The following is a 62,862-nucleotide window of genomic DNA, read 5'->3' as shown; positions in this document are numbered from 1 at the left end:
CGGAATCAAAGGTGCAAATCCTAGCTGAGGGGCAGGCAGAGTAAAAGGTGTCCAGCGCACAAGGGAGAAGCTAGAAGAAACTGGGATTCAGATTAAACTCAGCATGTGGCTAGACAGCAAGGGGGGCTTTATTTGGAAGAAACCAAATCTGAATTAAGGACTAAGAAAATAGTAGTTTTATTGGAATAAGATTAACCAGTGATAAGCAATAGAGAAGAAAGGGGGAAAGGGTGAAGTTGCAGTGGCACCCCTCAAAAATCAAGGATGGAGAACCTCTAGTGTGTCTGCTCATAAGATGACAGAATGGGAAGGGAAGCATGTAGAAGTCATTGAACCAAGCAAAGACAGGATGTCAAGAAGAGTATTGTTGAAAGTGGTTGACAGATTACGCGGGATTTGATTTAGGTAGGAGGAATTCTTCAGGCACTTCAATGACAGTGGTGACAACTGAGCACAAAGATCTGCAAGCATGCTGCAGACCATGTAACAGAGGAGCCCCAGACTTGAGTTAATGGAATCTGTATAAGAAAGAGAAAGAATGTGGGACAATAATCTGAAACAAATTGGATCAATAAGTGGGTCCTTCCTTCTCCAGATGAAAGAGATTAGAGAATTATTGTACTGCAAGAACAATAACTAGATTAAAAGGTTAAAGAGAAGGTGGTTGTTATTTACTACATAAAATACACAGTAAGTTACACCTGAAAATTTGTAGAGGTAATATATTCTATCCATACCGTGTTAAAAATGGAAAATGCATAAATCTTCAACTCATATATAGATATACTGCCTCAAAGAGAAAATTTGCAAATGCCTGTCAAGGCAGCCATATGGAGAGGCTGGCAGAAGGGCAGCTAGTGAACCAGTTATACGTGCCAAGTTCAATTTGTCACACTTTACGGTACTGAGAAGTATTTTGTTCTCGTTTTGAGAAGGAAAACTCTCATTAGTACAGAGTCAACAATATACTCCTCAAAATGCATCTTTACAAAGAAAATATCCAGCATGTCTGCCCTTACATATATACAGCTGGTGCATAATACATCTACAAGGGTATGTAGTAAATACAGAGTACTGATATAATTAAACACTAAACAGAGGGACCCTCATTTAAACTTAAAACATGCCTTGGCCATCAGTCCTTGGGGCTGAACGACTAAGAGCTTTCAATGCAAAAGCATATTGAAATTAGGGGTGCAGTTATTACCCTTGGGCCACAGCCCCTGTGTCTGCAAGGGGCAGTGGCAAGCGTGACAGTGGTGCAGGCAAGTGCTGGTATCACCTCTTCTCCTCAGGTCTAACACTGAGGGTTTTTTTTCTGATTACTTTGAGTGAGTTTGGCATCAAAATTCCTCATCCCTGTTCAGTCGCCAAGCCTTTGGTACTTTAAGGCTTCTCAACAGCCTGGCTTGGTTGTGGAAGTCATCGTGCCCAGGCAAAGATCAGCTTTTCATAGCTCTGGTGAAATCCAGGACTTCCCTGAACCAGGGGGATGCCCTGCTGGCCACACTTAATCATAGACTCCTAGAATGGTTTGGGTTGGAAGGGACATTCAAAGGTCATCTAGTCCAACTCCCAAGCAATGAGCAGGGACATCTTCAGCTAGATCAGACTGCCCAGAACAACATCCAGCCTGGCCTTGAGTGTCTTCAGGGATGGTGCATCCACCACCTCTCTGCACAACCTGTGCCAGTGTTTTACCACCCTCACTGTAAAGAATTTCTTCCTCACATCAAGCCTTAATCTCCCCTCTTAGTTTAAAACCATTACAGAATCAGAGAACAGTTAGGGTTGGAAAGGACCTTAAGATCATCTCGTTCCAGCCCCCCTGCCATGGGCAGGGACACCTCACATTAAACCATGTCACCCAAGGCTCTGTCCAACCTGGACTTGAACACCACCAGGGATGGAGCATTCACAGCTGCCCCGGGCAACCCATTCCAGTGCCTCACCACCCTTACAGTAAAGAACTTCCTCCTGTATCCAATCTAAACTTCCCCTATTTAAGTTTTAACCCATTACCCCTTGTCCTATCACTACAGTCCCTAATGAAGAGTCCCTCCCCAGCATCCTTACAGGTCCCCTTCAGATACTGGAAGGCTGCTATGAGGTCTCCACGCAGCCTTCTCTTCTCCAGGCTGAACAGCCCCAACTTTTTCAGCCTGTCTTCATACGGGAGGTGCTCCAGCCCCCTGATGATCCTCGTGGCCCTCCTCTGGACTTGTTCCAACAGTCCCATGTCCTTTGTATGTTGGGTACACCAGAACTGTACACAATACTCCAAGTGAGGTCTCACAAGAGCAGAGTAGAGGGGCAGGATCACCTCCTTCAACCTGCTGGTCATGCTCCTTTAGATGCAGCCCAGGATACGGTTGGCTTTCTAGGCTGCAAGCACACACTGCAGCTGGCTCATGTTCATTTTCTCATCAACCAACACCCCCAAGTCTTTCTCCACAGGGCTGCTCTGAATCTCTTCTCTGCCCAACCTTTAGCTGTGCCTGAGATTGCTTCCACCCAGGTGTAGGACCTTGCACTTGTCATGGTTAAACTTCATGAGGTTGGCATCAGCCCACCTTACAAGCGTGTCAAGATCCCTCTGGATGGCATTCCTTCCCTCCAGCCTATCAACCGAACCACACAGCTCGGTGTCATCAGCAAACTTGCTGAGGGCGCACTCAATCCCACTGTCCATGTCACCGACAAAAATGTTGAACAAGATCGGTCCCAACACCGATCCCTGAGGGACACCACTTGTTACTGGTCTCCAGCTGGACATTGAGACATTGACCACAACTCTTTGTGTGAGGCCATCCAGCCAGTTCTTTATCCACCGAGTGGTCCACCTATCAAATTGATGTCTCTCCAATTTAGAGACAAGGATGTTGTGTGGGACTGTGTTGAAAGCTTTGCACAAGTCCAGGCAGATGACATCAACTGCTCTACCCCTGTCCATCAGTTCTGTAGTCCCATCATAGAAGGCCACCAAATTGGTCAGGCAGGATTTCCCCTTAGTGAAGCCATGCTGGCTGTCATCAAGCACCTTGTTGCTTTTCATGTGCCTTAGCATGCCTTCCAGGAGAATCTGCTCCAAGATTTTGCCAGGCACGGAGGTGAGACTGACTGGTCTGTAATTCCCCGGGTCATCCATTTTCCCCTTCTTGAAAATGGGGGTTATATTTCCCTTTTCCCAGTTGTCGGGAAGTTCACCTGACTGCCATGATTTTTCAAATATGATGGATGGTGGCTTAGTAACTTCATTCACCAGCTCCTTCAGGACCCACGGCTGGATTTCATCAGGTCCCATGGACTTGTGTACGTTCAGGTTCTTAAGATGGTCTCGAACCAGATCCTCTCTAGCCCTTCCCTGTTGGTGAGCACAAGGTCAAGCATGGCACCTCTCCCTGTCGGCTCCTCTATTACTTGCAGAAGGAAGTTGTCTTCCACACCCTCATCCCATCACAACTGGCCCTGCTAAAGTCTCTCCCCCTCCTTTTTACAGGCCTCTTTAATTACTTGAAAGACGCAGTCTTCTCCATGCTGAACAAGCCCAGCTCTCTAAACCATTCCTCATAGGTGAGGTACTCCCTTCCTGTCACCATTTTTGTGGCCCTCCTCAGGACCAACTGATCCATGTCTTTCCTGTACTGAGGACTCTAGAGCTGCATGGGTAATGACCAAAGCAGATTTGCCCTCTACGGGGCAGGATCACCTCCTCTGGCCATGCTGGTTTGGATGTAGCCCAGCACGACTGGCGATTGTATGCCAAGGTGTAAATTTATCAGATGCGAGCATGCAATTATTTTATCAACTGCGAGTCATAAATTGTCATAAATCTGAGAGATCCACAAGAAGAAGGAAAAAGGAAAAAAAGGAAAGAAGGGGAAAAGGGAAAAAAAAACCCCACAAAAAAAAACCACGCCAAACTAGCTGGTTTTAGCTCCCGAACGTCCCAGCGTCGGAAGGTCTCCGAGTCCCCGCCTCTGAGGTGAAGGCGGTGCCGCCTGGTTGGCCGTCTCCTCCCCGCTGGCGGGGCGGCCCAGCGGCCGCCATGTTGGGAGGCGGGCAGATGGGGCTGAGGGGTTGGTGGGGGGCAGCGCGGGGCGTACGAGCGGCGAGCAGTGGCTGGTGGCCGGTGGCAGCGCTCGGTGAGGCAGGGAGCGGAGCGGTGGCTGGTCCTCTCCCGAGGCGGCCGGCTGGGGAGCCCCTTGTAAAGATGTTAAACACACGGGGCGATGGGCTTCCTTCCTCGAGAGCCCGGGGGAGCGGGCGCCTGCGGTGGTCTGACGGGCTGCGCTTCTCCACCAGGTCCCGGGGCGGCGGGTGCCACCAGCCGTAGGCTCTGCGCCGGAGGAGCGCCGAGCCTGTCCTACCAACAGCTCAAGGACTTGAAGAAGACCAGCGTTCTCCACATAGACGTGCGGGAGAGATGGGAGATCGATAGATCTGGGAAAATCCCGGCGTCTATCAACATACCGCGTGAGTTACTAGCACTGCTACATGGAGACATTGGGTGTTGTCAACGTACGGTGTAAGTTACTGACATTGCTGTGGGGATGTTGGGTGTTCCCCTTTGCTTGTTGATCAAGGTGGTGGTGACTGAGCAAAGGGGAGCTATGCTAGACAGTTGCTAGTATGTTGTGAGGCTAAATTTTTCCTCCAGAGGAATTAGAACCTTACAGTGTAAGCTTGCCCGTGGATGGAGAATAAAGGAGGCTTTTCTTTCCTGTGTTTCCCAGTGGGTGAATTAGTGGAAGCTCTACAAATGGACCCAACGGAGTTCAAGGAGCGGTACAATCAAAAGATGCCATCCAAGTCGGACCCTGTGGTTTTCTCCTGTTTGGCAGGAACCAGAAGTAAACAAGCACTTGGGTTTGCCATGTCTTTGGGTTTCAGCAGGTATGGCTTCTGTAAGGATGGGATTAGCGTGGCCTTCCCCCATCAAGCAGAATGTTTACCCTTGCCCACTCAGCTTCTTGTGGGCAAGGGTAAAACTTTAAATGGGGAGTATAAACAAAACTACTGATGTTTGAGTTAGACACAGCCTCTTGCTTCTGCTTGAAAGACACTGTTGGGCATTCCAGGAAAGTGAAGTGTGTCACCTTGTGAAACCCCCTTGGCATGTGCCACGGGTGGTGCAGTCTCCTGCAAGACCATGCTGCCAGTGACGACTCTCTCACTAAGATGATTTGTTATACAGCTTCATAAGCACTAGCCTTGAGGTGCAGGATGATTGGAAAGGTGGAGAATTGCTCGGTTTGATAGAAGTATGATCTAAATTTCTGAAACCACACCATTTGGTAAATTGCAGTTTTACCTGTAGAGTTCACTGTTGACAGAGTACATGTTCACTTTCAATAAAGCATGGGATTGTTTGCCAGGATACATTGCCATGAAGGCAATGGCTAAAAAGAGAATGAGATTGATAGGGAGTGAAAGCAAAAACAATGTTTGGTTGGCAGAACTGTTAAGCCTGTGCCAGAAGGTGGCTCGCTGAAGACTTCAGATAAAATTTTAAAAACTGTTGGTTTGCTCATGTTTTCACTGTGCTGCAGTTTATGAACTGGAATATCCTTGCTAAGGCTAGTAAAAAATACATAACCATGTTCTTATTTTGTAGATACATTGTTCATTGTTTTAGTAAGTGCAGATATCCTGCATTACCTGTTTTTCATGCTGCCTAATTGGAAGAGTTGGTTTTGTGCAGACACTTCTGTTGGATCTGTAGATCATGTAGGTTTGCAAGGAAGTAAAGATCAGTGTTCTGTGTTTGATGACATCTGAAGTATTCAACATAGCAGCGTGTAAATCTCCCACTGCATTGAGCCTGTTCTTTTTAAAAAATGAAGTGGCAAGCTGTTCCATTGACCTGTCTGCTGCTGCTTGCTTGATGTTTGATGTCTAGCATTGTGCCAACTGGAAAAAAAGCATTACAGAACACACTGCATGGCAGCAGGCAGCATTAGAGTATAAGGAATGTTGATCTGTCTCATTGGAGCTAGGTACCAGTGTATTTGATTGCAGAGAATTTCTGTCAGGTTTGGTTTTGTTTTGTTTTTTTCTCTGATTAGTTTTGGTTTGGGGTTGGATTTTTTTTTGCCATGTCCTCTTAGATACTTTTCTCAAGAAGACTCCTTAACATTGTATCTTTTGTATATTTTCAGAGTTCAGCAATATGCGGGTGGCTTTGAGGACTGGATAAAACATGAACCTCCAGAGACAAAATGAAGGTAACTCGCCCAGCCCTTACTTCATCAAGGCTTCAGGATGGTTTGTAGGTTTTGGCATTCAAGCTACGTGTATTCCACTCCCAGAATACAGCACACTCTTCTTTTCTTGTGTAAATGGACACTCAACTTCAGATAGCCATGCATGTTGGTTGCTTGGTTTAAATTATATTTAAAGACTGTGACATGAACAAAGAACATTGAATTTGTTCAACCTTTACTTTGAGCTATGTTTTTTGGTGAACGTATGTAAAGAAAACTTAAGAACTTTACTAAGATTTTTGTATGATGTAGTTTATGGCTGTTTAAACTAATGATGATAGAATAAATAAATTTAGCCTTCCCCAAGTAACTCTGTTTGGTGGTTTGTTTAGAGTAGCTAAACTGCAGATATTCTCATGGAATTGGGGTAACTTTCCTAAGCATGGATTTATTATACTTCATGTGTAGCTGGAGTTCTAAAATAGTTGTTATCAAGGAGTACATAAAGAGTACAAATGTTTAGGTTTATATTTACACAATTGTAAGGCCAAAACAGCACTACTGATCAGAAAACACAAACGGAAACTGACCTGATGCTAGAATATTTGCTGTTCAAAATGTTGATTCCTTATTTAGAAGTGTATTAATTTTTATATGCAGATCTGTTTCTGAGCACAAAATGCTGTAGTGTTCAGTCGACAGCTTCTCTCAGCAGCTCAGTATCAAGTGAGAACTTGACTGTACTTGAAGTTATTATTAAAGAGAAGTAATAATTTTAGGCTGGAAAATGTAAGGAATCCAAGGAAGTTACTAAACCCCCTTTCTTCTTTTATGTACGTTAATTTGCATGTCTTCAACTTTGAAAAACAAACCAACCCGGTGCATCCCCACCTGTAAATACGCATAGTCATCATTGTAAGGATTTTTTTGTTTGCTTGGTTGTTATTTTCAATTCTGTTAGCATTTCAGGAGAACTAGCAAAGGTGAGTTGCTTTGAGCTCTAGAAAATTGAAGTCCTAGCACAGAAATTCAGGACTCTGCAGGACGTCTGGAAGAAGGAATTCAAATTTCTGGTCCTGCTCTAACCAGTATTGCAGGCACAGTGCACTTATCCTATGGCTCTTCCATTCTGACAGTGCAGTCTGCATGGTGAGAAGAGGACCTAAAAAATAAACCTTCTCAAGTTTAGAGAACAGAGAAGAAAAAGTAACTAATCTTAATAGAATTTTATTTCTAGTAGATCCAGCAGTCTCTGCAGTCATTTGTTTCTAGACAACTGTAGCTGGCCCAGCCAGCTGTGTTAGCTGTGTTGCTGGACAATGTATCTTACAGGGATTTCTGTTCTCTCCAGTAATAATTAAAAACCATGTAATGTAGCTGTCGTAATAATGAGTGCATTTTTTTTCAAAATACCATTGTCTTTTTAGTGGTCTTATTGCTACACTTTATTTTCAATCCATTAAAAAAAAACCAAACAACTTAAGAACCAGAATTTAGACCAATTTCCAAAATAAATGCTTTAGTTTAACTGATAAATTAATAGGAGTAAGATGAAATTAAAATGCCAGGATGAGTAAGGATGTTACCTTGTGGTCAGTTACTCTGCACTATCTTACTCTGGAAAGGTCTTTTTCAGACTGCATCAGGAGTAACAGATGCCAACAGTTTTGTTGGATTTAGCTAAATCCTATGATTTTGCCTGTTTACCATGACTTAGACTGTCAGTTCCACCAGTGCTGTGGGCACATAGTCAAAGGGACAGCCAAAGCTCACTGTTGGCTGTGTTGTGCCAGGACTCACCAGGACTAATGATGCCTTTTGCTCTAGATCACTAAGGTCACACGGAAAATGTTTATCTAAATGTGTAATTAAGCATGCCTAGCTATATTGATTGAGACACCTGACTTCAGTGTGCAAATGAACAAAGCAAGGAGATCTCATCAACTACACTTGGTCAGAATTTAATCTAAGTGGCCAATGCTTCTTTTTGTAGTTTATGTTAAAATTTGTTGGGAATACTTAGCACTACATAACCTCAAAGAATGAACAACAGTTATATTGGGTCACACCAAGATCTGTATAGCCCATTATTTTCTGTTTGGCAGCAACCAGTGCTAAATATCTAAGGAAAACATAAAACAGGGTAAGTGTGCAGTGATACAATCCCCAGATTATTCTCATTTACTACTTCTAGTGCTCTGATACTTCCTTCAGGCTTTGCATGTCCTGGTATATTTGGGTATTTGTAAATTATCAATACAAACGCCTGGCATTCACAGCAGGTGGCACTGGGTGTAACAAGGTGCTGTGAAAAGTTTCCCTTTGTTGCTTCTCAGCTTGTCACATATTGTTTTCATTGCATGCTCCCATTTCTTCTGTCAGAAGTGATGAACAGTTGTCATCAGTCTTATCTAAAGATTTTTCTAGAGCTCAGCTATCTCTTCTGAGCTGAAGAGTTGTGGATTTTTTAATAGGAAAGCCACTCTGTATCACTTATTTTCATAATTTTTATTAGTTGTGTTAGATATAGTTTTTATTAATCTTGGTAGTTTTTTGCAACGCGTTTCTCAAATTACTTGTATCTTGTCAAAGTCAATGATCCTTTCTGTCTATGTATCTTCCTTATATGGATATACAGATATATTTAACTTGCTTTTCAAACTATGGTTTTTGAGTTAACTTGTCTGATCCAGTTCAGTTTGCTTCCATTTAGATTTTTCCTCAGGTCTTTGGCACAGATGGCCTGTGTTTGCTTTGAGACTCCACTATCACCTGTAACCATGTATCTCAGATTTTCAGCTACTTCTCTTTTAAAGATACACCTTATTTTTACACATTTCCCTCCTCTGAATGAAGCATGGTAAAGGTAGGGTTTTTTTCTGTCCGGTTGGTAGCAAAGCTGCTGAATTCACATCATCTCCAATCTCCTGTTGTTCCAATTTACATAATTATCCATCATCGCTGGTAGTTCTTTTGACTGCACTTCATATCCCTTCACTGTTTACACTGGAATCACAGCTGGTAAAACTATCCTAACCTCCCCAGTAGAGAAATTACTTCTATTTATCATCACGAAGTGGCTGAACTTTCAGCTCTGAGGTTTAGGTCACACAGCTAATTAAGGTGTGAACTTATGTCCACAAAGGTTCCTGAGCAGCAAGAAAACTTTTAGTCACTCCAGACATAATTCTTAATTAATGGTGTGAAATCCCTGATTTCAAAACATTTGCTCTCAGCAGATTATGTGGTACTGTGAGAAGACTGATGTTTACCTAAAGAACAGTTCCTGTTAAAGAACTCCACACAGCAGTCAAGTTGCATTGATTTATTTCTACTCCCCCAGTCCACATTACAAATAGCACATTTTAGACTTCAAGAAACAGAGGCAAATAGCCAAATTCCACTTCATCAATCAAGTGTCTATAAAAGATACGGATCAAATGACAACAAAAGTAGCAAAGACCAAGATGTTTGGGCTTGTTTGCCTAATGTTTTACAAAAATGACCTGAACAGAAATGAATGCTAGTAGCCAAAGGAGCTACATACAACCACACTTCAGTTATATTTCGCTGAATGACCAGCCAATTACAAAGACAGACAGTTACTCACAAAAACTGTTGAGGTTTTTTTCAGGGGATGGTTTGTGGAACCAAGATGCATCACAGAGCAAGAGTTTTTAAGAATTTCCCTCCAGGATTTCAGACCACTGATATGTGTTGTTTCAGGGAAAAAAAAAATAAATAAAAAAGGAGAACCACGTGACTGCACTCTATCATTCAGTTTTGATATTTTTGGTATTATTACTCAAAATGAAGTTGTACAGAACTCAATTAGAAACAAGGTTACCCAAAAATCAAGAAATTTGATTTAGGCCAATTCCTGACTTCAGTGGGATAACTGCCTGAGTAAGGAACACAGGATACGGCCTTCTGCTTGAAGGAATCTTGTTTTCTCCAGCACATAGTTAACCAAGGAATCCCATTTCAGTTATTCTAAAAAGTTGCTCCTAACATCACAATTAGCCAGTACGAAGCTCACCGAAAGCCTGAACTTCTTAAATAAACTCTACTGAACCACACAAATTCACACTAACAGTGAAGGCAGACTAACAGTGTTTATCTCTTGTACAAAACAAAATCCATAAAAAATGGTAATCATATCCAGATTGGTACTTGATTGTGAACTATTCCAATTGTACTACACAGAACACTTACTTGCAGAAAAGAAGAAGTCATAGTATGTTGGGTTTTTTAATTTGTAACACTTGAAATGTTTAAGAAAACTGCAGAATCACTATATATATTGCACTTCTCTGGTCAGCTGGGCTACTGTGCTTCATGGCAAAAACACCCTCCAAGTACATCTACTGAGTAAAACAGCTTTCTGCTAATAGAAAAAAAAGGAACTGAATTTCCTTCCTGCAGCTTTCATTAAAACTGTAACAATATTCTTTGCTGGCTTTGTTTCTGAAGGATAGCTGTGTTGTTACTAAATCCACATTTATTGTTTTAAAAAAACAGCAGAACTCAGGGTAATGAATAAATTTAACATACAGGGCACTATCTTCCTTCAGTCACAAACAAAACGAAGACAACACAAGTCATTACACAGTTACACTTAGGCTTCATGTTACTGTCGCTTTAAAAATAGTTCCCTTCCACGGCAAGTTACAATTTCCTCAAAGCAAACAAACCAAATAAGGACCTACTTGTTTTGAGTGGATGGTGTTAACCTTTTGCAGCTTGGTTTAATGTTTGATTCCTTACACTGAAAAATCTTAGTACATCTGCTCCAGCGTCAGAGAAAATGATGCAGTTTTAGAGAAAAAGCTTTCAAAATGCTTGACACAAACAAGCTATTTATTCTTCAAGTTCTTTGTCAAAGATGTTACTAAAACCTTCTGTCCATTTCATGAACACAGGAAAGATCCCAGGGTGTCTTGAGTCAAAGTGGTCCATAAAGAAATTCTTTGGAATGTCTTAAGATTGGCTATAGCTAGAGTTCTGGCTACCATTTGGACCCTGTTCTCCTTCACTGTTTGGAAGAAAAAAAAAACAAAAACATGTTTTCAAAAAGATGTATCATATTACATTTTTGGTTTGGTTTTTTTTTTCTAAGTATTTTGAAAGTAGTAAAAACCTTTTGAAGGAAAATACTTCCAACATATACACACATAGATTAAGATATTCAGCTCAGTTTCATTAAAAATGCAAAGGTTATTCTCCACATGCATAAATAACTTCAGTCTATTTATTTGAAGAATAACATCAATATATCCCCATGCAGCTGCCTGCTGAATCCAGTTCTGAAGTCAGCATGTCAAAGTTCACATTACACAAGCATGTGCACAGGAATCGGCATGTACGGATATTTAAGCAGTGATATTTAATCACAGTAATTAAATACGACATCAAGCAGGCCTAGTTCCAACAGATCTGGCCCAGCATGGAGCCTCACACTGCCATTCTTTACATTCCTAAGCTGTATTGATTATATTCTAATCACATTAATGCTCTCCATAAAACAATGTATTCTGCTTCTCACTATTTCCTGAACAATTAGACTGGCAGTTTATAATACAAAGGTCTGCACCATAAAAACATAACACTATACCTCAAATTAAATATAAACTCATTCTGAATATTCCAGTTTTTCCATGTGAAAGGCATATTAAGGAAGTACAGTACCTGTTTGGAGGTGGTTTTGGTTTAGGCATTTTACTAAGAATAGTAGCCATCTCTTTCCTCTCATCAAAGTTCTTCCACTGCTCATACAGCTTCAAAATAACCCTGATTATTTCTAAAATCTGATTAGAAAGAAAAGAGATCCTAAGGTCAGACACAATAATGATTTTATCTTTGCCATAGTCAGTTTAAGTGTGCAATTAATTAAACATGCCCTGAACTGAAATAAAGCAGCACGATTTTCATATTATAAACAGAGATGTCTCATTTAATCTGGGCTCGCAATCAACCATTTTTATAATTAGGTTTTGATTTAATTTTGAAAGGAAGCCTGAACACAATACTTTCCCTCCCATTCAACTGTATATACCACTTCTCCCCTGCAAGCTAAACAGCTTTTTACTTATTTGCAACTACTGCCACAGCTTACAACTGTGCTACAGGGAAAATGCAGACACCTGGCAGCATGACTGCAGCTAGATGACAATGGATTACTAATATAATAACTGATGGCTAGAAATGTTCTATACACATCACAGGCACAGCACATGAAAAATAAAAAGCCCAAAACCGCAAGACATTGGTCTTAATTCTGTCCTTCCAAGAAATAAAGAGTCCAGGAGTGTCTGAATTCTTCTTATTCTTAGAATATTCTTATTATTTTACACTTATATACATATAATAAGAATAGTTGGAATTTCATATTCCATTTCTGGAACTGTAAGCATTCTCTACCAGTTTGGACATTTTCTATCTACTGAACCTCAACTGCCTTTATTTCCTATTAAATTTCTAATGCAATATTTTATATAAAAGCTGGACAATGTTCAGTTTGTAATTTGATGAATTATTCCCTAATTCAATAAAGTTGACTTCTTTCATAGAATCGTAGAATAGTTAGGGTTGGAAAGGACCTTAAGATCATCTCGTTTCAACCCCCCTGCCATGGGCAGGGACACCTCACACTAAACCATGCCACCCAAGGCTCTGTCCAACCTGGACTTGAACACCGCCAGGGATGGAGCATTCACAACTTCCCTGGGCAACCCATTCCAGTGCCTCACCACCCTAACAGGAAAGAATTTCCTACTTATATCCAATCTAAACTTCTCCTGTTTAAGTTTTAACCCATTACCCCTTGTCCTGTCACTACAGTCTCCTCCCCAGCATCCCTATAGGCCCCCTTCAGACACTGGAAGGCTGCTATGAGGTCTCCACGCAGCCTTCTCTCCTCCAGGCTGAACAGCGCCAACTTTCTCAGCCTGTCTTCATATGGGAGGTGCTCCAGTCCCCTGATCATCCTCGTGGCCCTCCTCTGGACTTGTTCCAACAGTTCCATGTCCTTTTTATGTTGAGGACACCAGAACTGCACACAATACTCCAAGTGAGTTCTCACGAGAGCAGAGGGGCAGGATCACCTCCTTCAATGTGCTGGTCACACTCCTTTTGATGCAGCCCAGGATACGGTTGGCTTTCTGGGCTGCAAGCGCACACTGAAGCTGGGTCATGTTACGTTTCTCATTAAAAAAATCTTCTTTTTAATACATGGACTTAGATTATATATCCTTGACACAAAAGTCACAGTTGACTAAAAGGTCCATGGTGTTAATGTTAAAAAAATCATCCTTAGATTGTATCACTGGCAACCATGACATGTAAACATTCAAACATGTTCAGTACCAAGCTTATGGTAACCTTATCTGTCAAATGTAGGCTGGTTCTCCTCTGCTGCCAGTTTATTGTCACCCTGCTTTTACATGCATGACAGCATAATTCATAGAGTGCCTGATGCAGCTCAGCATCCACACTGTGCTTAAATTTGAAGACAAATCCTGGAATAAAAATACAATGCCAGGATACCATCAGTGGGCTAAAGGGCAATACTGAGGGCACAGAGGGCAATGGTGTGTTTCATCCATAATACCCTATTTAATTCCAGACAGTTTCAAAAAAGGAAGACTGAAAAATACGTGCCAAGTGAAACAGCGTGATATGAAGCATGAGTGCTAAGCAAGCTCCAGCTTGCTTGCTGGAGCTAAACAAAGATTAAATAAATCAACCTAAAAACTGAAAGGAACTAGTGAAGATGAACAACATTACTGGTATGAGAACAACTGTGCCTTGGAACCTGATAAATTTAAGAAGGGGATTATTTGACACAGATTTTGCAATAGCAGGAACTCAACTGAATAATCTTGGCATTCCTCTATTTAACACTGACTGACGTCATGGTCCTGGTCATCCTGAAAGTGTTAAGCACGTTTTACGCTGCTATTCTAGGCACAGTTATAGGGAGAAAATCAGAACAGTATGCAGGCACAATGCTGAAAGGTGAATCAGAAAATCACATGCACTAGAATTTAAATGTCAAACTCATGCTGGCAATCTTGGATGATGAAAAACACAGGGAATTCATTTTTCTGGAAAAAAAAATGCAAAGGATATGGGGTTTATATTTCCATCTGAAAAATGGCAACACTTACAACAGTTCTGTCCTGACTTTCAGAGCAGGCTGATAACCAAATGATCTGACATTGTCTCTCCCTCTCAGATACACCTAATTTCAACAGTACCTAACATATGATCACTGAATGAAGTTCAAAATCAGTACCGCAGACATGTAAGACAGTAGTTTTATAACCATGACTACCATTTCTGGTCAGTCCACAACAGGTGGCACGAATTACCTTTTCCATATCAACAGACAGCTCAGCAAACCATTGCCTTGCATCCTTCTGCTGGACAACACAGGCCACATGTAGGCAAGCTGCAAAGATCAGGTGACACGGATACTGAATAAAGATCCACTCTTTATACAGTTAAAAACATTCTATGTTTCATAAACAGCACATGGAATATATCCATTTAAACACGGCAAGAGACATTACTTCTGTTACTTACCTAGAGCTATCATGAAAGGAGGGTACAGCAGACAAAGATCAGTTCTATATGTGTCATTCACTATCCTCCTGTGCAAGAAAGAACTCGTAAGTATTGTCCTATTCACCTTTAGACTATATGATTTCAAAAACTGCTGTCAGTTTATACATATTTTGCCAGTTCCTCAAATGGTAGAAGCTGTGAGGCTGAAGGGCAAAACAGCAAGGGAAGAGACCTCTTCCCTTGTAAAAAATCTAAAGCCTTTCACTTTCTTCCTTGTAGTCACAGCAGAAGTCTATTCGGAAGTACCATAAATGTCTTTCTGCAGAGCGTGCTGACATTCACTGTAAAATAATTATCCATGTTTTACAAATAAATGAGAGCAAGCGTAAAAGTGGTACTTTCTTTCTGTACTTGAGAAATAGTTCAAGACTGAGAGTTCTGCTAACACAGCTGAAAACCCCTATATACTGCTTCTACCTTCTATTACAAGATACAGCAGAAAGCCCACTTTGATAGAAAAAGATTACCTCTACTCATAGTCACCATTCTGTAGTGTAAAAAACTGCTATTAGATCTAGTCTAAAAAAAAAAATTAGACCACAGTGACATAAAATCATTTCAGAGCTAAAGACAGAATAAGCTAAGTCAGGGACATATCCTGCACAGGTTAACTAGGGCACCCTTCATATTCAAATATGGCTAAGCCTGCTTTTGCTTAACCACCTTTGAAATATAACTGTTAAATACTTGCTTTCTTGCTGCAAGGAAGCACTATTGTTAATCACTCTCTTCATTACCATGCAAGAGGTAGCAGCATGTCTTCTTGGCCCATATCTTGTACATATTGGAGCAAAGGTCTATAAGGATGATATACTATCAAACAGCAGTCCTAGGAAAAATGTCAACGGGATGAAAAGTTAGGTTACAATGCAGAACATGTTGTCAGTTCATATTAAAACCATCTAGTTTACAAGTCAATTACTGATTATTTTTTTTAAGTAGCATTCTGACACCTAACCCTGCTCTAATGAGGGCAGAGCTCTCTCTAGAATACCATTACATAGCATGGTTGCCAGTCCATCAACATCTTTCCCCTAAGAGACAGAGAAAGCCACATCTGCAGCACACTGAAACCTCATTTGCTTACAAACCCGTAATTCCCACTTGGAAATACAAAACACTGCCAGAAAACAGTCTGTCACTAAATACCATACATGGAAAGCATGCCAAAATAATTGACACTGGTTTGGAAAGAAAGAAAGGAAAGAAAAAAAAAATCCACTGCTCTCAAATCCCTTCTTTTCGGGCCCAGGTTGATGTAAACAAGAAAGAATAACCCTCTTGCAGAAAGCAGCCAACTATATACTGAAGGAGTACTATAGGGAAAAGCCACGTTAAGTTACATGTGCTGAACACTGAAGTGAAACAGTTATTACACATACTATATATTAGATAGCATACTGAAAAACTAAGCTAATTCCCAAAATCCTACTTCTTGTAAACACAGTTATTTGTATAAAACTCATGTATTCAAAACTCAAGAGTTACTGCCATACTGCAGAGGTATCTAGCACTAAATCTAAAGGTTATCTATAAAGGGGTTATAACAACTCTAGGCACAAACAAAAACTTTTGATACAGCTTCCTCTGTGTCCTGTTCCCAAAACATACCCTTTCCTGGTTGCTGCCTTTCTTGCTAGACTCCTCCCTGGCTTCTCTCTCCTCTTCTCTGCACTTGCACTTGAGCAGAATTACTCTAGTAGAGCAAGCTTGGTGCCTATAGGCAGAAACTGAGCACCACTTTACCGAAGCCCCCTAAGAAGCCTGGGCTGCATGCTTTCAGCTGCCCTAGAAAACGCAGAAAACATAGCTCCGGGTTCTTCCAGGCAAGAAGAAAAAGGCATAGAAAGAATACAATTCTTCATGCTCTTGACAGTCCATTCATCTGGGGAATTAAGGACACTGACATCCTTGTCTCTGCAGCAGGACTTATATACAATTACCTTTCTTTTAAAAAAAGAAACAGTTCTGGAAACAGAACTTTGATTTTACCCATCACAACAGTGCCCTAACCACTGGGATGCAAAGCCAAAGGTGATCCTCCTGGCCCCACTCTCCTGCAATATGCCCTCTTTAAGTCCAGCTTCAACACAAGGAAGTGAGAATGCCCTCACTCAGCTTAGACGACAGCACAGTAATTATGATATTCTGCTGAAAATGTAAATGCTAGACCTGCATGGACATCATTCTAAAACTGGAGGGGGGCGTGGAAGAAGACAGCATAATGCATATTTCATAGCAACACAAAATTCAAAATATTCATCAGTAAAAAGTAAACCAAGGCAACAGTAAAAAAAACAAAAAACAAAAAACACCACTTACCATTAATTCTAAGAGATAGAATTCACATTCTAGTATCTGCAAAGAAGTAAAATCACAGTTAAACAGCAGCATGTTTCAGAGAGTAGAAAGAATTAACTACCACAGAATTTCAACACACATTTCCAGCAATTCTGAATGCATTTCATCTGAAGCTACAAAACCAAATAAAAATCAAATTACCATTAGCAATTTCCTTACCACCATTGTAACTTAACTCCAGTCCTAATAACAATGCATTTAAGCATTCTGGATCAACTTTACTAGGAGAGACTACCTAATTCGCAGTACCTGTCTAATTTGTTCCAACACTTGGCAGCAACGAATTGTTCCCAGTGTATTAACAATTAACAAGCAATAGAGAAATCCTTTTGTAGAATTAAAGCCTCTTCACCAGACCACTAACATGCCAAATGGCCTTTTAAAGTATTTTCAGATTTAATTTCACATTAAATGTTCAGTCCAATTGTAGTAATTAAATCAGCTCTTATTTTCCATAGAGACAGTGACGTATTAGTAGTACCAAAGAAAAGACTGCTTTGGCTATAGGAAAGCGATACTCCCAAATATATTTCCATATGCCTTTATCTCCAAAATAGCAGCGCAGTTTTACTGCGAAGACTTAGATATTTTATATTCTTGATGTATCATTTGGCTTTCTAGACTGGGTGAAAAGCCAACCAACAGAAAAGCAGTATTTGTCACAGTTGATCTAAACATAATTAGGCCTGGTTTAACCTTCACGATACTCCAGCACAGGTCAAAACTGGTTTCAAGAAAAATGATGAAAATTCTTAACATTGTGGCCAAGAATGCCTTGAAAACCACTGATAAACCTAAATTTTAAGTCATAAATAAATTTATTTTTCAAAAGCCATTACATTTTACAGGCAAAACCAAAACTGTTTTCTGTAAGCCAATTCCTCCTTTGTCCAAGCTTGGAAGCATGCCAGGTGCAAGGGCTATTTACTTTCCCTGCAGCAATGTATTTGTAAACAAGAACATTCAAAAAAGAGCTCAAAAAAATCCCTCTTATCATCATACTGCATTACTATTTCAGTAATATATATATATTATAGCATTCCTGTAAACAATTTAAGGAAAGGTTATATGAGATTTATTACTTTTAAAGGCAACTTCGGCAAAAGTCTATCCGAAACTCATTACGAGCAACCTGACATATGAGTACGAAAATATTTCTTTCTCAGAATTTAAAAGATAAGATTTCCTGCTGCAATTATCTGTCTTTTAATTTATTTGATCAAACTGTGTTTTGAACAAAATACTTACATGGTTCATCCTATAAGGAAACTCCTTCGGAAAGGCATACGAAAACCTAGTTTTCACTACAGTAAAGAAAAATCAGTATGTTAAATATTATGTAATTAACCCTTTTATTTGTTTTCCTTTCTGTTAGTTCATGTGTATATAGCCCTTCACATCCATTTGGCAGCACAACTACTTGCAATACAAAAGGTTTTTATTTGAAGGAGAAAAGTTAAGTTATAAGATTCAAGATCCTCAAACGGAAAGAGAAATACACCTGAAACCTAAATTTGCACAGGTACTCAGCCACTTGTCTGCTGCTTTGGGCATTATTAAATGATCTGGTCAACCAACAACAACTAGCTTATGGACACTTAACTTTCCATGAGTTATCATTCACAGAGCTATTGACCTACTGATGTCACTCCAAATCTGGTGATCCCATCAGGATCTCGGTTCCAACACTAAATCCAAATGAGATTTTCACATGGTGTTTTTTTTACACAGGCTTGATCCTCCAGCATGCAAGATTTTAAATGACATCATGGTCTCCACTTCCATGAAATAGAGCATTTCAGGGCAGGCAGAAGTTCTAGGTCTGAAGGAATAACGGGGGGGAAAATCTGCCATGGGATTCTGACACTTAGGATTTTCAGAAACAGCACAGCTCAGGACCAGATGTCCAAGTAAAATCAGCTACTGCATATTTACCAAAATCCGTCTTTCTCATTGATTCATCAAAACTGCCACATAGATCTGTGCTTTGAATTGCTACTGATGTAAAAAACAGCAACTCTTACTGCTAAATCCAGTACTGGTCTTGGTTATGCTGGCACTGAAGATGCGTTTCAATCCCTGGTGGTGCAACTGTCGTATGGCCAGCCCCATGGACTGATATACTTACTACATGTGGAGGCTACAGATATAGCCAGTCACCTGTCCCCTCAATGGCTAAGAGGGATTTCAAAGTCACTGACCTACATTTTGAAGAGCACAGCCAGAAATCGTCTACTGAGAGCAGCTGGACCTTCTGGGTCAAATTATAATATTCTGTTAAGGAAGCCATCATTTTAAGACCTTGATGGATAAGATGCAAGTTACAGGAACTGGGAAATACAAGGCGAGTGGGAAAGACAGAGAATTAACTACTGTGTGATTTTATTGCATTTAATTTGTGAATATATAGGTTGTAAAATGTACTTTTATAAATACCATGTGCAAAGACTAACTTTATAATGAGGGGTGCTGGGAAAAAGGATTCAAAAAAACCAAGGAGGTACACAGCCTTCCAATAATTCTGAAAAGAGGTACTTCCATGAAGCCATATCTTTAATAAGACAAATAAAGCCCTAAGTTTCCAATTCTACCTTTTGAGTAGTTCAGAATTCAGTTTACTATTTGAGACTGTTTATAAACCTCAGTAGTTTAATTTTATTACTTTGGTTTTATTTATGTTTGGCATAAGTTCCAATCAGAATCAAACTAACACAGAAAGGACCTGTCTGATCTATATTTAGAAACAGAAGTTATTTATTCTAAATGGCTTTAACTGGATCCTAGAAGTCAACACACAAGCCCCACCATGACATGGTAAGACACCTTTTAACAGCAAGCAAACATAAAAACCCACAAAGAAAATGTCAGATCTCCCTACAGACGTACCTAACCACAGTGTAATGGAAATCACTGATACTTACATACAGAAGTAGCAGCAGAAATCAACCTTGTATTTGAAACAACACCAAATTCCTGAAGAAAAAGAATGATAAATGACGTGAACCACCTGAAACACTATATACTCACACTGTTATCAAATTAAAATAATAGCTTCTTACTAAACTGGGCTTCTATTATGCAGTTAATTCCCCCCACACACCCCTTTTTCTTTTTAAGGTGAAGAGGGTAAACTCTTAGGTAAAGAGATTTTTTCATCAGTTAGTTACTTTGTTGTTTGAGTTGTGAGGAATAGTAAATATTTATGAAAGGAACTAAAGCCACAAAAGCTCAGGTTGCTAACACTCCACATATAAAATAGACAAGAGGGCTTCAAGAAAGTATATTGGTTTTCCTTACCCCACTTGGGAGGAAAAACTACCTTTAGGAACCTATCTTTAACTACCTTCCCTATTATGTTTCCATGAAGCCTTAGCTCCTCTGCTGAGACAGTCAGCAAGCTGAAAATTTTCTGTATATGCTGTTCTTCCAGAGAAGTGTATAGCTGAAACATTACTACTGAAGCTGCCCTCTAAAGCTGCAGAAACTTTAGCATAGGGAGGGCTGCACAGACTTCTAGTATTTGTTCTAAAATATAAGGTACATGTATATGTATACACTCTATGTCTGCACCTTCTTAAAGGCTTAAAATACTCTCTCCAATACACTTTCTCTTCCAAACACTGAAAGGTATAACAGTATTTGTACAGACAACAGCACCACATGCAGACACTGGCTTAGCAGGACTGCTTCTACCATCACTAGGTATTTCAGTTCCTCCTGTAAAATTCATTTGCATTGACATATCACAGATTGGCCACTGTGGTTTTTATTTTTTTTTTCCCATTAAGTAGACACTTCTCAAACAGCTGAAAAATTTCCTGCATTACAAAGGATTAAGAGCAGTGCCCAGCTGATGCTAACTCTTGGCCACATTCAAATTGGACTTCTAATGGTAGAGGCATGGAGCCTTCTCAACACTAATGGATCAGTTCCTTACAATAGTTTCTCAAAGATGACATATGAGCTACAATACACTTTTAATTCAAGTAATGAAAGTGTGGTAAACTCTGAGAATCCCTGACTATATGTAGGGAAAATATATGAAAGGGAAAAGGGTCATCAGGAAAAAATTTCAAATTAGGTTTTAAAGTCCGAGTAAACATAAATAAGGAAAAACACACCAGAAAGGAGACACTTCACAATTTGAGATATTTGAGTATGTAAATATGTAAACACTGTATCACAGTGAAACAGCCATTTAAAATACTCCTTCCAATTTTCAGAGGTCCTTCAGGGTTAGTAGTTCAGACAAAACTGAAAGATCAAATATTAAATAACATGTTTGAAGACCTTCTCCATCTCCTTTTCTCAAATGCTATAGAAATCTATACAAAAAAAAGAGAGAAGGTTTCAAACCCCAAAGCATGAAGAAAAATTTACAAGTTCTAAACGTTTTCTCTCTCTCATACATCACATAATTTACATTAAAAAATCGTAATACTTCATACCTCTACTTTGGATGCCAAAAACACACACGTAGGAGCCATTAATACTGGATCTATACTTTTTAGGGAATATCTGAAATGTTATAACAAAATTATAATATGTTGTTTCATACACGTAGAACGATTAATCTATTAAGAGCACCACACTTCCTTTTGAAAAAGCAAAGCTTAAGTTAACTTTATTAGCATAAAAGTTTTATACCATCCAGAAAACAAAAGTGGCACTGGTTTTAATACAGAACTGCATATTAAAAGGGCTACCAAAATGTGCCTAGCAAATGTTTTATTCTTGTACCATCATAGTAAACAGTCCTACCTGGCATAGAATCTCTTGAAGTAGACTGTAGCAGTGGCAATAACTTGTTGTCTTAATTTAAGATGTTCACCTAAAGCCTGGATAACTTAAAAAAAAAAAAAATGAACAGAAGCTTGAGTTGAGTTTTTACAACAACTTGACACCAAATAGCACAGGATCCAACATATGACTAGCTCTGGGGATGCTAAGGAGCAGCTGCAGTCTTCTCCCCCAGTACAGATACGTAGTTCTGGTGAAATAACGCGTTCCTGCAAACCTACAGACCTGCAGCTGAAGAAGCAGCACTGCATCCTGAAGCTTGTGGACACCTTTGAAAAGGGAAAAGTAACTTCATTGTGTACAAAGTGGGTATGATCTTTAAGAAGATGACAACACAAATCTCAGAGGGGTAAAGCTTGAGTATTCTATTTTAGAGCAAAACAAGATCAAACACTTAAAATATAAGTCTATGGCTTTTCAGTGCTGTGCAAAATGATGTTTTGGGTTCTATTTTGGGCTTTTTTTCAAACAACTAAAGCTGCCAACACAAACATGGTCATTAAATTTGGCAGAGACAGCAGGTGTTAAAAAAATGACATATTTAGTCCAGGGAGAGGGGGTGGGAGACCAGAGGAAGCAGTCAGCTGCTCCATCACAGTGGTCCTCTGCCAGTTGGCCGAGAAACAACCCTGGTGTCATCTGTGCAGGTAGCTCTTGTTTGGCCTCCCAGGCAAAGGAAAAGTGCCAAGCAAATTAGATGCATCAAACTGAGATTAAGTGCAGTGGTTGGATATAGAGAATGGCACAGTGAAACACAAGGTTATTACCTGTTATTTTTCCCATACTTTTTTGCGGCCATTATTCTGCGCAAGGCTTGGCTATGTTTCTCAGTCACTACTTAAGCACCCAAGTCCAGATTTTTTTTCCCTATGCTCTTATCCCATATCCCTTGGGAACAGTCAGGCTACACCCTACTCTCACTTCTAATGAGCATCACAGCATTTTAAAACACGCAAATATCAAAGGCATTGTTGGCTAGAAAAGGGTGGAAGGTAGGAGATAAAGGAGAAAACCACCCTGAACAGCATGGATGACTTTTTCCCCCACCACAGGAAAAGGTAAGTAATTTGATACCCACTACAATTACCCAAAGCAACATTAAGTCCCTGTCCGTGTCACATCACTGCTTTCCTAAACAGAAGAATGCCAAATTGAGCCTAGCTGGCCAGGGACAGTAGGACAAGCAATACTGCCAGAAAGGAGCTTAAGCCTGGTATGCAGTATCTCTACAAATATTAAAATATTTATCCGCATACCTTGGGAGGTTTGAAAGGATTTTTTCCTTTGATTAAACCATGGGGCTACAAAGCTGCCCTGCTACTAGAGCATCAGGAAAAAAATCAAATATGCAGATAAACAGAATTCTCCAAATATGTTTCTTACTCCCATGGGATTTTCAGGAACAGTTAAGCCATCTGCTGTCAGAGAAAAATCAAGTCTGGTTTAGGGAAAAAAATGGACAAGAGCCTAGAGAGACTTAATGAAATGGAAGCTTGTATATGCTGGGAAAAAGTCCAATACTTGTAATTAATTTTTAAATTATTTTAAAAGAAACTACTGGATTACTTATTCCCTTCTGTTTACAATATAAGTGGTTTCAGTGGGGGGTTAATAAAAATTATTTAAAATCTGAGTATCTTGAGAAGGCTGTAACACAACCATTACAGCTTCTGCCCTAAATCAGTAAGGGAAGTCAATTAATGTGCTTTTCAACCAAAAACTCTACTAAGACTTGGTGATCCAAAGAAAGACATCAACGTCAGTTTCCCTTTTTGAACGATTTCAGAATATGACAGTTTTCTTTCGAGTATTAACATTCTGAATAGTTGTGCATGGCCATACAATCAGTTGGTGATCTACTGTACTTGTTTTCCAAAGAGAAGGAACAGGAAATTGCCTCTCTCCATGCAATTTTTTGGTTGCTTTAGGGAACAACCATGTCTTGGGCAGACACACTCTGAATGTGACAAGCCATGCCCAAGACTCATATCCTTACTTAGGTAATGCAAAAAGTAGGAGAGAAGAGGGGGAGGCTCTATGAACCCAAAGCAGGGTCCTGTTCAGAGGCAGGTGTTGATAATACAACGCATATCAAGGGCATGAAGAAGGCAAGCTCTGGCTGAGGTGTCACCAGTGCACAGCAGCCCCTGTCCATCCTCCCTGTGACAGTGGCTCACTTGGCTACCGAAGGGGTAAAAGCCTAGCACAACTCTCCTCCATGGCAGGTTGTGTTCATACACACACAAAGGAGATGCTGGCAGAGCTGTTCTCCAGCTGCTGCAGGTCGCACACTGTACCTTCAGGGGAGGCAAGGAGTGCCAAGAAAAAGAAGCCTCAGAACCGCAAACTGAAACCAACTTGTCTACCTTATAAAATTCTGCTTACTCAAGAAAAATACTGAAGTGAAACATTTTTAAAAGCCTATTTTGTAATTCAAATTGTTAGTGAAAATTAGCACAGAAATACAGTTTTAGAAATACCAGTACTCCATCTTCTCTTTTTGCATTATGAAGCTATGACACTTTGTTTTAAACTCAAGGAATTTCAGGAATTAATCGAATAGGTAAATCATTACTAGCTTGATTTCCTGGTGCTGTGTAAGTGATAACACAGATGTATCCACAGGAATCAGATTTGTATCATACACAATTATTACAAAAATAGCTATGCTAAGAGAGAAGCTGGGACAAGTATCTTTCATAGATACCATTCCAGCACTGACATAACATCTTTCAGCAGCCTTGGGAAAGTCACTTCTCTGTCTCCAGTCCAGCTAGATAGCATTCTCTACTTTAAAAGACTGCTGTGAAAAAAACATTTAAACAGCTGTCTATAAATAAACTGCTCCTTTGCAATATCCTTGCTTAGGGAGTGGTTTGGTTTTTTTTTAACACTGAACTATTGCACAGAAAAGAGTTTAATTGCCTCTGTAATCTGAAATGCTCTAGCACGATGGTTCATATGGTTAAATACTTTGCAGGACCAAGTTAAGACTTAGATAACTTCATAGGCAAGCCCCAGACACTGTGGGAGAACAGGCTGCCTGCCAACAGCTCTTGGAAACTTATAGACAACATGAGAGCCGCTCGGTGCTAGGGAATGAATGAGTCACAAGGCAAGACACAGGCTGTGGTGCAGGTTTCAAAGAACATAACTGAGCACTAGCAACAAGTTTCAAAGCTTTGCTCTTCAACAGGACTGCGCAGATGGGACAAAACACCACATCTTAATGGCCCACCAAAAGCCCAGTCTGAGTATTACGCCCTTCCTATACTAGCTTAGCAGGTTCTCCTTGCTTCTCCTCTTTGGTTAAGAACCTCTTGAAAATAAGAAAATGTACTAAGTGTACAAATTGGATTTGTCCTGTGACACATTAAAACATTATATGTGCAGCTAGCTTGCCTGTAGGTTTTCCTGAATTGTGTTAATACCACAAACAAATGCCAATGTTACTGATATTCTAGTTTTTTGTCAAAACAGGTTGTGAAAGCATATATAGCATCACAATGAAAACATTACATTCTCTAGGCAATTCAAACTTGCATTTAGATGTGGCAGACAACACATTTTATAGCAGAAATAAAACAGTTTTACCATTAGTAAAAAATATCTGTAGCTTCCAATATTCTTCTTCAGTCAGAAATTTCAAGTCTTTCTGGCGTTCCTTCAATAGGTCTTGTTTATCCAAAATCCATTGCAAACTAAAGGGAGGTAAAATAATGTCAGCAACTCTTTGTCAAGATTACACCTTTTACTGTATAAACAGACTACAGACTGAGGCTCAGGTTTGAAGGGCTAGTGACCTTTAACATACAATCCTCTCACGCCACCATTCTCTACAGGTTTTTACAGACACGAAAAAGCACTGTCTAGCAAGGACCAGGATTATTAGCCTTTACCTACAGCAAACTAAACTGGCTTTATAGACCTTACACTGACGCTCACCAGCAAGCTTTACGTTATATTTAGTACTTCACAGGCACCCATTTAAACCTCAACGCGCTCACCACGAGGCGGTTTAACGCAGACCGGCCTGGGTGTCCCGCCACCGAGAGAAAATATACCCCACCGCAGGGGCCGCGGCTGCCTGCCTCGGCCGCCCGAGACCCGGGCACGGCCCGGGAGAGCCCCGACTTTGAAGCCGCAACCACTGCAGCCGGGCTGCCGGCAGGGCTCCGCGCCGAGCAGGCCCCGCCGCCGCCGGGACCCGCGGCCCACTGCTGCGCCGCGCCCCTCACCCCCGCTGGGCCTCCGGCAGCGTCCTGCCCCGCGCCCCCGGCCCGGCAATGAATGGACAAAGCGTGGCGGCGGCCCGCAGCCCCCCCGCCCGCCCCCGCGGCCGCGGCACCCACTAGTGCGAGCTCTGCCAGAAGTTCCCGGCCATGGGGAGCGGAGCTCAGGAGCGGGAGGAGGCGCCCGGGCCCGCGATGCCCCGGCCCCGCCGCGCCAGCGCCGCCGCCCCCGCGCCGGCAGCAGGAAGGAGGCGGCCGCCGCCACCGCCCCGCGCCCGCCGCCGCCGGCCGGCAACACGCGGCACGGGGAACCGTTCCCCTGCGCGCGGGTTCCGCCTGCCCCGGCAGGCCCCGCTGAGGCGGTCGGGTCCCCGGAGCGCTGCCCCCCGCTGCGGTGGTGGGAGCGAGGGCACCACGCACACAGGGTGCACACACCGGAGCGCCGCGCGGCCTGCCAGGGCTTTCCCGCGCCATGCCCGCTTCATACAGACTCGAGCCGTTTCGGGACCTTCCTGTTCCAACCCCCTGCCACGGGCTGGGACACCTTCCACTACACCAGGTTGCTCAAAGGCCTGCCCGACCTGGCCTTGGACACTGCTGGGGATGGGACAGCCACAGCTTCTTCGGGCAGCCTGTGCCAGTTTCTCACCACCTGCATAGTGAAGAACTGCTTCCTTATGTTCAGTCTCAAACTGCCCTCTGCCAGTGGAAAACCGCTGCTGTCTAAATTCAGTACCAGTCCACTCCCACCAAGGTCCCAATTGGGACTGCAGACAAGGCCGCTCACTTGTCTTCCACTGTATCTACCTCACTTAAATTGGTCTTACCCACCCCGAAGGTTCCAGGGCTCAGCTTGCTCGATGATGGAGTTTTCAATGGAGATAGTCTCTGGAGGTAATTTTATTTAACATCTAACGGGAAGAACCCAGACCTGAACCCTTTGCAAATTTATTTTCATGCTCTTCCTTGTGGCAGCATACAGAACACTCACAGCTGTCAACTTCTGATGGGATCTGAGATGCATATACTGCCAGGAAAGGTGCGTCAGGGCAGGAGCCGTGGGTCTGCACTGCCGCCAGGATGCAGCGCTGCCAGCAGGATGAGCATGGAGGGAGGAGGGTATGCATGGTGCCTTCATTTCTTCAAGCAGAACTGTTGCTAGGGGAAGTACACCCGAGTTTTGCAGCAAGATCAGTAAAAAAGGATATGTTTTAAAAGTCTGAAGGAGTCTAGCTGAATACTATCCATCATCTCCCAGGTCAGCAGGTCTACCTGGTATTTGGCAGCTGGGAGTGCTCAGCCGCCAAGGGACCCTGAAAGGTTGCTAGGACTGATGTGTTTAGGGGCCAAGTATCCACACTCCTATCACATGCTGGCTAAACCCCACTCCGTATTTGCGGAGAGGGCTCATTAATGCAGTTTGGCAGCATGTAGCAGTGTCTGACAGCCTTGGAGAGCTGAGATGGGGTCCTGGGCCATGGAAAGGGTAAGGTGAGCCCCAGGGGATGGGCAGGGATGGCCAGGGCTGTGGGTGTCCTTGGAGCCCTGGCACATGGTGCTGGTGTGTGGTGTGCCAGCATGGATGCAGTAAAAGGGACGTCTTTGTTTCATGAGATGTAATATTTCACCCAAGCGTGTTTGCATTAAGGCTTCTCTCTAAATCATTAAGTTTTGCACTTTATTCCCTCAGCTTTCCAGAATAGTTTCCTAGTTTAGAATCAATCACAGAATCAACTAGGTTGGGAAAGATCCTTAAGATCATCAAGTCCAACCGTTAAATTGGATTAATTAACCATTAATTTGCTAATTAACCAAGAATATTAAAAAGGTGAATTCTTGGGGTCTTGAAGGCAAGCTTGAGCTACAGGTACTGGAGCCAGAAGTTACATTCATCCATTCCTCTCCCCTGTCCCCTACATGCACCGTATATGAAATCAGTGGATTGAGTAAGTCAGTCCACTGGGTATATTTCCCATTTCCACACCTTCTACTGCAAAATCAACAGGCTGAGCTGTTTACGCCTAATGAGGACCATGCTGTGGCATAACCAAGATTGGGGGGGGTTATTTCCTTTCACACCCAGAGACATACATGTGTGGTCTCACCCAAATAAATGCATATGCATCCCTCCTGCAAGCCCAGTTTTCAGGGCTGAATGTGGGCAGGAAAAGGAAGGCTGCCTGGACACAAGACAGGAAGACAGACAGGCAACAGCTGGCAGCAGCTATGGGAAGCTGCAGCCCTCATGGCCTTCCCGTTCCACCATGAACCCAGGCTGGGGCTCAGACCCACCCCTGCACCTACACAAGTCAGCAGAATTCCTGTCAGAAATCATGGTGATAGCAAGAAGCACTCCAACAGGGTATATTCTTGGCAAGATGAAATAACTTCTGGTATATCCTGCTGGGAAGGTTGTGCTTGGTGCTAATGGATCTCAAAACCTGTGGGCACGTGAGGACTATTTTTTGCATGGTCTGACAAAAGCTATTTGTTCTGGAATTTAAGTATGTCTCTCCCATCTGAAAACAGTGCATTGTTCAAAAAGCAGCCTGCTTGCTTCCTAGGGGTTCCCCTCACAGTGGGCAAACTCCCTCCATTGCTGTCCCTCACTTCAAATATCTCTCTCAGCTTCATTGGTCTGAACTGAGGGGCTGTCCACAGAGCCAGAAGTAAATATCCTGTAAGGCAGCCAACCCCACCATCACCAATAAGAAAGGAAATAGCTTTATTCAGCAAAATTTAACATAGGAACTTTCTACATACTTGAAGAGATGAGAGAGAAGAGAGGGAAGAGAATTATTACTACCCATGGATCCAGTGACATCTCATTGATCCTATTCACCCAGGGTATCATCGATATCATCAGAGGGAGCTCTCCCTCTGACCGGAGACCTGCCCTTTTATGTTCATGTTCTTTGGGGTGTTATCCATCGTTTGCATGCGAAGCGTGAAGAGGTGTTAATATGATAATGATGGGTGTAGATTAGTGAACACATGCAGTGTCCCTCATATGGTGGTGTCAGCTATTTGACTCCCTCCACTTGAGTGTCCTTTGAGTTAAGCATTTTTCACATTCCTGTGGAGGCTTGTCAGCTTTGAACCATGGGTTCAGAACAGTCCTATCTACTCAGTATGGAGAGCCAACATCCTTGTTATTTGCTTCTTTAAACTCAAGGCCTCGCATGGTCAAATGCAAATGGCGCCTGAAACAAGCTCAGTTTCCTGTCTCTGACTCTCGCTATGGAATGTGAGTGGTGTTTGAGACAAGCTTAATGTCCAGGCTCTCACAGAAGCTCAAGGGAGACGTTACTGCTCTCTACAGCTACCTGAAAGGAGGTTGTAGTTAGTTGGGATTGGTCTCTTCTCCCAAGTAGCAAGTGACAGAATAAGAGGAAGTGGCTTCAGGTTGCATCAAGAGGTTTAGATTGGATATTTGGAAAAATACCTTCACCAAAAGGGTTGTCAAGCATTGGAAGAGGCTTCTGGAGTCACCATCCCTAGAGGTATTTAAAAGATGTGTAGATGTGTAGCTTAGTGACATGGTTTAGTGGTGAACTTGGCAGTGACGGGTTAATGGTTGGACTCAACGATCTGAAAGGTATTTTCCAACCAAAACAATTCTGAGATGCTGTGCTACAGTGTGGCACAAAATATTTAGTAAGGACCGAGCAGGAGACTTGACACAGCTATGATAAATACCACTGCTTCACTGCACACTGGGCACAGGGGACAGCTCTGCTTGCCCTGCACCTGGCAACGTAGGGGCTGTCTAATGCTGCTGGAACAGGAGCACTTGGCATCACAGGGTCTTGCCAGCCCTGCTCCCAGACTGTCCTTTTCCCAACAGGACAGGCCTCGCATTGCATGACCCCGTTTCACAGCACTGCAGCAGGTCACACTAGTACCAGAGTTATGGAGGAAGAAACACTCCCTGCCCCACACAGACAGAAGCAAAAGCCTCTGGGATATACATTGCCCTACTCAGCCACCCTCCTGGTGCCCTGCAAAGGGACATCCTGCCATGCTGGAGATCCTTCCTGTGCCACAGCACCCAGGAAGCTCCCAGTGCTTTGAGGGGTCCTTCCAGCCCAGCAGCATCCCTTGAGCAAAAGGGCAAAGGCTCGTCTTGACTGCAGCATGCTGAGGATGCCCATTGCCAGGCCAGAAGTCCTGCGGCTGGTGTGGAGCTGTGGGACCATGTGCTTTCCCATGTTTCTTGGAGGATGTGGATACTGCTGTGGCTCCATCTCCCTGGAGGCCCAGCTGGAAGGTGGTTTCCTGGACAAGGGCATGGCGGGGAGCAGACTCCAGAGCTTTTTCCCATTGACATTGCTTTACAGCCTTTCTTTTCCAGAAGCAGTGCTGAGGATTGCTTTATTTACCATGTCCTCTCTGTGTGCTTTTGTCAAAACAGGCAAATAAAGATTTCATGAAGCAGATGTGCAGTGCTGCTGTGTGCGCCGATGTCTCCTCCCAGCATTGGACCTGGCTGCTGCTCTGAGGGACGTCCAGATATGGGATGAAAAAATCGCATCCAAGAACCTGCAGGTAAAATTATACTTCGTTGTATTTGTGAGATGAAATTATCTGTCAGCTCTCACTGATCTCTTCCCCCACTACCCCCCTGATAAAACCTGTCACAAACATTGAATATACTTAGTAGTGCATCGCTACATATAAACTTACACAGGATACTTTGATAGATTCTTCTTTTCTTACAAAAATGCTTCTTCCAATCCACATGTCATAAATAGAATTTAAAATTATGGAAGGGTGATGCGTATTCCTTCTCATGGGTCCTCCACCACTCTTTCAAATACAACATTTCCTTTAGCCCCTTCCCTTAGCTGCACACAAAAAAATTAGTCTCTGCTAATACTCTCAGTTTTTTACACGTTTACATATTCATCTAATAACTGAAAACAGTACATATCTTCTCACAGACCTGACAATAGGCATTCCTGTTTGCCTTCTTCTGTTTAATATCCCCTCAGGAAATGAACGAGTGGTACAAAACCAGATTTCCTGACTTTAATCAAGCTTTCACAAAACATGCCAAGAATGTGAGATGTTTCAGGGAAGGAACGGGGAAAAGAAATCTAAGTGGAATTGAAAACCCCTTCCAGCTTATGTTATGTCACTTCTAATGGAAGCCTTTGTTATGATTTCACTAAGTTAGGTAATGTGACAGTTGTCTGATATTCTTCTCAATAATGGTGGTCTTTTAGGCTATATTTTGCAATGAGGGAGGTGGATTGGAGGAGTGGTGACTCTGGATGTGACCGCATGTCAAACCAGTAGGGAGTATCCACAAATAATGTTTATACATATGAAATAAAAATTCAGCTGCTCAGTCATGCACATATCTGAACATAAGGATCCTGTTGTTTTTGAGTGACAATTTCAGGGGCAATGGATTTATACTGGAGAATTTTTTATTTGAAGCACCCTCCCCCCAGTGCACACACAAAAGACTCTCGCAAAGGCAACCATTTAATATTCTATGTAGAAGACATTCAGGGTAATTTCATTAGATGAGGGAACGACTTTCAAATAATGAGAGTCCAGTTTATGACATGAGGATAAATGAGAAGAGAATGAGGTGTTATTAAAAGCATCAGCTCTGTTGTGAGAACTCCTTGGTGAGGGTAGCTGGTCCAGAAAGATGCTCTCAGCCACCTCCTACCAACCTGCACAATTCTAAAAATCGCCAGCATTCCCATACAGTAGGATGCTATCTCAAAGGGTTTCCTTTCTGGGTCACAGACACTCTGGCATTTAACCCCACCTCCTCTCAGTAAAACAACAGGAACATATGCAGGATATAGTATCAAATCAGTGTTGGATTGATTTTTTATTATATTTTCTTGTCTGGTCAGCTGTTGGTGCAGCCCCCGTCCCCACAAGGCTCAGGGGTTCCGTGCCTTTTCAGGGGGTGGCCTGGGGTAAAGCCGTATCCTGAGCAACATACTCAGACTGAGATGGGGATTAAAGTGTCCTTCAAGCCGTGTAGATCAACCTGCAGCCCAGACATCGGGTGGCGCTTCTCTGGCAAGTGGCCCATCAGGGAGGGCTTTCCTTTCTGGAAAGACCATGTTCACAGGATGAAATGCAGGCCCCCGAAAAGGTATTTGGGGATTACCCCATTTCCCTCTCCACAGCCCAGCGCTGAACAGGGTCCTGGCTTCTCCTTCCTCTGTGTTGGTGCTGCAAGGGGCAGGGTGACTGCTCTGGGCACAGAAGGAGAGGACCGGAGGTCTCTAAAATAGCCTGCACCTCGCAGGGAGTTTTACCTTCCTCAAACCTTCAGTTAAACATTAAGCCGTTGTGGGCGGTGAAAGGCGTCCTGAGAAGTTAGGAGGCTGACCAAGGCTGCTTCCCAGCCCAGGGCTGCCTGACCATCACCTCCGGGTGCCTCGGGGAACCCCTCCGCATCCTAAACGCCTTCTGGAGAAAGCGAGTCTGCCCCGAGGGTGTCGGGGTTTGTACTGAGCTCTTGGCCCCTCCGAAACAACGGAAAGGATGCTGCAGTAAAACGGAACCGGCTTGCTGTCCCCCCGCAGCACCACGGGGATGTCCCGGTACTACCCCAGGCTTGCAAGAGTCTTTCCCCACCTGCCCGGGACTTCTTCCTTTCTTGCTATTCCTCCAGGTTTTCATTCAGAAATCTGCGTTTGACCCCCGGGAGAGGAGCTCTTCCGCCTCTAGCCCGAGCCGCCCGCGAATGCAATCCTGTTGTGCCGCTTTTCCTAGCTCAAATAAAATAAGGAACACGTATTTTCTTGTTTGACTCGGTAGCGTGGGACCTCGGGAGCCGGGGATTCTGCTCGGCTTCACGAAGGTACCGGGTAACCTTGAAGCAAGCCGGGAGGCGTCCGGGAGGTTGCTGCTCCTGGCCCTAGGAGAAACCCCGCTTCTCCTCAAGCCCTGATACTACCGGAGAAAAAATGAGCGGAAAACGGAGAAGCGGGTTAATTAGTTGCATCTTTGGTGGATCACGCTTGAGAGGCTTTTCCGGCAGGAGGCTTTGCTGCCTCGCTCGATCTGGCAGCAAACTGTTTCTCCCCAGCCCGTAAGCTGAGGAGGTGTTTGTGTCTGAAACTAGCTAAGCGAGGCAAAAACTATATAACCGGTGAGAGAAAATAAATCACTGCCGCATTGTGTATTTCCGTATCTATATTCCCCCGAACAGGTTTCATGCATACGCACATCTCTATGCACATCTTTTCTACCCAGCTTTGCCGGCTCCCAAAGGGTGTCTGAGAAACTGCCATCTTCTTGCCCCGTGTTTCAATCGCCTCCGACACAACCGGCCCCTGGCCCGGGCCGGTTGGGCAGCGGGACCGGGGTGCCCCGACAGTAGTACCCAGCCGCTCCGCGCAAGTCTGTGGGCCGGCTTCTCCCGCGGACAGGCTGCGGGCGGAGCGCCGAGAGGCGGGTATTGGCAGGGACTGAGGGACTGGGAGAGCGGGGCTCGCTGTTACCGCGGGCACAAGGGGCTGGGTGACAGCCTCAGGTGCGCTGTGACGAATATCCGGATATTTCCCCTCCTGGGAACTCATCCCAGAGGACAGGCTTACTTTTGCTCTCTCGGAATTATAAAAACAAGTAGGTTTGGGGATTTTTGCCTTTTCTTTTTTTTTTTCACTTTTATTTTTTCTTTACTTCTTTCCCCTCCCTCTTTATTTCTTATTCTTTTTTTCTATTTTCCTTTTTCTTTGTTTTTTCATTTTTACTTTTTTGTGTGTTTTTCCTTTTTCTATTTTTCTTTTTTTTTTTTTTACTCTTCTTCCCCCTCCCCAGGGTAAAGCACTGGTGGAAAAGAGGCGTCCCTGCTATAGGACGGGGTTGCCCTTTCTCAAATAAAAACTGCACAAGGTTGTGGGGTCTTCCCACGGGGCGGGCACTGCAGCAGCGCTCATCCCGCAAGCCAGGATGGGGAGGAGAAGGGGTGCTGGCATCTTGGGCCAGCCCAGTACAGGGGGATGCGGGCACCTCGGGGACTGGCCTGGGTCTCAAATTCCAGAGAAAAAACTGTCTGAAAGGCTCATAAGGGGTGGATAGGAATCAAGTATTCCCTCCATATAGGGTTATGTTTGTGGTGAAGGGTCCAAACCCGCAACCGTCTGAGAGCAGTTTCTGTACCTGGGGATGAGCCCTGAAGCCCCGGGGGCTGTTGAAAACTCCTCCTAAGCGGTAGCTGAATGTGCACACTCGATTTTTTTTCTTCAAATACCTCGGAACACATTGTGTTTAAACACAATGGTGGTAAGCCACCTTCCTCAGGCAGAAATACGTGTACTGTAGGCATCAAAATTTAGTTTTAAAACCAGTGACTCAAAAACAGGGGTTAGCTTGACCCTGATATTTTGAGCTCAGCTTAATTCAAATCCGATTTTAAGAAGGGTTCGTTCTACAAAAAATTTAAGGAGCTCAGTTTATTAAAAAGACGTCCCTACCCAATACCATGCCCTGCTGGAAAAATTCAAAGATAAACAGGATTTTCCTTTCTAGTTTTGGAAGAGCTAACCCTTCTGTATATGTGTGCCCCAGGTGTACCCTTATTTGTACGTGTGAGAGACATAGAGACAGAAACTTTGAGGTTAATCTGTCTTCTTGTAAAACGTATATTTGAATATTTAGACTGAAAGATGATGGCACTGTGGAAGCTGAGGGCAGCAGTCCACAGGCGATCGGGCAAAAAGGCTGAATAATTTTATTTAGATTTTATTTTAATAGCACAAACAAAGAACAGAAAGAACAACGCTAAATCTACAGGCTGTAAACGAAAAATTATTTCCGACAGATGACACCTAGAAGTTCCTTTGGTTTCGTAACTCCGAAGCTGTCAAAAATGATGCATATTTCAGCATCAAAATATACAATGCCGAAATAGAAAAGGAAAACGGCTGTACTTCGTGGCATACTTTAAGAGAAGTCCTAGATAATGTGGGTTTATCTTCCGTTATTCTGCATATCTAAACATTTCTTTAAATACTAAATTTAGAAAAATTTAAATAATGTCTATTATTGAAATACCTAAATACTTTCTTGTTTCAGGTATGCACAGAAAAAAGGAAAAAAAAAAAAAAAAAGAAGAAAAAACAAGCTAAACCACAGGAACCAGAGAAGACTTTTCACTTTGTCAGGTTCATTAATTAGAGAGCTGCACATACTAGAAGAAGCTGCGTTTTCTTGCCCTGCCTGCTGCCTCCACCAACGATTTCACCATGAGGGGATGTTTACCGGAGTGTAACGAACAGTTTCTGATGGCTCCATTTTTGCTAAAGTTCGGGTTTTTTTGTTTTTTTTTTCCTTCTTGCTGATAGTCGTATCTTGAAAAGCATAAAATGCTGAAACCCTTTACAGCATTATAGTCGCTCATTAGGAAGTCAGCTCTCTTACAGCCCTTTCTCCCACTTGCTGGCAAAGCCCATCTCTCTCTCTCCATTTACAGCATTACCAGCCAGGCAGCAAGCTCTGCCCTACTCTCTGGTGCCACTGCAGGAACAGTGGGCTGTTCCTTCCAGCACCTACCATGTTTTTTATCCTTTTATCTCTTCCGTGCCAATGATTTATTTCCCTGCCTCTCCTCACATCAAGTGATGGAATCAGTGGGAGCGTAACAGGGGAAATCTCAGTCCTTTTCACCTGCCGACTCCTGAACCCAAAGCAGAGGGAATGGGTCCGTGCCTTTCTTCCGCCATGCCCCGGCCCTCACTCCCATCCCAGTACCGGTGGCACCTACTTCTTCCGAGGTCTTTGGCCTCCTCCTATGAGCCACCCCTCCCTCCGTCTGAAGCACCCCTCCACAGGAAGCACCCCTCCACAGGAAGCACCCTTCCATAAGCTCCAGCCACGTCGGTGTACTATAACGCTGCCCCTCGGGGAGAAAGTTTACAGAAATTGTGTGCCTCATTTTGCAGCTGTAACCTTCCTGTAATCAACAGTGCTGATTTTAAGAGATGAGCTCCCCTGTAACCTTTTGTGGAAAACGCAACAAATTTACTCTGTGTATAAAGAATTAATTTTCGCCTATAGCAGAGCTGAGCAGGGTGGAGGAGTGCTCTGAGGAGGAGGAAGGAGGAGTAGAAGGGATGTGGCAGTGAGGGTAATCTGAGGGATGCATGCTCTGTCTGCATGCTTTGGCTTCCTCTGTCGCTGCACAATTTCATCCCTGGAAGAGATTCAGGGTCGGGCTCGGCTCTATCAAGCTGTCAGGACGGATATAGACTGTGGAAATGCTTGGATAAGGGGACTCCCACTGTATTTAAAGCACCCAAACAATTAAAGCTCAGGCTGAAATGAAATATCATTGCTAGTTGCCTGCCTAGAAGTGAAAGGACCATGTGGTTTAAGTGGTACAACCACTGTCTTTACAAAGCCCGACTCAGAAAGAATACAGCTTCATGAATTGGATTCCCAGGGATATTTGTGATACTGGAAGACAGGGAGGGACGGCAGCACCTTCTGCTTCTTTACCCTAGTACTGTCTGGAGCACAGGAACAGCTTGATTCCTCAGAGCATACAGACCTTTACAGATGCTTCCCAGCGCATCAGTCCTCTCTATGTTTGGTAACCTATGGCTCTGTATGTACAGTATGCTTCTCCATAAGTCATAGCCCTGTCTCTCAAAGGCAGCCAGAAAGGAGAGGAAGGGCCTTCGCCCCTGCGCTCCTGTCATGAAACCCATGGGAAAAAAGGAAATTACAGTGACTCCAGCACACCGACTTCTAAATATATTTGTGTGAGTGCGTATACACACAGACATCTCCAGGTGCATATGCACAGACACGCAGGCAAGCCCGCATCCCTCCTGCTCACTAGGCGCCTGTGAATATACGAGTGAAACCTATGGATGCTGTAGTTGTAGGCTGCAGCTCTGCCTCTAACCCGAGGAGCCACCTCCGGGCGGCAGGACCTCTCGGGCATCACTTTCGGGGGCTCTCTGATGGGGCCGAGCTTTTCTCCTCGGGCTGGCCCGGGGGCAGATATTTGGATCCCGGGGGGGGGGGGGGGGGGGAGGGGGTGGTGGTGTAGGAACAAGCACGGGTCGCCCCGGCTGGGGTGCGGGTGCGCTGGCAAACCCGTTCCCCAGTCCCGGAAAGCTGGGGCTGATGTCAGAGACTTCTCCCGGGCTCAGCAGCGGCCCTGACTGTGCCCCGATCCCCGCAGCTCGCCACGCACCACCGTGCCGCACCACCACTCCTCCCGCAGCTGCTCCCGCCCGCTCTTTGCTTTGCTGTGAGGGAGGAAACGTGGGGAGCTTCAGTTCGCCCTGTCAGCCTCCTCTAAACCAGACCTTCCACTTGCAGGGGCAAACCCGCTCCGGGGAACACACTTCAGTCCTTGACATATGCTGCAAAGAGTCACGCTGCTTCTTTCCAGGCCAGCATCCCGAGCCCTGTTCAGTGCTGGGAATGGAGCACCATGTCCGGGACGCGGGGCTGAGGTCAGACCCATCTTCTCTCCCCACCCAGGCAGACCCACGACACATGGAGAGGTGTCGGCAGAAGTGAGCAGCGTTATTGGCTAACAATGGGGTGCGGGCAGGACCCTTCCCACCGCTACAGATCTGCCCACAGAGTACAAAGGGGACACCCAGCTCACTGTCGTCGAGGAAACCTGTGTTCCTATCACCCCAGCGGCACACGGGCTTGCCGGGGACTCCGGAACACATCCGCCCCGTCGGGGCCACCGGTACTTTGCAGAGGAGCGTAGAGAGGACGAGAGCTGCGCAGAGACACCAGCTCTCGGTCACCTCGCTGGGACAAAGTAGCCTCTGCAAACAAAGACCCTGGTAGCGGTGCCGGCTCTCCTCCGTCTTGCTGAGGAGATTAAATGTCGTGGGTTTGATAAGCCACCGCAGAGCTTAAAAAACCATTAACCTAAGTAATGTTTTCCTCACTACGTTTTGGGCAGCCACATGCAGACGACCCCACACCCGGATTTGTCACAGCGTAAAGGCCAGGCCTGGGCTCTGCGCGTCGCCTCTCGCTGTGGTCCCACAAGTGGCCCTCAGGAGCAGGGACCTCCACCCGGCCAGGGCCATTCGTGCACCGCTGGCATGCGGGTGAACAGATGGGCAGGCAGCGTGGTGGATGTGTACGCACGTTGAGCGGCTTTGGGTTACAAAACCGCCCACAGACTCAGGGGGTGCTTTGGGTTGGAAGGGACCTTTAAAGATCATTTAGTCCAACCCGCTAGCCGTGGGCATCTCCCGCTAGATCAGGCAAGCCCGGTGCACGGAGCTCAGCTCTCTCCCAGCTCCTGACGCAGCAGGGCCACATTTCCAAACCGCGCATTTCCCCGGTACCAGTACTAGGATGGGCACGGAGCGGTGTCTGCCTGTCTCACATCTCCCCTTCTCTTCCTCCCTGCCTCCCTTCTCCTCTGGGATCCTGTTCCTTAGGCTAGAAACACCGGGAGAGGTTTCCTCGTGGGGTTTTTCATTCCCATCCCATGCAACCCTCAGTGTTTCTAAGCCAAAATGCAAGCTTACTATCTTGGGGCTGAGGGAGCTTGTATCCCTTCCCTTCCTCTCCCTTCCCTTCTTTTCCTTTCCCTTCCTTTCCCTTGCATCCCCTTGAAGTGAAAGCCTGCGCCGGGTCGCTTCTGGCTGCCCGTGGCCCTAACCCCGCCGCCACGCCGGGTCCCACTAGTGCCCGTTGTTGCCCCCGGCAGATGCCACGCTGGCAGCCCCGCCGAAGGACATTAGCCCGGTCATTTTCTGCCTCTCCTTTATTTCCTCAGTTTCTCCCTGAAATCTTTCTAAATCCCCCTTTTCCAGGGGGAGTGTCCAGGCGGGTGGAAGTCTGAGCACAATGAAACCTGAGAATTTCTGTCACTCTCTGCATATGGTCCGAAGTGCTTTAATCCCAATTAGGGGCGGCTGACACACGGTCCTATTCATCCCAATCAGCTCTTGAATACATTTGCCTAGAAATGAACTTCACAAATAGACTCTCTCCTAAATGTGCCCAACAGCAAGGAAAATCGAATTGAGGCAGGGGCTCATTCTGAGGCGATCGAGGGAGAAAAGGTATGAATTTATAAGGTACACCGAAACATTGCAATTCAGCAACAAGTTTACTGACTTTTATTTGCACCATGTCAACCGAAAGAACCAAGAGATACGCTGGGGGCTGCGGGAGGGGGAGAATCCGGTTAAAAGGCAACTTTAGACAGACTTTGAATACTTTATGCGGCAAGTTTCACCTCCAATTGAAACTGGGCTAAAAGAGAGAAAGACAGAAAAAATCTCAGCCCCTACACTGGAATTTTTAACGAGCACAAAACATGTTTAAATCCTATCTGGGCTGACGCTCGCGATTAACAATACGAATACCAAATCGGGCTCCTGTCATCTGCCCGGGTTCCCATAGAACCTGAATTACTATTCAAAAGCTGCTTTAATATCCCACCCGCATCTCGTCTGCACAGCACAGCTGGTTGGGGGCCGCCGGCCCGACCCGGCTCAGCCCGGGCAGCAGCCGCCGATCGGCCCCGCCCGACCGCAGCAGCGGGCACTGGCACCGGCAGCGACACGGCGGGAGGCGGTTGTTGCCCCTGCTGCTCCTGCCGCTGCCTATGCCGCTGCTGCTGCTGCTGCTGAGAGCACGGGAGGAATTGTTACTGTGGGAAGGGACAGAAAGGGGGAAGGGGTAGAAAAGGGAAGGAGGTTGGAGGGAGAGTGGCTGAAAGACCGAAGGTGAGCGAAGTGGAGGAAGAGGTGTACAGGAATTGCGAAAGAGAGGGGAAGGCGAGGACGGGGAAGGAGGGAAGGCAAGGAAAGAGGAGAGGGGAGAATTTTTTTTTTTTTAAGAAAGGAAAAAAGATAAAAGATGTTCAGACCTCATTGGTCTCTTCAGTTTAAAGGTGATTTCCGAATTTCAGGGTCTCACAAGCCGCCCCCTGCCCTCTGCCCAGTCCCTTGCATCCCCATCCCTTTGTAGCGGGGCCATGGCGGCAGAGCCCCGGGGTCGGCTCCCCGCTCTGCCCTGCTCCGTCTCGCAGGCCGGGGCCGGGCCGCCCCGTCGGGGCCAAGCCATTTGGGAACGAGGTCACTCCGGGAGCCGACGGCGGGGCCGCCCAGCAGAGCCCGGCCTGCTGAATGAACTTGCAGCATTTGTTGGAGCCTCCGCTGCGGTGCTCGGCGGCATAATGAGTCGGGCCCTGTATACAGGCATTCATGCTGGTCTGAATGTGGTGTTGAACCTTCTCTGTGCCGGAGAGGCTTGATGGTTTGAATGGAGCTCCCTGGTGGGACATTGCTCTCTGCAACTGTGCTTCTTTGGATGACTGTTGTTCCTTAACATTCATGCCTCATTATGGGGCAACCTGTTAAATCAAGGAGAACAGTGTGCCAAAGTGTTACTCAGGGGCACCGGCAGTTCAGCAGTGGGCATAAATAAGGGCCGCCGAGGAAAATAACTTTCATCGCATCTCTGGGCAAAAGTGATCTCGCTTTAATGATGCCTCTAGTAGCCCGGTTTAAGTCTATAAAGGAATAGTGGAATGTTTTGATTGAGTCTAAACATTGTCTTTGAATAAAGCTGAAACCATGTAATTAATGTGTCTTTTTAATAAGGGACAATACGGTCGTTCAAGCTATTTAATTTCATTTAATTTTCCATCCCATTTGCTCCAAAGGCTGCTTTTACTTTTAACACCCGGCCTTTCATGCTGCATCTTGCTCCAGTGGGCACATTAGATCGGTTTCACCCTTCCTTTTTAGGGAAGGAAAAATAAAAGAAAATGTGGTTCCTTTCCTCTTTTGTGGACAATTTATTTCACTTGGGGAACTTCAACTTTGAGCCACAGGACAGAATAAAAATTGGAGAACTGGTGTGAATGCTTCCAGAGCAAGGGCTTTTCTTTTCTGAGTGGATGGGAACCAGCCACAATCGGCTATATTAATAAATAACTTTCCTCACAGTCGGCTTTTACATGGTCCTATTGATAAAATTGTTCGCGTGTCGTTCACGCTCTTTGACTCATTAAGGCCTGGGAGGGAGCTGCTCCCGAGGCGGAGCAGTAGGGTACCTTGGTCGCATTAAAAGCCCTCTCTCTCTCTACCTCTGCGGCTCCCGGAATTTCAGGCCGGTCTCATCCTCAAGTGGGCAGCCCAGAGGTTACAGGGACATGTTCATGGCTTAAATTTATTGCCCTCGACTTCTTGTTTATCCATTTTTCCCCATTCAGGCCACTGATCAAAGGGGTCATCTTCAGTTCCCCACATCCTCTCTTTCCCGCCTCCTTTCCCTACCCTGGCGAAGTGAAAAAGACAAACACACGCACACACCCGGCCTCCGCTCTCCCGGGACAGTCCCTGCCACTGCACCCCGGAGAGATGCGATCGATGATCATTGATGCTACGGGGGGGCAGGCGAGGCATCTATCTCCTGTGCTTGCCAATACGTATCATTAATAAAACACAGATTCACAGCCCAGTGCCGGCCAGCATCCCCCGGAGCAGGCGGAGGGAACGCCCCAACCCGTCCAGGTCCAGCCCGGCCGGAGGAGCTCAGCGCTGCGGGCGGGACGGGGGGAGCCGTCAGCCCTCCTTTCCCCGCCGGTCCCAGCATTGACACTGACATTTCAGGGCACCAGAGGCCGGTGCCTTGCGGGACCGGAGCGAACAGCGCTCGGTGTGGGCGCATGTCACGACAGCAGCGGCGGTAACTCGCCGGCCTGAGACTCCATCGCTCTCCCTGAGCAATGAGAGGGAAGAGCATCTTTGCAACCGCCAACTCCTAAGACGTGCCCGTTCAAAATCGCTTTCGTCGCCCTTGCGTATTCCCGTGGCCCGTGCTCCCACGGTGGGTGCCACGCGTAACGGCGGCAAGCGGATCCAGGGTAAAGCCCACAGTAAGGATCACGTCGGAAGTGATGTGCCAAGTTTCATCTTGCAGAAAGCGGGATTACTTCAGAAGAGCCACTCGGTTACCTGGCACCTATCGGCAGATGCGCCTCTAAGCGTAGCTTTTGGGGGGTTCTTTTGAAATGTATTAGGTCTGACTATTAGAAAAACGCCGGGGGGCGGGAGGGGGGTGGGGTGGGGGTGCTGGGGAGTAGGGGAATCCGTATCTGCAATTGCTTCTGAAAGCGAAAGCATTGGATAAAATCTGCATGTGAAACTTCTCCGCGAGAGAAAGGTTCAACAATCTTCTTTTTGGAGAGTTACGAGGTACGGAGAGGAGAAAACATTCTAGCGGGGACTAGACCTGGCTAGAAAAGCGAAAATGGATCACTGAATTTGTTACTGTACACTTTGGTCTGACAGGCACAGCTGGGATGTTGCATGTGCCTGAGAAAAAAGTCGCACACCTTTCCTCTTCAGCTCCTGGAAAAATCTTGGGTCATTTCCCCAGCTTGAGTTACAAGATGACGTAATTCTAGCACCTCGTTGTATCTTAATTAAAATATTTATGCGAAGAGGAGGGACAGAGACACACTCTGTTCGAACGGCGTCCTTCTGGCTTTATTTACAACCGCTTTTTGCAGGTTCCTCCTCTGAAAGCAGCCTCGATGCAAGCCATTTTGATTGTGGGAGAGGAACCTGTGGATGTATTAAACCAGGATTGCAGCCACAGGCTGCTTGCTAGACATCTGTGTTGTCTGCTGGTCGTGCCCCTTCATTTCCCCTTGCCTGTATGTCTCTATTTGCTCTTGTCCCTTTTTCTTCATCGCAGGAACTACAGCCACAGCTTCCCAGCGCTCACAGGTGCAGCGGGTTGTGTTTTACAGGGGCTACGACGGCTCATATTTTGAAGCTATTCATTCTCCTTAAGGATCAAAGCTCTACTGAACAGATTACTGGCCTGCAACCAACCCACTGAAATGGTAATATGGTCGTTCTTTTTAAAAAAGAGAAAGTGTAGGTATTTTCTGGTGTTTTCCCATCAAGTACCTGCCCAATTTCTGTATGGCACACGCCGGGAATCAATAGAAGTTAACAAGTCCTCAAAACATTCCCCATCTCTTTGTTTAATCTCCTTTACAATAAAGCCAAGGGAAGAGAATTAAAAATCTTTGAAGTATATTAAACCTCAAAAGGCTCAGCCAAGTAGACTTAAAGTAGTCACTTATTTTCCAAAACTGGTTTGTCGAGGAACAATAAAAGGAAATAAAATTTATGGAGAAATTATACAGTGGATTTGTCACTTAAAATATCGTAACTGTCTCGGGGACAATACCCCATGCTGAGGATTAATGGTCCCTCCAGACCTTTGATTCACCAGCGCCTTTTCTTTGCCCTTGACAAATTGGATTTTTAGGAATGGGAAGGTCGCCTGGCCCATTGTCTGCCAGCCATTCACTCCGCCTGATTATGCAGGAGGGTTAGGGAAAGGCTCCATGTGACCCTCTCGGATGGGACTCCGCAGCTGCTCGAGGAGCCAAACTCTCTCACCAAACTCCGCGCCCCGGAGCATCCCCCTGCCAAGGGGTACCCCTCCTGCTCCCGTTGAAAAGCCGGCGCCCACAACACCGCCGCGTCACTCCGCGGGCGGGGATACGCCGCGGCTCGTCCTCCCCGCCTGCCCCTGTCACTCCGGCCCCCTTAAGTACTTGGGGTTCCCGAGCGCTGGCACCCGGAGGCAGCGATGCAAAGCAGCAGGGCCCCGGCCGGCAGCGTCAGCGCCGAGAGCTGCATCCCTGCGGGGCTGCGGCTGGGCCCTGTGCCGGGCTCCTTCAAACTGGGCAAGTACCTGTCAGACCGCAGGGAGCCAGGACCCAAAAAAAAGGTATTTTCCGACGGTCTCTGCTGCACCGCTGGACCTTGCTTTTCCTTCGTCCGGGGGAAGACGGCTTAGGAGAAAAGGCTGCTATTCTAGCTCCCCCCTCCCCGCCTTCGATCTTCCCTTCTTAGAGCAAGCCAGGAAAGGGAAGGGAAGCATGTCCAGAGCGTCCCGAGATGTCTCCTTGTGGCTTTGCCAGGAGAACCCTCCCATACCCTCTCCCCCCCCACGCCAGCGCCGGGGGTCAGCTAGCCCGGCTTGCCTCCGCGACGAGGCCAGCGGACCAAGCGGCTCTCCCGGCGGAGCGGACGCTCTCCCGCCTTGAATACAGACGTGCTGAAAACGTCGTCTCAGCCCCGTGCTGGTGCCCGGTGCTGGAGGGTGCTGATGTCTCCTCTCGGCCCCCGTCCCGCTGGGCTTCGTTCATTCGGGCATTGCCCCTTCCCGGCAGGGCTGGCTTCGTAACCCCGAGCCCCGGTGAGAAGGGGACATGCGGCTTTCTCAGTCCCCGGGTTTTGTTCGAGGGAGGAGCAGATGCACCGATGGTGCCTCTGGTGCAGCTGGCTCGGGTTTGTGCCCCGCGTCCCTCCATCTCTCTCCCCAGCCGAGAGCCCTTTGACTGGGGCCGCAGGGGAGAGGGGGGCAGCGGACCGGGGGTCATCCAGGGCAGGGGGTGTGGGTGGTTGGGGGCCGGGGCAGCCTGCAGCGGCTCGGCCTTCTCGGAAAGCCTCAAACCCACAAACCACCCGCACAGCCGGAGCGGGAGGGGGTGATTGCCTCCCGGCTGTCGGCACCGGGGTCAGTGCGTGTCCGAGCAGGGACGATGCTCGGACGAGGCGGTGAAGGGTGCTCGCCCCGTCCATCGGGCTCCTCAGGGTACTGCGGGTGGTAGCCCTTCCTCGACCCCCCGGGCAGCCGCGGCTCACGCGTTCCGCTCGGATTTTTAATGGCCTTTAATTGTTTTTAAACGCTCTGCCAGCCCACTCAAATTTATTTCTCATCTGGCTCCCTTGGTTTCTCGCTTTAGACCGCTTTGTTCCGGTGACTTTTATTGCACGGTCATTCAGGGAACGGGCACTTCATTTTCTCTTTGTATGGGCAAACAGATTATGAAGTATGGGGCTACAGAGACTTTGTAGCTAGGCAGAATCCTTCTCCCCTTTCCCCCTCCACATCTCCTGACAAGTCGTGTGTGTCGCGATTGTGTTGCACCGACTCAAAGACTGCACAAACCCATAAAAAAATAACATCTTACCTGGTCATTTAATACAGCATTAAGCTAATTGTAGCAGCTGCGACTGAACGAGGTGCATTTGGACTAGTGGGATCTGAGGGTAAAATCCCATTTCCCCTCGCAGTGCTGGGGACGGGGATCTTCTATCCCGACTCCTGCAGAGCAGACCCCCCCCCCCCCCCCCCCCACTCCCTCCTAGGCTGGCCGCAGCTCTCCCAATGCACCTGCGAGCCGGAAAAGTTCCTGCCCAAAGGAGGCTGAGGATGTAAGGCCGACAAAACGAGATGCTCTGGTCTCTGCTTCCGAGCTCCGATGCCCAGGCACCTGCCTGGTGTAGGACAGCAGGCTCGCAGGGCATGGCAGAGCGGGCAGGCAAGGAGGCAGGGGAACGGGTAAGCTGTTTGCTTGTTTTCTCTTTAGTCTCGCGTGGAAGTGACAGCGGTGCCGCCTGTCTTCCAGGTGCGGATGGTGAGAGGGGAATTAGTGGATGAAGCCGGGAGCTCAGCTCTGGAGTGGATAGGGTTAATCCGAGCTGCCCGAAACTCCCAAGAGCAGACACTGGAGGCTGTTGCGGATCTGCCAGGAGGACAGGTACATCACTCGCGGCTCCGGGCCGGCCTGGTACTGCTCTCCATTACCTGCCTCCCCTCTCAAGCCTCCTGAAGAAGTTTCCTTTTCCCCCTTTCCAGATTTTCTACCGGGCGCTGCGAGATGTCCAGCCGGGAGAGGAGCTCACCGTTTGGTACTCCAACCCACTGGCGCAGTGGTTTGACATCCCTGTCACGGCCACCCCAACGCACGACGAGAAAGGTACAGATGCAACCATTCGTTTCCGAGCAATCAAATTAAATTAATCAAACCAGATCCTCTTAATTATCACCTTTGGCGGGAACTCAAACTGCGGTAGGCAACAGTGGGTCCTTCAAATTGCTCCCTTAGAAAACATTAATGCCAGCACAGCTGCAGTGACTTTTAACCTGCCATCCTTTAAACTAAGACTCCATCTGCTTATGTTTAAAGGGTGATCTATTAACTCAGTAGCGTATGGAAAGGCCCCCGTGCCTCGAGTCATTCCGACTTCGGTACAATTTAATGATCTTTTGATAGGCAAATGGGATTTCTGTGAAACAAGGCTAGTGTTACGGTGCGAGACAGCAACTTGGCCTCACAGTCTTTAAAAATACCTCTTGCATCTCCCATGTTCCTCGGTCAGAGCTTCAGAGCCTATTTTCAGGTTATCTTGTGGGTAGGTTCATATAGTCAAACCCGAACGGGCATTGGACGGTCCCAGTAAATTAGGGTGTATGAGGTAAAAAATTAAGTCGGCGTCAAATCAGGTTCAGATAGGGAAATCCGAAGATACCGGGAAGAGGAAGACACCGGGCTGTGAGCTGAGACTTAGCTGGAATCACACTGGTGTTCACAAAAATTACAAGGTGGCAGCGCATTCAGAGAGAGAAAAGAAGACGAAACTAAAAGGTGGCCGGCACACCCTCCTGTCCATACCGGGGCGTCCGGCCGCTTCCCCGGGCGGCGGCGGCTCTGCGACCTGCGGGAGGGCAGTAGGCCACACCGGGCCACGGCTGCTCAGCTGGCGACGAGAGACCCCCTTGCTCCTGCACGACACAGAAGATGTTTCAGCCGGCGGAGTCCCCGAGAGGTGAGCAAGGGCTCGATCCGGGGGATGTTGAGACCTCCCCAGCCCTCGAGGCCTGCTGCTCCGAAGGGAAATCGGGATCCGACCCGGAGGGATGAATGCAGAAACACCGGGCTCTGACTGCTCACCTCCTGCCCAACTCGTGCGATGTGCAAGAGCACAAATCCCTCCTTACACTAAAACTTCACCCGGAAAAGAAACTCATCGTCACGTCTCTGTCCCACCCTTCCACGGAGAGCAGTGAGGCCGTGGGTCTGCGGAGAGTCACCCCTTCGAAAAAAACTGCTCTGGCGAAGTTTTGGCTGCAGGAAGGAGGACACGGGGCTGGGTTTTGCCCCCTCTCCCCGCCCAGCAGCCCCTGCCGGCGGATGCAGCTCGAGGAAACGGCAAGGAATCTCGGGCCTGCGAGATGCAGCAGGCGTGTGGCATCTTCCCCGCCCCGTCGAACCAAGGCTTAACTGCAGACTGACCCTGCGGATCTGCCGTGTTCCCGGCCCACCATTTCCAGGCTAATTAGAACGGGCTGAGAATAAGCGCATCAAATGCTGAAGTGCTCTTCTTTTAAGGACAGTATGCTGGAAAAAAACCTCAAAGTCCCACCAAAAACCGCCAACCAAACAACGGCCAACCTCCCCCCCCCCCCCCCCCAAAAAAAAGAAAAAGCCAACAAAGCTCAACAAACAAACAAACACCACCACCACCCCCCCAAATCCAAAACCAACAAAACCCCAAAAACAACACAGCAGAAGAAAGTCAGAGGGGGGTTTGTTTGTTTCTTTGCTTTGGTTTTGTTTTTCTTTCTTTTTTTCAGAACAAACAAAATTTTGCAAATCTTCTTTTCCAAATCTTCATTTATTTGGGTTTACTGGGATGAGAAAGGGGTATTTTTCGTTTCTTTCTCCACCCCCCCTCCCGCTCCCGAGCGATGGTTGCTGGACTAGAGCTGAGCCTGAAAAAGCCTCGGCCCTGGCTCGGTGGCGCTCAGGAGGCCGCCGGTCCTATCAAACTCTTGCCGAGGACAGCCAGGACCGAACCGCTCCGCAAAAGCGAACGACGGCAGCGGTCGGTGGCCGCAAGCCGTTCTGTCCACAGCGATCCTCCGACCGGTTTGCTATGCACGGCTGTGGGATTGGGCCGCGGTTCTCCCTCCCGCGGCCGCTGCCGAGCAGATACGCTCCCTCCTCCCTCCAGCCCCCCTCGACGGGGCGAAAACCCGCGTCCAAGGACTTGGTAACGCCGCGCAGCTTGGGACATCCGATTCGCAGCAAGCAAAGGAGGGCTGAGCACGACAGCAAGCACACAGGAGACGGGACACTCTCAATAGCCCCGCATCCGTCCACGCGAGTTCCCGAGGACAGCGAAGACTTCGTGTTTCACCGGCTCAGCGGCCACCGGCTCAGCGGCCACCGGCTCGTCCCTGCCCCAAACGCTGAGTTAAAGCCCCTCGGTCTGGTTGAGGCCACCGTGCCCGCCTCGGTGACCTTCTGACCAGCCCCATTCAGCCGTTGCCCCGGCTGAAGCTGCCCCATTCCTGGTGGTTTGTGCCCCACCCCACCCTCATCGTACCCCAAGGGATCCCCCTAATTGTGAGGAGCTGGTCCCAGGCCCGAGCGGCCTCTCGCTCTTGTGCAGCACTTGGTCACATGGTGAGGATCGGCGGGAGACGGGGTGAGGATGGGCAGCAGTTCGTGAGGGCCTCGGCAGCTCCCGAAACGTCTAAGTAGTATGTTGTTGTGACGAGGAGAGACGGGGCAGGAGAAGGAGTAATACTATGTAGACCTAACACGAGAGAGAAGGAAGGAGAAGGGAGAAGGAAAGAGAAAGAGAGAAGAGAAAGGGAAAAGGAAAGGGGAAGAGAGAAAGATAGGATAGGAAAGGAAAGTAAGGGAAAGGAAAGGAGAAAAAAAAAAAGAGAAAGAAAGTGAGAGAGGGAGAAAGAAAAGGGAGGCAAAAGGAAAAGACATGAGGATACCCGGGCAGGCAGGTTGCCCGCAGAAGCAGCGTTTCACCGTCGGGGCTCGGAGATGCTCCTTCTCAGGAGGACAACCCTGGCAAGGCAGAGCCAGGAGAAGGAAAGAGAAGCCTGTTCCTCTGCGTGCCGGGGAGTCACCAGGGCTGCTGCCACCGAGGTCTGTTGCGCTTTAGAGAAACCGAAGTGTTTAGGGGACGGGGCACAAAGGGCATTGTCCTCTGAAAGGGAACGATTACATATGGCCCATACATATCGGATATTGTCTCGCCGCGTAATGAGGGGCTCACGATCATTAGATTGGCCTTTGTTCGGTTCAGCCGACTCCCTGACATACGCTACCTCCTTTGCAAACGCCAACAGATGGCCCCCCCCGACAGACTACTCGCGGCAGCAGCTGCTCCCCTCTGCCTCACGGCGATCGTCCGCGGGAGCGCAGCTCTAACCGCGCAGAGCCTGCACCGCGCCGCGACAAGGCGGGGGAGCGGGGATGCGCGGCTAGGCGCTGAGATGCGTGGGGTTGCGCGGGGGCCGCTGATGGGCCCTTCTGCTTGCCTCCGCAGGTGAAGAGCGGTACATCTGCTGGTACTGCTGGAGGACCTTCAAGTACCCAAACAGCCTCAAGGCACACGTCCACTTCCACTGCTCGCTGAGCCACGGCCGCCCCTTCCTCCACCACGACCACGGCCGGCCCGCTGCCTTCGGCCTCCAGCCCAAGGAGCCGCCTGCCGCCGCGCTGCGCGCCCACCCGCCGCCGGGCTGCGGCCCGCGGGAGCCCGTCAAGCGCGAGGCCGCCATCGCTTCCCCGCCGCTCGCCAAGCCTGGGCTGCCCAAGCGTGCGGCGGGCAAGGAGGAGCAGGAGCGGGCTCTGGACATGAGCGTAGGGGCCGCCCGCGGGCCGGGGCCGCTGCTGGGGCCGGCGGGCGGCAACGGGCTGGCTCTGTGCCCCGGGGCGCGCTCGGCCTTCCGCCCCGCCGGGCCGCTGCGGGAGGAGGCGCGGGGCGCCGCCGCCCTCGGCTTCTCCAAGCTGCTGGGAGGGCTGAAGGCGGGACGCGCAGCCTCCGAGGCGCCGCCCAAGTGCGGGGCGCTGCCGGGCGAGGCCGCCCCTCCGGCGGCAGCGGCCGGTCTGGCGTGCGGCGGGGGGCTCCGCGCCTTCCCGCTGCTCTCACCGCTGGAGGAGGCCTCGGCCTTCCGGCAGGTGGAGCGGGGACTGCCAGGAACCGCCCTGCCGCCCGCCCGCTACCCACCGCTGCCCGGCGGCGCGCTGGAGCGCTTCGCGCTGCCGCCCTTCGAGGGACTGAAGGCGTACGCGGGAGAGTGCGGGCTGCCCGTGATGCCGCTCACCGTCTACAACGGAGAGCTGCTCTACGGCGCCGCGCCCTACTACCCGCTGAAACTGCACCTGGGCGGCCTCCTCAAGTACCCCGAGTCGGTGTCGTACTTCGGGGGGCCGGCGGCAGGGCTGCACGCCGCCGAGCTGGGTTCGCTGGCCAGCATCGACCGGGAGATCGCCATGCACACGCAGCAGCTCTCCGAGTTGGCGGCTGAGAAGGGCCGTGGGCGGCTGGAGGCCCTGCCAGCGGCAGCTGCGGCCGGCGGGAAGCCCAAGACCGGGCACCTGTGCCTCTACTGCGGGAAGCTGTACTCCCGCAAGTACGGGCTGAAGATCCACATGCGGACTCACACTGGCTACAAGCCGCTCAAGTGCAAGGTCTGCCTGCGGCCCTTCGGGGACCCCAGCAACCTCAACAAGCATATCCGTCTGCACGCCGAAGGCAACACGCCTTACCGCTGCGAGTACTGCGGCAAGGTGCTGGTGCGGCGCCGCGATCTGGAGCGGCACGTCAAGTCCCGGCACCCGGGACAGAGCCTTGGCAAGGCGGCCGAGGACAAGAGTGACTCTGGCTACGCGGCCCCCGAACAGGAACAAAAGACTGACAACGAGAGCGACGTGGACGTCTGCTTCACCGACGACCAGAGCGACCCAGAGAGCGGCAGCAGGAGCCACGAGCAGTGACGCGGGATGCGACCGGGGCAGAGTGGGCCGGTCCGGAGAGGGAGCTCTCCCCTCCCGCTGACTCGGAGCTGGGGCGGTTCCAAGGGAGGCCGTGTCGCGGGGGAGCGCGGGCTGGCTGGCACCCGCTGGCGGCTGGGCGGCCGGCAGTTGGGCCGGGAAAGTAAGGGGGGCGAAACCCTGGCGGGCCTGGGATCCCACCAAACAGACAGCGCACCCCCATAGGCGCCCGTATTTTAGCGGCCATATATTTTTATTGTACCTTTGTGTGGAGGAAACTGTGCCTTCTGGAAGCGATTTTTTATTATGTGCTCTCCCGCCACTTGTTCCTGCGATCCAAGCCGTAGGACGCAGCATAAGACCCAGGTCACGGGCACCTCTGGCGTCTGTACACCTTATCTGACACCTCAGATGTGCTTTCTCGGGTCCTATTAAAGCAATACCAGCAGCTTTCTTGAAATAAATAAATAAGTAATAATAAAAAAAAGCAACAAAAAGCCACACTTGCAGCGCTGAAGAGGTTAGCATATAACAGGTGCACCATTTGATCAAGTTGCAATTATTTATAACAGATGATATTTGAGTAACAAATGTAAATTACATATTGAAAAGCATGAATCTAAAAGCACGCACTATATCATTTTAAGGGAAATACACTCTCTGTTCGGTAGAATACAAATGTGGTGTATGTTTGTTTTCTAATGAATGATGTACAGTGGATACAGTATTTTGGTCTTGGTTCCGGTTTGTCATGCTATTTTGTTTTATTTTATTTTATTTTTTTTCTCTAAATAAAGTTACTGACAAACTACTGTTTGGTTGGTCACTGAAGCGCTGCAGGCAGGATCTTGTATTTCTCCATAACGCTTCTGATGATGAGGAGCTCGGCGCACATCCCGCTGGCTTCAGCTTCGAATCATGCTCTAAAGTATTCGTCCCATTGAATATTGCGTCTGAGTAGTTTCCTTCTGTCACTCAGCAAAACGAACAGGCAAAACCCAAACAAACCCCAGTCTGTTCTTCCCCATGCCTACGATTTTTGGAAAACAATTTTCGGAAAACAATTTTCTTTTTTTTTTCTGCACAGGGTCAGTGGAGAGATGTTAAAGGCTGAACATCATTACTCTGCTTTATCTATGTTCTGTCAAACGTGCCCCCTTTGCAAACCCTTTTCTTTAGAATCGTTGTTACTTTCATCTAAGGAAAAAATCTCCTTATAATGTTGGCATGGGAACCTGAAACTCGTTCAACTTATAAAAGACTTAGAAAATTATGTTTCCCTTGGAAAACACTCTCTAAGTCCCTCCCTCTTAGTCTCAGCCAGTGCTTTCGGTGGGAATTTGTGCTTGGGCAGGAGGAGGAGACGGGAGAGAGACCCACGTTTTGCTTTTGCATAGCTCCCAACTCTGAAGCAGATGGTACATCTCTTCGATTGATGCTGCGACCCACAGAAGGTTGAGAGTTTCCAGGATCGGGCCCTAATTCAGTCCAGGGTGTAGGGGACGCGATGTAAAATGCAAACAAATTGCTTCCAGCATCTGAATCACTCTCAGATGCAAAACTGAAAGAATATCAGATCCTCTTTTTGCTCACTTAAGGCTAAAAGTGCTTGGTAGTAATAGGAAATGTGAATTAAAATACCAGGCTTGTATTTCCTTTAAAGCTGTAGGCTTTAGGATACTATTATTATTTAAATTATTATTATTTTAATTATTAATATTTTAACTATTATTATTTTAATGATGATGGTGTCCGGGCTAATGCACTAAATACCCGCTCACTCGATTCGTTTTTATCCCAGGACACAACTTGTGTTTCTGTCATGAAAGTGAATAGAAAAAGTGTCTCCCGTGGAAAATGGGGTATTGTTCGTCTGTCAGTTGAATCGAAAATCCCGTTGTCATGTGTAGCGGGACCCGGAATTTAACCTACCATGTCTTTATTTCCACATTTATCTGTTGCCTTCTCAAGGCGGGAACCTGGGGAGAGCTGCGTCATTTGGGCTACGAGGTCGGGGAAATCCTGGAATAATAAAGCTGTGATCTGGGAATTATTTACATGTCAGTGGAGGTTGTGTGTTTTAATAGAGGTGTCCCATGACATCGTAATACTTGGGCTACCTTTACAAACAAATGTACTCCTGGCAGTCAATTTGAATTAAAAGTGAATTATCAGTCTGTATGTCTACAAATGAATGCAGTCGTTGAAAGAAGCAAACCACAAACCGAAGCAAGTATTTAGCAACCCCGAGCAGCCAAAGTCGAGACCAAAAAAAAACCCCAACGAACAAACAAAAACCCCCAAATTCAAAACACGTTTTGTGTTTTTATTTTATTTTATTTGACTGCTATGTAGCTGATAAGCAGAAACAAAATACACTAGGAGAAACGGGGAGAAATTCTGCCACATTTAATTTTTCGGGCCCCATCCCTGCGACCTCCCCAGCGGGGACACGCGCCCCAGCACCGACCGGGTCCCACCGACTCCGTGCAGTGGGCAGAGGGCCAGCTCCGGTGATCCGCCCGGGATCCGCGCATCGGCCGCAGCTGCACAAGGCGGGAGAACAGTGTGAATCCTGAGCGTAGTCACCGCGCTCCAGTGCGGCTTCCGATCTGTCAGCTGCAGGATGCACTGCGCCAGCCCTCTCCTGAGGAGAGCTGGTTGTTACTATTTCCTCTATTGTCCCACTTAAGCCAGGAACGAGGCGACAACGTCCTCCCGAAACCTCCGGGATTTGGGCAGCGCCAGAAAGCCGGGAGCAGCGGGGCCGGAGCGAGAAGCATCCCGGTATAAGGCTAGGACCAGCAGCTGCAGCCCTCCGGAGGTCTCCGGCTGGCCCCTCGCCCTGGGCCTGACCGCGGGCCCTGGGGCGGCTGGTCCAGGGCTCCGAGAGCAGCGTCCCCAGCAAGGGTACCAGCAGCCTGCTCGGACGCTGATTGGCTTAGCTCTCTCAGGTCCAGCGCCCCTATTGGCCAGCCCTGATATGTGGGCGGGGTCCTGGCGGGCCGGAGTGGGTCCGGAGCATCCATCCTGCCGCGGGCACGGCGGGTTCGCCTGTGAAGTCCTGTGCCAGTGGTGGTGGTTCCTGCGACCTGGGGCCTCCCTGGAGGCAAATGTGTGTCTGGAAGGACGTGAGAAACCTGCGGGCTGTAGGTTGAGTGTGCTGAGATGAAGGCAGAGCCAGCCTCAGCATAGCGTGCTCCAGAGTTCACGCTCGCAGCATCTCTAGGTCTAGCGTGTTGCTGTCTGTCTGTCATGAGGACTACCATTTGCAACTAGTTAGAAAACCCCAAACCCATCAACAAGTTTTAGTTTCTGAATTCGTAATTACTGGTAGGTGGAGTAATCTGAGTATGTCCTCTGCATTTCATAATATGAAGAAATAAATTAATCAATTTTACAGGAAAAAAGAGCATACTGTGTTTGTTGATCTATACAGAGTGGAAAGCATAGGTGAAAAGAATGGTGGTGAGGCTGAAGAAAAATGATCTTTTAATATTGCTCATCGAGAGTTTGTTTGCTAAAAGGCTGTAGGGATTAAATGACAAGATTTCCCCGTTGATTAAATATCACTGTTTTATTTCCTATGAGTGAGTTCAAGTTTTCTGAGTAAAGTTGAACCGGCATTAAGGAGAAGCTGCGTTCTGTGAAGAACAGAACACTATTTGTTTGCTGGAAGTCAAGAGCAAAGAAGAATACATACACTGGGCTGGCTTTTGAACATTACTGGGAACTAGTCTAAACAATTTTGGAAACTGGTCGTCTAGTTTCCAAAAATTCCTGCTCAGCCTCAGGTATTTTTGTGAAAACAATTGATTTGAGAACCTTTTTTTTTTTTTTTTTTAAATTGAGGGACAGTTTTGATGATTTTTAACTTCCCGTGTATTAACCTGTTCATAGAAACAGCATCAGGAATTCTGGGTGCATTAGCAGGAGGTGCAAAGCACTGCCAAGATGCAGATAGTAAGAATCTGGGGATGATTTTGGTTTCCAACTGAATTTGGTTTCTGTATGAAACTCTGCATTGTATCTTAGTAGTTAATGCTGTAATTACTGTTGTGTTTGTAGTCCAAGAATATATGTACAAGGATCAATGGTACTATGAATGACAAAGCCATAGGGCAGGGTCTTACTCCTCTAAAGTTGCTGAATGGGTTTAAACACAAGACTTGAGTTTATAGCTGTAGCCAATCCATCAAATTACCTGATTTTGCAAAGGTGTTGAACACCTGCTCTTCCCAGTGAACCATGTGGGACTGATTTAGAATTAGTTAGGTTCTTTGAAATACTGGTGAGACAGATATAGGCTGCTGTAATGCAAACGAGTTTAGGTTTTGGACCCATTGCTAGTACAATACTCAGGGACGACTTGATCACTTCTGAGCAAGGCAATGGCTCTATACAGTTAAATATAGTTTAATACAATTTCTATATAGAATACAGTTTCAAAGCTTTATGTGTTAAACTCATATTTTAAATTCACACATGCACAGATGTGATCTGATCAGAAAGTTCTGCTACAGGTATGAAAATGTGCCCATTTTTAAGGATCCCTTTCTGCAGCTGCAACTCTGATGTGACAAAGAAATGTTTTATCAATTCAGAAAAGCCTATGAATCAATTTGGGTGCATTCATGCTGCAAATATATTCAGGGAACTGTTTTTCTCTTTTCACTAAAAGTTATGTGTTTGGAAGTACATTTTGAAATAGAAGCTGTATATGTAAGCTGTATTTTCATTATGAAAAAGGCTTCCTGGAGCTGCACATGATGAAGTGAGCAACAGGCTTTGGATTCAAACTCCCTGTGTGACAGAGACACATGAGTACAGGAGCAAGTCTAGCTGCACTTGGCTTTGGGTCAGGGAGTGGTGGAGGTCAAGGTTCGATTTTGATCTTTTTGTTTTCCTCAAAACTGTCTGAAAAGAATTATTTTAAACTTGAATACAAGCAGTTACTTTCCAAATTATCACCTGAAGGTAATGAGCAGCATGTCAAGGTTGGGTTTGAACTCATTGGAGTTCATTGGACCATAGCAGATAAAACCTAGGAGCAACAAAATTCTTTCAGGTATATTCAAAGTCAATCCAATGAGGAATGATCCTACAGCATGTAGGATGTTGTAAACATGTATTTTACAAGAAACAGAAAGAAGTTTCTTAGCAACTGAAAAAACATAGATGAAGAAATAGCTCACAAGGTTTGAGGTATATATTCAACTATGTTTAGAGTGGATATCCTGAAATATTACGGAAAGCTCTCAGCAAAGTTCACAAGGTTTTTCTGCAGAGTTGCAGCTAGGTGTGGGGTTTGGATGTTCCATAATTTTAAAATCTGTTTTGCTGTGGAAGGTATTACCCTGCTTCAGGGGTAATGGAAGGGCTTGTATTTGTATTCTTCTTTAGAAATTGTAGCCTGCTTGCTTCTGAGAAGAGTGATTTGATACCAGGTAATTTGAAGTGCTGATATGAAATGAAGAAAATGTAATTTAGAAAGACAACATCAGTAAACAGAGGTTCAGAGGGCTAAGGAATAATTCATAGCTTTTTTGTTGTTTGCATTACTTTAACCTCATTGTATATGAATAAAGAGTTGCATGGGGAAAACATCAGGAAAAATGGGCAGCAGTGAAGTCCTTATACTCTTGTGTAGTTTGTGAAACCTGCTGGTGGGTCCGAGCAGCTGGAGCCTGTCTTTGACTCTGGAGTCTGGTTCTTACAGGAGGAGCAATTTGTTTTTTTTTTTTAGCTCTATTCAGAAAATTGGAGTGCTAATAATACATGTCAGCTCTGAGTCCTATTTATCTGTGTAGAACTTCCACTTATCCATTTTCCAGTACACTAAACTATGCAGTAGCTCACCAAAAGACATTATTAAAAAAGCAGACAGTGTACTACACAGTGTACTTCTTTAGTATATTTACTGAAAAATCAAAGAGGCTGAATACTCTGGGGTTTTCAGGGGTACTTCACCGAAGATTCTGATAGCTACAGCACAGGGCTAAAGCACCCTGTTAAGAATGCACATTTGCAGCTAAGCAGCAACTTAAAATTGAGTCCCAATAGCTATGCAACTGATGGTTTGCCTACAGTTTGTGTTTTGTATCTGTTGAGAGAGTGCCTCCTTGTAGAAATTATCAAAATAGACACCTTTTAATTGAAACAAAGGACTCTGGAGGCCATATTCAGTCCCTGGTCTGAGTTCAGGCAGGATTCTGGTGCAGCCTTGCATTGATAGCTGTCCTTGGGTCAGTGCCATAAGGCTTTGCACAGGACAGAATTCACTACATCGATAGGCTGTAATTTTGTAACCTATTTTTCTTTTTTTTTTTTCTTTCTGTTTTTATAACAGAAACTTAATTTAACATCCTTTTGTTTTGAGTTGCTGACATCCAGCTTGCTAAGAGTAATGCCTTTTGGACAAAGCAGAGGGAGGAATGGAAATAATTTTTCAATGTTTTAGTGTGAGAGACTTATGAAACTGTAAATAAGTTTGTTATTTTAAATGATTTCAGTGGTTCTGTAATAGATTGTATGTTAAAGTCAAATGAGGCAGCTTAGATATTAAAGAAATGAAAGAGAGTTCAGTTCCTGAATGAGTTAATGTTAGTGTCATGTGAGGCAAGAAAGTTACTTAAGCTTAATCTTTTCAGGTAGCCTGTATTGATTTTAGAATATGACTCTATCCTTTGCCACTCTCTTCTAAAAACTTTAAAAAGAGATAGAGACACTTAGAATTTCAGGAATACTGTATTGATTTTAGAATATGACTCTATCCTTTGCCACTCTCTTCTAAAAACTTTAAAAAGAGATAGAGACACTTAGAATTTCAGGAATACGTATATATATGTTTATATATATGATAATATATATATTATCCAATAAAGAGGAAAGAAATGTATAACTTTTGTTCTTAAATGAATTTTGTTGGGAATAATATTGCATGCTTCTGTCATAGTGTCCTGGGTCCAGCAGTAGCAGTCATTTTTCTCCTTCTTAGCAGCTGGTGCAGTGCTGTGTTTTTGACTTTCAGCCTGGGAACAGTGCTGATAACACCGATGTTTTTGGTTGCTGCTCAGTAATGTTTAGTCTGACCAAGGACTTTCTGAGTCTCATGCTCTGCCAGGGAGGAGGGGAAGCCAGGAGGAAGCAGAGACAGGACACCTGACCCAGACTAGCCAAAGGGGTATTCCATATCACAGCACGTCATGAGCAGTATATGAACTGGGGGCAGTTACCCAGGAGGGCTAGATCACTGCTCGGGTCTGTCTGGGTATCGGTCGGCAGGTGGTGAGCGGTTGTATTCTCTCCCCTTGTTATTTCCCTTATCATTATTATTATTGGTGGTAGCAGCAGTGATTTGTGTTATACCTTAGTTACTGGGCTGTTCTTATCTCAATCCATAGGAGTTACATTCTTTCAATTCTTCTCCCCATCCCTCTGGGAGTGAGGGGCGGAGGAAGAGGGGGGGAGTGAGAGAGCAACTACGTGGTTCTGAGTTACTGACTGGACTTAAACCACGACACATAACTAATGAAAAAAGAAAAGACTTGCTGTGAGGTTACGTAGAAAACAGGCAAAAAATATAATTAGCAAATTAAAACACTATGTGATGATGCAGAGAATCATGTCAATTATTAAAACCAGTGTTTTCCTTAAATTAGAAGAATCTATATAGAAAACATAACCTTTTTCTCTGACTATATGCATCTCTTCCATAAAGGTCTGATTCACCACCTATAGACAAGACCTTCCTGCTTCTTGCCCTCAGCTTAGTGTTTTGGAAATTAATGAATTTGTAATGCAATGCAGAAACTAATAGTAAATGAGCATCCCTAGTTAGAAGTGTTTTCTCAAATGGTTCAAGTGCTCATTACTTTCAAAGTCAAGCTACACATTTGTAAAAACAGGAATATATTCCACTGATTAAGATGTATCGTGTAAGAAAAGGAACAGATTCTTTTTTGCTTTTAAAATACCTTCCTCTTTTATGCAGCAGATGGTGCTAGATTGTGAATATATGTCAATTTGATTTATTTATAGTCTGAAGAATATACGGTGAAAGACAAGACGTACAATGTTCAAATAGACTACATAGCAAAGTGATCTTCATAAACTCATCTGTTTTGGCACAGTCTTCTGTGGTATGCAAGCTTTTCCTGATGTCTCCTCTGCACCTTTCCAAGACTTTCAGAATTGTTTCTGTCTGTTGTGCTTATGAAAGATGCCAAAACTAACAAGGAATTGAGTGACAGAATTACGGTCAGTTCTAAAGAATATGTACAGCAGTGTTAATGGGAGTTTACACAAAATTCACTTCTCTTGTACTAAGGCCTCTGTCAACAGCATCCCAAAAGCATGGTAATGTTCCTGATGCAAGTACGTTTGTCAGAACTACTGGACTTTGCTTTGGCAGGTACAGCCACACTACTAAAAAGAGAAGCCAGACTCCAGTTGCCTATAAATCACCTCTACACTTTTGATATGTGACAAGGTCCTTTCTAGAGTGGACTCTGGAGTGAACTTCTCTGTTGTATGCTGGCTGTATGGTTATGTTTCCACAAAAAAAGGAGGTATTTGGGCATCCGCAGAATGTTGAATGTTTAGACCTGCACTCAGAGTGCCCCTCAATAGGTCTTTGGTCTCACTTAAAGTGCCTGTTTGCAGCCTGGCACCTAAAGTTGCAAAAATGACAGCTTTACATAACTATCAAAGCATAGGATGCCACATGGCTTCTAACATTATCCTGCCCATGTGCTCTCCTGCCCACATCCAGCATGAGACATTGTTAGAGTACAGTCAGCTTTAGTCACATCACCTGTACCTCAGCATAATTGAATTTGTTGGCTGAAGCATTACTCAAGGAGCTGAAGGAGCATGTCTGACTCTTGAGAAATTACAGTAGACATTTGGTGAATATGTAAGTTTTTGGGACTCTTTTGAAAATTCCAGATGCAATAGTTTTCAAAATAGGTTGATTTGTCTCTTGATAGTAAGAGCCTTTGTTAGAATCTGGAAAGGCATAGGTCAAGAGAGATGCAGAGTTGTAGCTCATTTGCCTTATCCAAGCCCTAGAGAATGAAAGAGGTGGTGTCACTGTAGCCTTTATGAAGGCTTTTTATGGAATGTGATCCTTCATCAGGTATTGATTAGATACCCAACAGAGAAACAAAACCTTCTCAAACATGGAGGAAAACTAGGATATATTTGCAAAGACACTACCAAATGTCACCTCAGAAGGCATGTCCTGCAATCTGTGCTTTTTTCTGGTGGTCAGCGCATTGGTTAATTATGAAGAATTATTATTATTAAATGATTGAAGACTAGTGGATTTTCTAAAAGAGTGACAGAATTGTTTAATCCTATCAAAGAAGTGGTTACTAAAGCAACTGCAGGAAACTGAATCACTGAAACGCACTTAGTGTCAGTGCATCCAGGTGTTGTTAAAATTCCTCAGAAGTGAGGCCTCAATCACAACAATGGCATAATTATTTAGTGACTCTGCAGGCAGTGAAAACAATAAGAACAGTCCTGAGACTTGGATCACCTGAGACATTCTTTCAGAAAGAATTAAAGTGTTACTCAAATTCATATCTTATTAAGGGTTTTAAGTATCATTCAGTGTGAGTGTTTATGAAGAAATTTCTTGTATTTTAGCTTTCCACATACAGTTCAGACTGCTTTTTTTCTTCAAGGTCTTGTGAAAATTAGCTCACATCTGTTTTTCCATCTTCTAACCCATTTCTTGTCTGCCTTGCTTGGCTCAAACTGCCCCTTTTTCTACTTCCCACCACCAGTTTCTTTTCTGGCAAGTTGTTTTTTTCTATTAAATTTTGCAAGTTGCTAGTTAAAAGACTTATGGGACCATGAATGTCTTGTTTTCCCTAATGGAGAAGACTACAGTGTAAAAAGAGAGAAATCACACAAGAATTATATGCCAGTTCTGTGTACTCTGTATGGACCTTGCCTATGTTGGACTCTCCAGCTTTTCTAAACTTTGTTTAAACAATTTTAACACTATTTCTACAAAATTATTATTTACTCACAAGAATTTCACTGCAACCATGACTGCAATAAGCACATTTTGGTCATAATTTGGTTTTCTCAGATGCCTTAAAAATTAGCCTACTCAGAAAGATGTCTTAAGTGTGCACAATAATGAAGATTTTTATGCCTGAATGATTTATTTTCAGTTCTGCCCTTGTGTAGCCCCAAACTTTGCTTTGCACCCATTTCTGTTCCTCCGTGTAAGACATGCCCATTCTCTGTACATTGACTTAGAAAAAAGAGCCCAAAGAGCTTAGGAGAAGTCTGAGAAAAAATATTGTTTCAAGAGGACAGCTTGGCTGAGGTTGTTCTATTTCTTCTCGGCTGCCTAGGCATTTAGTCCTCAGTTTTAATGGCTCAGAAGGAGAGATCTGGGTTTTGTAGGATCTGTTTCATTTGAGAGACATCTCCTGACATTGCCGTCTTTTCTCAATATCCTGCCTTCAGCTCAGTGATTAAGCCTGATACTGTCTGTAAGTGGCCGACTTCAGTGTGTTTGAAACTGAGAGGCAGATCACTCCCTATGAAATGAGTTAGATAATCATGGGGTGCTAAAAGGGTGTTAAGAGGGCCTGCTCTTTATCCATGATCTCTTGGAGTAGGAATTATAGTATCAGACAGCAGTAGAGGTTTCTGGCATAAATAAAATGCATCTTCTTTGTTGACATGCGTCTTGTTTCTTGAATCAGTGCCCTGGGGAAAGGACCTTAACTTCAGGATTCAACCGAACATGCACTAATCAGAGAAGGCCCTTGATTCCCCACCAGCCTTGGCCATGTCCCTGGGTAACAGTGAGCACTACTGATGCTGAGCCAGGCTCACGGGCTCCCTGTGGGGAAAAGGAGCCCAGGCTTGAGGAATACATGCTAGGAGATGACAAATGAGCACCATGAGATGTGACAGTGTGCTGCACCCCTGCAGGAGTCTCCTGTGTTGGGATGAGCCGGTCCTACAGAGCAGATGTTCACTGCTCTGCATATTTTGTCAATAATTCAAAGCATGGGTAAAGCACAGAAAAGGCTGATAACCCACTGAACCATCCTGTTTCCAGCAGTCCTCTTTCCTAGTCCTGGGTTTATAACAAAAGGTAATGAAACTCCTGTTATGAAGGTTATGAAGGTACAGGCACATGGTACAGCAATGACTATGGAGACCCCAGGAGAAGGAGGCTTGCCAAGTGTGCAGTAAGACCTCACAGGACAGATGAGACATTTTTGGGGCAGTATGGGTGTGACTGTGAGTCTCCAAAAGCACCATGCAGTGTGGATGGAAAATAATAGAATCACTGAATGGTTTGGGTTTGAAAGGATCTTAAAGATCATCTGGTTCCAACCACCTGCCATGGATAAGGACACCTTCCACTAGACCAGGTTGCTCAAAACCCTGTCTAACCTGGCCTTGAACACTGCCAGGGATGGGGCACCTACAGCTTCTCTGGGCAGCCTGTGCCAGTGTCTCACCACCCTTATGGTGAATATTTTTTTTCCTAATATATAGAATAATTCTACCTTCTTTCAGCTTCAAGTCATTCCCCCTTGTCCTATCACTACATGGCCTTGTAAAAAGTCCCTCTTCAGATTTCTTGTTGGCTTCCTTAAGGTATTGGAAAGCTGATAGAAGGTCTGCTATAACAAAAAGATAATTTAATCCTGGGTGAGCTCTCAGGAGCACCTCAAATTAACAACCTCATAACAAAATGAAAGTGACCAACAGGATTTAACATCTAGTATACTTTCAGCCCTGAAATAAGTGCTCCATTCCCAAAACTCTTACAAATGTTATCTTTTTGAGATTTTATTTTACCTTACCAGAGTAAAGAGTGATTTATTGACTTCTCCATTATCTCAGTTTTATCTGTGTTCAACATAACTAAGTCATGTATAGACAGACTTTCACCTTAATGTCAGATACTGTCTTAGTTCATTTAAAAGATACCTAGTTCTGCAATTTTCGGACTGCTCAGGGTAACTTTTTC

The 62,862-nt window shown here is 45.8% G+C and overlaps 3 protein-coding genes across 3 annotated transcripts; 2 read left to right on the top strand and 1 right to left on the bottom strand.

Moving 5' to 3' along the window:
- The first annotated feature begins 3,945 nt into the window (after nucleotides 1–3,945).
- Nucleotides 3,946–7,582, top strand: TSTD3 (thiosulfate sulfurtransferase like domain containing 3). The gene is given in 5 exon segments (XM_061460246.1): nucleotides 3,946–4,168; nucleotides 4,171–4,207; nucleotides 4,306–4,476; nucleotides 4,737–4,896; nucleotides 6,162–7,582. Coding segments are annotated over 5 exon segments (552 nt in total). The 5' UTR covers nucleotides 3,946–4,048; the 3' UTR covers nucleotides 6,226–7,582.
- A 1,934-nt stretch (nucleotides 7,583–9,516) lies between these two features.
- On the bottom strand, nucleotides 9,517–26,491 carry CCNC (cyclin C). The gene is made up of 12 exons (XM_061460244.1): nucleotides 26,348–26,491; nucleotides 25,590–25,696; nucleotides 21,957–22,041; nucleotides 21,644–21,713; nucleotides 20,117–20,168; nucleotides 18,444–18,499; nucleotides 17,157–17,192; nucleotides 15,572–15,663; nucleotides 14,793–14,860; nucleotides 14,579–14,658; nucleotides 11,895–12,013; nucleotides 9,517–11,241 (listed from the first exon to the last, which is right to left on the bottom strand). Exons 1-12 carry the CDS (start codon nucleotides 26,377–26,379, stop codon nucleotides 11,187–11,189), a joined length of 852 nt encoding a protein of 283 aa, XP_061316228.1. The 5' UTR covers nucleotides 26,380–26,491; the 3' UTR covers nucleotides 9,517–11,186.
- A 16,906-nt stretch (nucleotides 26,492–43,397) lies between these two features.
- PRDM13 (PR/SET domain 13) lies at nucleotides 43,398–51,097 on the top strand. Its single transcript, XM_061461807.1, has 4 exons — nucleotides 43,398–43,975; nucleotides 45,663–45,794; nucleotides 45,893–46,013; nucleotides 49,393–51,097. Exons 1-4 carry the CDS (start codon nucleotides 43,835–43,837, stop codon nucleotides 50,844–50,846), a joined length of 1,848 nt encoding a protein of 615 aa, XP_061317791.1. The 5' UTR covers nucleotides 43,398–43,834; the 3' UTR covers nucleotides 50,847–51,097.
- Nucleotides 51,098–62,862: the final 11,765 nt, after the last annotated feature.

This window comes from Pezoporus flaviventris, unplaced genomic scaffold (genome assembly GCF_033815535.1).
Source record: "Pezoporus flaviventris isolate CSIRO_AGI_PZ_B2104156 unplaced genomic scaffold, CSIRO_AGI_Pfla_v1 ptg000031l, whole genome shotgun sequence".
Lineage (NCBI taxonomy): Eukaryota > Metazoa > Chordata > Aves > Psittaciformes > Psittacidae > Pezoporus > Pezoporus flaviventris.
Note: the sequence above shows the minus strand (reverse complement) of the source record. Positions and strands in the feature narration are given on the sequence as shown.

Excerpts from the sequence above, each read along its gene's own strand:
- CCNC (XM_061460244.1), bottom strand. The coding sequence starts at position 26,379 with ATGGCCGGGAACTTCTGGCAGAGCTCGCACTA. Across the intron at positions 21,714-21,956 it reads TTCAAGAGATTCTATGCCAG|ATATTCCCTAAAAAGTATAG; the intron begins GTAGGACTGTTT and ends ATAACATTTCAG. Across the intron at positions 20,169-21,643 it reads TTTTGGCATCCAAAGTAGAG|GAATTTGGTGTTGTTTCAAA; the intron begins GTATGAAGTATT and ends CTTTTTCTTCAG.
- PRDM13 (XM_061461807.1), top strand. The coding sequence starts at position 43,835 with ATGCAAAGCAGCAGGGCCCCGGCCGGCAGCGTCAGCGCCGAGAGCTGC. Across the intron at positions 45,795-45,892 it reads CGGATCTGCCAGGAGGACAG|ATTTTCTACCGGGCGCTGCG; the intron begins GTACATCACTCG and ends CCCCCTTTCCAG. Across the intron at positions 46,014-49,392 it reads CCCAACGCACGACGAGAAAG|GTGAAGAGCGGTACATCTGC; the intron begins GTACAGATGCAA and ends TTGCCTCCGCAG.